This window comes from Pieris brassicae, chromosome 1, assembly GCF_905147105.1.
Source record: "Pieris brassicae chromosome 1, ilPieBrab1.1, whole genome shotgun sequence".
NCBI classification, from domain to species: domain Eukaryota; kingdom Metazoa; phylum Arthropoda; class Insecta; order Lepidoptera; family Pieridae; genus Pieris; species Pieris brassicae.
In genome coordinates this window covers 43,797-115,697 of record NC_059665.1, presented here as the reverse complement: position 1 = coordinate 115,697, position 71,901 = coordinate 43,797, and the positions used below count along the sequence as shown (strand labels likewise).

The following is a 71,901-nucleotide window of genomic DNA, read 5'->3' as shown; positions in this document are numbered from 1 at the left end:
GGTTACAACCCAGAACTGCATGCGGGGCTGCCGGATCAACGAGCAAATCCAGATTATACACCATTGCCTAACAATGTTACCACGAATTCAAATGAATTTTCTCTTTATGCTTTCCCAAATTCGTTTAACTATATGCAGCACTTTACTTATCAAGAACAGTTGAGCAGTAACATTAAAATGCAAACTAAATGTTTGATGGAACCCGAAGCTTTGATCGAAGAAGTCTTAGAGGAAGAAGATAGAAAGTCCGATGGAAGCGCAGATCTTATTATGGACGTAGAGGACGACCAACGTGAAAGTTCTTTGGAGAAAGAGAACGGTTCAGACGGAAATGGTACTAAAGTGGAACCTTCTGTAACGTTTAACTCGTTGCTTGAATCAGTTAATGCTTCTGTAAATAGACATTTTCTGAGGACTTTTCAAGACAAGGCCTCAACTTCTGAGGCGTCATCGATAGTTGTAAAAAATTTAGTATTTGACTGTAAAAAGGACTTTAATGATCAAGAAGATATAGGTAACACAGGCTATGAAAAAAATACAAATGATTCTGATAAAAAACTGCGAGTTCGAACGGCATTAACTGATAAACAACAACTAATGTTAAGAGAACAGTACAATCTAAACCCACGGCCCAATAGGGAACAATTTAAAAAAATCGCACAGAGAGTAGGACTTGACAGCAGAGTAGTGCAAGTTTGGTTTCAAAATAATAGAGCCAGAGAACGCCGCTCCAGCCAAGGAACATTTATTGGCGATCAGCCTCTGGATTTGTCCATAAAAAAAATTGACGACATAAGTACGTCTGGTTCTCCTGTCTGTTTATCCGTGGTAATTTCTGACTCGGAAGAAGCAGTAAATTTAAGCCAAAAGTCGTCTCGGAGCACGTCTCCAAGTCGCTACAATGCTTACTCACATTCCAATTGTTCCTCGCCTCTCACTGATATTCGTTATTCACCATCTCCTACTGAAGCTAGTAATAGGTATAGGGAACCAAATGTATCGAACAACCCATCAATATCAATAGGAAAGTTACTTCATTACCATGATCTAGCAAAGGGTAGTTATCCATCTCTTCAATTATACGGCTCCGATACGCCCGGTACTAATAGACAAATGTGGAATCCAATTAACGAACGACCTGTTCGTAGTAACGAACGTAGTACAACTGAACTTTTCGACGAAGACTTGTCACTTCCTAAAAGCAGCAAGTTGAAAGAAAAAGAAAATCGAGACGAAGAACGTCTGTTTGCCTGCGATCAATGCGATAAAACCTTTGTGAAACAAGGTTCATTAGTCCGACATAAATACGAACATTCAGGTACTGTAATATATTTAAAGTATTCAATGCCTAAATTAAAAAAAAAAAAAGTTTTTTTGCGATATTCCTTAAAAAATAAATGTAGACATGATCAAATGACTGAATTTTTTAGGTCAGCGGCCATATAAATGCGCCGAGTGTCCGAAATCGTTCAAGCACAAGCACCATTTGACGGAGCACAAGAGGCTGCACACCGGGGAGAAGCCGTTTCAGTGCTGCAAGTGCCTCAAGAAGTTCTCCCACTCCGGCTCCTACAGTCAGCACATGAACCATCGGTTCGCCATTTGCAAGCCATATCGAGACTGAAGTATTTACTTTGGATATATTATGTTTATGACGCAATTAAATGACAGGCGTCATAAAACGTGGACTTAAAGTGAATTCTAAAGTTTAATCAAGTAACGTAATATTGCTTATGGGGCTTAAGCGCCTAAATTGCAAATCACACGAATTGAAACTTAACTATGCAAAAGTATATGCAGTGTAGTTTAAAAGTAGTTGTACTTATATAATATAGTTTTATAAATACTCTCAATAATAGTATATTAACTGGGTACCTACCTATCATAAACCAAAGACATATGCCAGAACTTAACGCGTAAGAGATTATGGTATAAGTTATACGTTATGAGTAATACTTAATAACCAGAATATTAAATTAGATTATAATTGTAAAAGTAAGTATTTTTGCGCGGTATTTAAAATGCTCAAATATTTTATATTCTCGGATCTTAGAGCCATCTAATGTATTGGATAAGACCTTTCTTATATTGAAGGTATTAAAAATACAGTGCCTGTTGTATAATACTCGTTTGTAGATAATGGATATAGGTTAAGATTCTACGTCTATTATATAATTTTATATAGATATTGTAAAGCATTCCATAGTATAGACACTGTTGTGTGGCTGAGTGTGAATCAAGCATTGATTACAGGTTTTTGTGTTATAATATATTCTTTGTTGTCAAAATATTCATATATTTATTATCACTATTTGAATTATCCAAATACCTACTATAACTTACTGAGGAGGTGTTGTATCTGAATACATGTATGTTAGTTTAAGTATCCAAATATTAAAGAAACAGTATTCATTGGCGCTCCTGATTGAAAGTTAATTTTCTGGTAAATGAACTATAAACAATAAGGATATCTACGTATTTCAAATTATATTTCCAAATATATATTACATTTGTTTATGTAGTTTAATAATTAGTAATAGGCAACCATTTAAAAGGGCTAGCTAAACCAAATATTAAGTTAAGTATTTACGATACGAATTTGTATATAGGAGTCGGTATCGTTAGATGTATAAGAGGCATTATGTACTAAAAAATTTGAAAAAAAATAGCAACCAAAACTATTTTTGTATTTTATTTTATTATTACATGTGAATTCAAGTTGCCATACTAATTTATATTATATAGATTAATTAAATTGTTGTTGTCACAGGGCCTGGAGGAATTCTTCGAAAAAATGATGTGTGTGAACTTCCATCTAGGTTCTAAATATACAAATTATGAATGGCGAAGATTTAATAAATATTTAAGGCAGTGAATTGAAAGGCCCCGTGACAAGTCTTCCATTATGTAACTCATAATAGTAAATGTATTATTGAAAAGATAATTCTTGGTGACACGTCACTCATCTATTTTAGTAAAACATTAAACGCCTTTATAGAACTTGTAAAACACATGTTTATAATCTATAAATCTAATCCTGTTTTAAATATAAATATTGTGATTAGTACTTCTTTCATTTCTGAACGTTTTTATGCTTTGTTAAGGTAAAATGTTTTATATCTAATTGAAAGCTTATTAAAATCGTTTCCAATGCATTTAATTTATATTGGGTTACTCCAAATACAAATACATAATCATTTGGGGATATAAGTAATCCTTGTTTGTGTACTTTATATTCAGTGCTAACAAGCAATAACAAAAATTAACGTAAAGTTTTTCATATTTTATTTGCTATAAGGTACTTCCAAGAAAAATAGTGCCAAGACTACATATTTACCAACGTTTATTTTTAAATGTCTAAAATTAATAAAGTGATGAAAATTAAAAATAAAATTCACTTTTATTACAGACCTGCAAGATCTGCCACAAGAGTTTCGCTAACGTGTATCGGCTCCAACGGCACATGCTGAGTCACGACGAAAGCGCCAATCTACGGAAGTTCAAGTGCAATGACTGTGACAAGGCCTTTAAGTTCAAGCATCATCTCAAAGAACACTTGAGGATCCACAGCGGAGAGAAACCTTTCGAATGCGCCAATTGCGGAAAAAAGTTTTCTCATTCCGGCTCTTACTCTTCCCACATGACGTCTAAGAAATGCCTAGTCATGAATTTAAAAATGGGAAGAATTAAACCGAATAACCCCGCACTGAATCCTGACCGAAGCCCGTCGAGAAAACGTGCGAATGCGATGGTCGCGTCTCAATTAAAACATAACATGGTACCAAACGGGTTCTTGCCAATATTGCCAAAGTACAACGAAGCATTTTTTGCATCGATGTCTTCACAGGATCCAAATTATCACAGACCGCCTCTAGCTCAACCAGGATTAAATCCCTTCTACATGCCACCCGGAATACCGATGAGCCCCGAGTCAGGAATCACTCCCTACAGTTTTCCTGCGTCTTTAAGCCAATTGTTCCAACAACTAGCTACGCAGCAGTATCAACAACGAAAAATAGAGAGTCCTGATCCAAAGCACAGGAGTCACTCTGCACAGAACGTAGAAGATCTCATAGAAGAAATTCCCGAAGAAGATGATAAACATTCTGAAGGCAGCGCAGAACTTGTTATGGATATTGAAGAAGATGAAGCTGTTGCTGTAAAAAAGGAACACGAAAATGAAGATCATGATCTAAGAATACCATTTCGCAAGTATGACTCGGTCCCATCAAATAACAACGGCCCTTCAATTGACAATAATAATGGATATAATTTAATATTAGATTCGGTTAATAAAAATTATTTTAGAGCTAATATGGAAACATTATCACCTATTTCTGGCAATGTTTGTCCAAGCATAGACTCACCCCCGACACGACACATTGTCGTCAAAAATGAACCTAACGACATTCAGAATTGTAGTAAATGTAACTTGACATTTGAAAACAAGAATGATTTAATAGAGCATGAGAAGTTACTGTGTGGAAACGTTTTTCGAAAACATGAGGGGTTGGCTGCGCAAGTTGCCGAAACCGTAGCGTTAAATAGGTTAGAAGCAGAAATTAGAACATCGATGCAGAGTGGTATTAGCGCTAGCGAAGACGAAGAGTTTGGTAAGGACGACCGCGATGATAAGTCTGTTCATGATAATGACAGGAAAATAAGAGTAAGGACGGCATTAAATGAGGAACAACAGATAATTCTGAGAGCACACTATGCGTTTAATAAGCGTCCAAACAGAGATCAGTGTAAGAAAATTGCTCACAAAATAGGTCTGGACAATAGAGTTGTGCAAGTATGGTTTCAAAATTTTCGAGCGAGAGAAAGGCGAATGAGTTTAACAGCCACTCCTTCAGATCAACCCCTTGATTTGTCAACCAGAAAATCAAATATATCCGTCACTTCTAGTCCGTCACCGTCCCCTCCGTGTAGTATTTCGGTAACACATTCGGACTCCGAAGAAGCGGTTAATTTGAGCCAAAAATCTTCCAGGAGTACAACACCATACCGCACCGCTTACGTTAACCCTTACCCACATTCCAATTGCTCATCCTCCTCTCACACCGACTTCAGATTGTCACCGTCTCCGGGAGAAACTATTACTGCCCAAAAACGATCTTTGCAAAAAGTGGCAGTAAATCCTTTAATACCAATGGATAAACTTCTCCAGTACAACGATATCGCTAATGGCCGACCGTCCATGTTGAACATGCATATAATGACAGACCATCGACAGAGTGCAAGCCCCTCCTACGAACGTTCCACTTGGACTGAAGAGATCCAAGCCCATCATGACTTTGATGATGAATCCAATATACTTAAGAAAAGCAAGTTAAAGGGAAATGATATCAAAGAAGGAGAGGGACAGTTTGTCTGTGATCAGTGTGACAAGACCTTTGTCAAGCAAAGTTCATTAGCTCGACACAAATATGAACACTCAGGTAATTATTTTTTCTGTCTTTATTTAGCAAAATTCGAAACTTTTAAAGATTCACAATGTCTGTTCCAGGCCTTCCGTATGTCAGTTACTTTATTTCGAAACTATTGGGACTACACTTTTGATTAAAAAATAACTCTTCTCCTACATACGAATACGAGCGCGTCCAAGTTCGGCTAGGTCTTATAGAGAATGAGGTCCCTTAACAGTTCATCCCAAAATTTAAACCAATTTTTAAATGGAAAAGAGTTTTGGGATTTATAACACATTTTTAAGTGCCGTAAATATAATTTTGTGATTACAAAAATCTTATTGAATATTGAACTCTACATTTGTTAGAGTTAGTTTCTCAATCAACAATATAAGCACAAGTTTTTTTTTACAGGTCAGCGGCCATATAAATGCGCCGAGTGCCCGAAAGCATTCAAGCACAAGCACCATTTGACGGAGCACAAGAGGCTGCACACCGGGGAGAAGCCGTTTCAGTGCTGCAAGTGCCTCAAAAAGTTCTCCCACTCCGGCTCCTACAGTCAGCACATGAACCATCGGTTCGCCATTTGCAAGCCATATCGAGACTAATCAAAACATGCGTTTAGAGATTCGAGCTAGAGCCTCGATAAGATGCCGGCGGCTTTATATCATACACATTCCGTGCATGAATCCATCAAAGATGATCACACTTAACGGTGTCAACACATGAGGTGCCAAAGGACAAACCAAAGATAATGTAAACAAGTGCCATAGATTTAGAATCAAAGTTGACTTACCAGAATAGTTCTACCTATTATATTTTAGTTTGCAGATATATTAATTAGGTGATAATATTGTAAATACGTATTTGCTCAATGCCATATGGTTTTTTTTTAAACGTAACGAACGTGCCAAAATCGTGCCAGAATACCGAATCGAGTATCGAATACTGATTTTAAACTGGTACCTTCATCATAATACTCCGACTTGGTAAATGTAAATGTTTAGTATTCGACGTGTAAGATATTTTGTTGTATATGATATCTTTTTACTTAATTACAGACAAACTAACAGTGCTCGATGTCCATTTGGAATAGTCAACGTAAAATTATTTGTAAATTATTATTAATATTGCTTTAAGTGAATATGAACGTCTCGGTAGTTTTAAATTAGCTAAGCCTAAAGCATTCCAGCAGAGAAACTTGGATGGGATCCCTACCGTGTTTCTGTTCCTTCCTTTTCATAAATATGCTAGGACTATGACAAAATAGATTAAAACAAATGTTTGTAGCTGAAGGCTTTCATGTAAATAGTGTTCTGCTTAACCTATACCTTCACTTAGCTAGAAGTGTGACGTAACATAGCGCACGAATACAATGAATGTTATGACAATAAATAATGAACAACCATTTATTGGATGCAATAAGTAATAAATGCTTAATAGTTAAGGTCTGCTTAAACCACTATGGGTAGGAAATCTATGTATAAATCGTTGATAGCTTAATTTTAGGTACAAGAATAATAAGGTATTTATTATGTTGAATGAATATGAAACATTTTTTTTCGAAAAATACTTTTCACAACCACAAATTGCAGAAGGTACTTTCAAAATTTCTAATCTTGATTTGGTTTTAAAATGTCCGTTACCCAAACAATAACACAAAGTTCCTAAGCTTATTTTAGGATAATGACTAGATTATAAGGAGTAATTACTTATGTAAGTCAACTTCGCATTGTGAAAGGTTTCCATGCAACGAATTATTGTAATTTTTACAAGCGCTATAACTTGTATTTTATCATTAAAATAAAGATTTTCAGCCATCTGTAACATTCAACAGCGATACCGAATTCAAAACTAAGATTTAGAATCTCGCAACTAGCGTGTCGCTGATGTCACAATCTTATCAGTGCTGGGAGTATTGAGAGTTACAGAGTACCCGTTCAGTAATAAAGAACTCGATTCGCCACCGCAGCCGATCCCGCAAGAAAAAAACACCTAATAGGCGTGACTGAATATTGCATTTTAAATTACGTAGATATTATACATTGTTCTTATTTAATAATATATTAACTATTATTTGATTATTTATCGTGATAATTATCGTAACGCCTCACAGCAAACGTTTTAGAATAGATGGTAGATATACTTATTTGAGGTTATGTGTATAATGCTATGCGAAACCGATATGGTGGGCTAGAGAAACCAAAGATTAATTAACTCGAATAAGGCGCGGGCATCTGTACATAAAACCGTCGTCGTTAGATGTAGATTAGCAAACGACTAATAGGTACCTTTAATAACTAGACGTTAATTAAGAGAATATTTTTATTTTTATTGTGAAACATTCGTGCATTATGTATAAGTAAAAGTTAATATGTACCTATATTCGTTGAAATATAATATTGCAGATGAGTACTTATTTCTTTTATATAGAATAAGAAATAATGTTATAACGGGAATTCCTGTATCGTATATGCCTATTGTGTTTGTTGAGAAGGGCATCGCGGAGCACCTGTTACACCGAGCTATGTCGAAATTGTTAAACTTACCCATAGATTAACAAGTGTTAAAATATTGCTGATATAAATTATAGTGTAAAATTCATTTTACTTGATATTATTACAATGTATATTGAATTTATGAATATTAAAAATATAATGATATATTAATATATATTGACGATTCATCACAAAATGTATTTTATTTAAACAAACATGCACACTCCGCATTCCCTGACAGTTTATATTGTACATTTTACCTTTTCCTATCCGTTCCTAGTAGATGTTTAGATCCTATCTTTACCTGTCTCAGCTGTGCTGTCGGTATTTTTAGTTCAAAATTTGCGGAGTCCAGATAAATCGGTACAGTTTAAGATCTTTACCACATTGCCAGTTTTAAGGTCACAATCATAGTGCGCTATCTCTATTAAAATATTTAATTGTTTCCTATATAATTATTCTATCTTAACAGTTACTACTACAACAAGAAATCTATTGACTGTTATTGCTGCCGACTATTTAATACCACTACTGGTACTGGACATAATTTAAGTTCGCCTAATGGATGTAAAGATTGCAAGCATATGTCACCGTAAAATTAAATACCGTTAGGTTATAATCTATCTAGCGAGATTGTGAACTGCCGAAAGATTGTGAACTTCAACGTACTGTTTACAATTTAACGTACCTATTATTATTCGGTAGATTGTAATATATCGAAGTGAAACCGTCAAATTACAATCATAAAATTGTCATCTTATTAACTGTCCGAAAGCTGTTCCTGATTGGTCAGCTTTATAGTAGTCGGCTCAACAGAAATGCCGAAAGCGTTATCATAATCGTAACCAAAAAACCAGCAGCATTCTAATATCATTAATGGCATATTATATCATACTTCATTTTATTACACTTGATTACCTGTAATAAATGGTCATACTTAGTAAATTTTTATATTATAATTTGCTTTTTTTACCTACCAAAAAGGCCCTAAATTCTCGTGTGCCCAAGGGCCCCAGCCTCGTTTATAACAGCTCTGGGTAACAGGTGTATTTTTTGTACTTGCTCTAACATGACACTGCATTTAGCTTCATATGGGGCTCACACCATTGCGAGGGCTTGCACTCCAAGTGACTTGGTGAATGACTAACGTATTGTATAAAGTCTCAACGTATTGATGTTTATGAAGCCACAAGCTATTCGCAATATGAACCCAGGTTTCTTTAAGTCTTTTTGCCTATCTTATTTAAGTATGTGATGCGCAAAACCAAGATTCTCATTTAAATATACTCCCATGTCTTGTAGTTGAGAGACTCTAGCCAAAGTTAGACTACTGTTACGAGCTAGGGGATCGGATAGAAAATGCCGTGGATTTCTTCAAAGGTTTATTTCTTGATAAATCAATGAGGAATGTATGGGCACAAATTAATTGCAGAGATGCACTAATTGCACGCAAAAACACAGTCACTAATTTCTTCACTTATGCACACTTCACACAGTTCTTTATCACTTTATTCGCACTTTATCGCTTCGGTTATCGCATTCAAAACTAAAGGCGACTAGTCGCGTTTCGGCTCGCTTATATATCCCTGGGAATAATTCTAAACAATATTCGAGAACTTTCTAGGCGGGCTTGCTACTGAGTAGCGATTGCACAATTCTAGAACGTCCGCACTCTTTGTCTCTTTCGCACGTTGCTCCGTCCTTGTCGTACGGCGTTCTAGAGTGCTCAGTCTAGTTTCGAGAAAGTTCTGATCTTCCCTCTCTCTCTCTCGTATCATTTCGTCCTTGTCTCACACCTGAAAAGTTTGGTCTAGAATATTCCTTCATCAAAGGGGTATACCTAGGCCTGAAAACGCCTGAAAACGGGTATCCTGAAAACTGCACCACTCGACTACACATGTTCTGAAACCGACTGAAAAAAGGTTTCAGCTTCCTGAAAACTAGGGTAACATTATGGAAATTACAATTTTCTAATATGTGATTGACCCTCTCCTGAAACGGTCAAAAATCATATTACAGCCTGCTGAAAAGTTCTCTAACTAGTGGAAAAATCTAGAAACATTGCAGTCGACCCGTCTTCGTAACACTACTAATACTATAATCGTATCGAGTGGGCAATCATATTCACGAGAAAAATACCTATAACTTTGCATTTTGACAAATTTCAATTTATTTATCGGTCTCCAAGTAATACTCCATCAATGCTTTTTGCTACAGCCGAATACAGTTAAATCCAAATGGATTCACAATTCTAATACATGTTCTAATAAAATGTGTGTTTCTGTTCAATATAACAGCATTTTATTTGTGTTACTAGGTAATCTATAGTAACTGGGGTCTATTTTTTGGCGAAGGCTTCTCCAAATCTCGCCATTTCTGTTTGGACTGAGCCAAAACAGTAAAATAAAATATGTTTATTATGGAATGTTAAATACATATATTACTTATTCCACGTCATTAAATTTGTATCGGTAAAACCTTCACTCTGCCTCCCGCTGTTCCCTAATCTGATCTTTTCCATTTTAACAGAGGAAATAATACTATTAAATACACGTGTACGTGTATCAAGGTACGTACGTTGATACATACAGGGTGTCCCGTGGCAGATTTAGGATTTCTTAATTAAATTAAAGGATGTTATTATTTTAGAATAAACATATATTTGTCATAAAAAGAAAGACGAATCTAACGGGGTGAGATCTGGCGATCTGGGTGGCCATGCAATGTCCCCAAATCGGCTAATCAATTTTCCGGGGAGTTCTTCGCGAAGGAGGCTCATGGTGGCTCTTGCTGTGTGAGGCGTGACGCCATCTTGTTGAAACCACGTGTGAGAGCTGTTCGATTGAAGTTCTCTTAGTTTCGGTATAAAATACTCATTAAGCATGCGGTGATAGACATGATCATCAACAGTTACTGTTGCACCACAAGAATTTTCAACGAAAAACTTGGTTGGCTCGTTAACTGTTGAACCTGTTGCACGGAACTTCTGGACCCACGTCCTAAACACACTGTAGGTGATTAGTACGTGTCGTCATGAAACAATAATTTGTTCTGAAAAGAACAGTTAATTGCGTTACCGTTAGGACAACTTTTTGCCGCGCCTCGATTTTATTGTCTACGCATCCTTCGCATCTTGGTACCACATGTTTACCACTAGTGGCCAGGTAGGATAATTTTTGTATATAAATCTACAGTTTTTAAAAATTAAACACATTCCACATTCCATCTTCACCTCTTCTCAACGAATTATTAGGAAGTTTTATTGTAACCAAATAAGGACCAATCAACATAAACCAAAACTCCTTAAAACACTTTCACTCGGTGCTTCACACTAAAGCGACGAATATTTTAGTGAGAACAAAATCTCCGACGAGCAACAATGCACGATTTATTAACATCAAAATACGCTTAAACTGCAAATGCGTGGTGGGCGCCAGTCCACTGCGACATCGTTACTGACCAATCCGCACCAATGCAGCGCCAAACTGCAACCCCTCCCTGGTCCCCCGCGCAACCGTTACAAAATAATGTACAAACGATGATTTGGAACAACACACCAAATATAAAAAAGAAGATATCGAATAAATGCTATCCCATAGATATAATGTACCTAACACAAAAAAAGATTTATTAAAAAACCAATTTTTATGCAGAATGTCACATCTCTCATAAAAAAGTGGAAGATGTACGGTTTAGCCCTCAACAATAAAATCTCAATAATAAAAAAATATTAATTAAAAAGATATATTTCCATCTAGAATAGGATCCCGATATAAAACGACCTTCACCGAGATGTTTATTTGATGAAACGTATTTTATATTTAATTTAATGTGTGTCAATAAATATATTGCATATGGGTTGTCTAACAAATTTCAGTCCATAATATGATTAATTATTTTTTAACATTTTACCGGGATTTATTGTCTAATAATGTTTTATATCGGGATCGTAGACTTATCCACTTCCATCTTTTAACTGACGACAGCAACACGTGATGTTGACTCTGTGGTTCTTATATGCGCACAGCATGCTGACTGGACGGATGTTTGTGTCTGTGTCATGTGTCATTTGTCAGTCAAAATAAGTTTTCGTACATAATAAAATATGATTGAAATTACAACACGAAATCAAATATTTCTGTTCTGATATCGGAATATTTGTCAGGAATTGCATTCAGATAACCAAAAAAATTTAGTTACGAGAACATATCAATTATCGATATTTAGTTCATAGTTAAGACGTCCACCCACAACTGGAATAATTTTTGCATTTAAGCCTTTGTTTTCTTGTTAACATGGGTGGAAAATCAAAACAAAGTCAAAGAACTAAAAATAATGCCAGAGTAAGTACTAACAATACTGTAAATAAATATTGATATCTACTTACAGATGTTTAATATACTAATTAACGTTGTGTTTTATATTATAGCCATCAAGTAGTGGGCGCAGTGCAGAATTGCTTAATAATGTTATAAATACAGAATCCACATTTGGTGCTTTAAGCACTGGAAAAATGGTCCCTGCTCTGTTTCCAACGATGACAACTATAATTGACAATATATTATCTAATGAGTTTGTACTAGCTTTTAAAAAACTTAACAAAAAGGATCCCATAACCAGAATTAAGGTAATTTAATCTGGCTGAGAAGTATTATTAATCAAGAAAAAATATTTTTTTCTGTTGATGTGTTTGTTTTGATAAGTATATTAAACTTGTACCAAAAATAATATACTTTGCTTTTAAAAAGTCACTAACTTTCATTAATTTCTTTTATTTTCATTATTCTCTTCTTTACAAATTTATCTTAATTGAAAATTAAGACTAAGTTCACTTTTTTCCCTAATTACTGTTTTTATTCCATTGACCTCTGGTAATAATTTTATTATGTTTCAAATAGGCGTTACAAGAGCTTTTGGAGTTAATAAATAAAAGTGATATAGAGGAGGTAGTGGCTGCCCTTCCTAATTGGACTGTTTTTTACTTGATGCTGACTGTTGATAATGATCGAAAAGTTCGGGAATTTACACAGGTATTGAGACAGTACAATTGTTGAATTTTATTAGTTATTAGTAGTGCAAGTGCACTTAAGGTATTATCTGTTTAAATTATTTGGGACTATTTCTTATGTAAAGCAAAACCATTCAGAGTTAACTAGAAATTCTGGAAGGTTATGCTTTTATTCTAAATGCTGAAGTCCTGTAACCACAAGTTGACATGTTTATATTTATATTTCAAACTATTTTTATTATGAGCATGTAGTTTTTTTTTAAATAAAATAGGGGGCAAACAGGCAGGAAACTCACCTGATGGTAAGTGATACCGCCGCCCATGGACACTCTCAATGCCAGAGGGCTCGCGAGTGCATTGCCCGCCTTTTAAGAATTTGTATACTCTTCTTGAAGGATCAACTTCTGTGAAAAAAAATATCATTTTTTTGCTGATAATGAAATGGAAGGTCTTCCAGATTATTAATTACACATTATGTATTTTAAATTTAATGGTGGAGGTGTGCAGTACTTGTGTACTTCATAACGTTGACTGGAGTCGATACAGTCAACAATAATTAAATATTTCAATGATAATGAAGCCTGTAAATGTAACAAATTTAGGCTTGCAATGGTGCAATATTCAGCCGCAGCGGGCGCCGCGCCGCTCCGCACTTACGACGACTGCTGCCCGTGTGGCTACTGGCAGTCCACGATGATTACGGACCCGCGAGACATACTGCCTCCACACATCTCGATGTAAAACGTGCTTCTGTATTATTTCATTAATTTCCTATTTTTACATTACTATTATATCTCTTTTCGACGTAAATTATCCTAATGCAGTCAAACTATTGACTAATTATTCTTAGCAAATGTATTTACTACATATGTTAAATATAAATGAAAATTAATATCTTTCAGTATTTATTTTATTTTACATTCCACAATCGATCAAACAACCATTCTAATGTGTCCGTAGAGTACTTTTCCGGGAGTAAAATTGTCTGAAGCGATAGCATTTTGCAAGACGGAGATAATGGCACTCGTCCTGGACAACCTCATCGGAAATCCTGAAGCAATTTTAAATAAGAAGTGAGTAATGAAGTAATAGGAGACTTCAGCTAAACATATACCCGATAAATGTGTCTTCGTAAACAGGATAGAGGCGCCGGAGGAAAGACAGTCGGCGGCGTCGCGAGTGAGGGCCGGCAGTCTGGGCGCCCTCGGCCTGCTGCTGCGGTTGCTCCCTCCGCATCTTCCGCTGGATCCTGCGCTGCAGCCGCTGCTGTCGGCCGCCCCCTTCTGGAAGCTGCACGCGCACGACGACCATCACGTCAGGTCACTTCAAACGTACACTCTTGTCGAGTAATTCCCGTTCTCTTCCGCCCATAAATCACATTACTGTGTCGGAAATTAACTTAATCGCCTCCGTGACTTCGGTGACCGTTGCGACATCGAGGCTCGGCCCGACGAGACACGGTGACGATACGAAGTTTGTTCAGGGCGGCGTGGTTCGAAGCCGCGGGGCGCCTCATAGAGCGCGAGGGCGGGCGGCTGGGCGAAACGGTCGGCGGGCGGCTGAGCGCGGCCATCTTGGCGCAGCCCGAGAGGAGGCCCGACGTGGCCGCCGCTCGTTGGGCCGCGCTTCTGCTGATGCTGCGCGTGGAGGTCGGTAGTCAGGAAGTCCACCGTACTGTCGATCGACCGAGCGAACGGCGTTTTAACTCGGACCGATATTGTTTCAGGACTGGCAGAAGTGGGTGCAGAAGAAGGATCTCCTCGTCAAAAGACTCCTAGACACCATAGAGAACGGTATGGCCCATTTCGGAACGAAGTCGCTTCGGCTCCTCGGCATCTCTCATCCGAGACGTGTTTCGCAGGCGCCTGGGGCGACGCGAGCCTCGCCGGCGACATCCTGCTGCCGCTCTTGGCGCGGTTGCCCGAGGACTTGCGGTCGAAGGAGCTGTACGGCGACCTGACGAGGGCGCTATTCGCCGGGTGAGTTTCGGGGACTACCGGCGCGGAGAGGGCTCCGGGCGTCGGCGCCTGCGCGGCGTACGTTCCTTGCTCTCCGCCGGGCGCTCCTCCGGCCGCAGCGCCTCCGCGCATTCCGCCGCTCGCCTCTCGAGGCTCTCGATGTAGAGCCGCGCGTTGCTCTCGTTCACGTCCGAAGAGCGGCCCAGGAGCTTGAGCAGCGGCAGAGAGTCGCAGCGAGCCGCCGCGGCCAGCTTTCGCACTCGTCCCAGCAGCTCGACCGACGCCCGCCGCGTCTTGTCGCACGCGATGCGCAGGCGCTCCCTCTCGCCCCTCTTGTCGTGCAGGGTCGCGCGCAGCGCCCCGACGCTGTCCCGCCGCTTGCACATCTCGGCCCGACGCTTCGCGTGCTCCTCCTCGACGCCGGCCTCGAGCGTCTCCACGGTGTCGCTCAGGTTCTTCAGCTCGCTGTTGACTTCATTGATGTAGTTGAAGAGCGCGTAGTTCTCCTCTTCGCGCCGAGTGAACTCCTGCATCAGCCGGTCGACGTCCGTCTCCCCCGCGTACTCTTTGAGCGCGTCGAGGATGTCGACGTAGTTGTCGCGAGTCCGCGTCTCCATCTCCCTTCGCTCGAGCCTCTTCGCCTCGGCCTTGGCGTCGGCCGCGGTCAGCCTGACGGTGCCCTTGGTGCGCAGGAACTCCTCCAGTTTCGCCCCGTGGTCGAGTCGGCGCCGAAGCTCTCGGACTTCCAGCCGGTGTCTCCGGCGGTCGACGGCCGCTCTCTCCTCGAGGGCGTCCAACCTGGCGCACCACTCCTCGCGCTGATCGTACGTCCCGATCGCCTGCTCGACCAGCTCCAGTATTTCCGCCTTACCCTCCGTCAGCCTCCTCGTCCGAGTCTTCCGGAGGCCGTTGAAGAACCGGCGGTCGCGCAGGAGCCGGTCTATTCGAAGACGCATATCGTAGTTTTCGCCGTTAACGGTGTCGAACTTGGTCATCGCGGTGCTGAGCCTGTTTTCCAGGCGAGCGACGATCGTCCGGTTGCCGAGCGCGTCGCTCTCGCTCTCCCCCGCCGTCCCCTTGGACCGAAGCCGCTTGATCTCTCTCTGCATCTGTTTCGAGAGAAAATCGAGTTCGGCGACGTTGGCTCGCGACTCCCTGACGCGGGCCGCGCACTCGTCGCGCTCGGCGAGAAGTAGCCGGAGTCTTTCCTCGGAGCGCGCGTCGCGCAGCATGGCGGCGGCTCCTCTGCTCCGTCGTAGTCGATCGCAGACGCGTTCGAGCTCGGCGGACAGCGCGCGTAGCTGTCCGCGTTGGCGTCGCAGAGCGGGCCCCGCGCTCCGGCCCACGGCGCCGCGGTCGACCTCCATCACGCGAAATTGTCGCCGCAGCTTGGCCAGCTCGTCTTCTGCCATTTTCTCCATTTCTATATCTTCGCCGGGCGCCGTCATTTTCCTGAATTAATTCCGTAATATTTGTGTGTGGTGATGCTCAACCTTTCGACCCCAACTCGCGGCGTGAGGGTGAATCGCGGTTCGGTTGGATCGATCGCCCGGGGCGACGCCCCAACGACTGACCCGAATGTTGCAATCGAGCTAATTAGATTGACTACAGTCATTGTCGACTCTCTTGCTCGTTTCCATTTAGTATTATTCTTTGAAAAAGTTAAGTTATATCTTCATCGTATCGTATTTCAAAATAAATAAAACAAAATCTTTATTCATGATTATTTATTTCTACTGAGTATTAGATTCTTATTTGTTTTTTTACGTCTGAGGCGCGAACTAGCTGTAAACATGGAGGAGGCTTTTACCCTAAAAGGGGTCATACAAAAACTAGACCACTAAAAAAGAAATGTAACTTAAAAAAATTAAAACGTATACTAACACAACATAATTAAACAAAGAGTTATTATAATCGTGCGCTGTCCCTGAGGTGGAACCTCGATTGAACCCTCACGATGTCCTAAAGGTTACGGCTATCAATCGGGTTATTCCGTTTATACAGACTTAGAAGACATTCAAAGTGTTATACTTTTGATTCTTTTTTCACCTCCACCCGACTTGAACTACTAGAATAAGTAAAAAGTTAAATTTCATTTTAGTTATTTTAATATTGTATCATAAATAAAAATTCATATGTGTAGTCGTAACGATTTGAATTTTGTTTCAGTTTAGAACTAAAGAGCATATTAAATTCCAAAAGCGAGCGCCAAATTTGGATCGCGAGCGTGGCGGAATTCCTGAGGTTTCTGTCGATTCAGAGACACGACTTCGTCACAGAAGCGGTTTCGGTGGCTCATAGGACGTGGCTGCAGAGGATATTCGCCTCGCCGGACCCCGCCGCCCGACCGCATCTGATCAAATATTCGGTCGGCAAAATGGCCTCTCTGGTCAAATTCTGGATGAGACGGGCGACCGAGACGGGAGACGACGAGTGCGAAAAGATGATCAGATGCTTCTGGCAAAATTTCGGAGCGACCGTCGTCGCGCAGATAGACGCCGTCTCGCCGTCGGACGAAGACGTCGCCGCTCTTCTGAACCTGCACACGATAGCGTTCGAGTCGTTGCGCACCGGAGACGGGAAGAGCGAGAAGGCGTTGCGCTTCGACGACGAACCGGCGCCCGAGAGACGCGACTCGGCGCCCGAGGACGGGGCCGTCGCGGAGCGGTTCGCGCGCGGCGTCACCGATCTACTGTGCGTCGGCTGCCGCGCGTGGCTGGAGTGCGCGGAGAGGAGGGAGCTCCGCGCCGTCTTCCCGCCGCTGGTTTCGGCGCTGCGCCGGCTGGGCGACGAGAGGCTGTTCGTCGAGGTGGCGCGGGCGAAGGTCGGCGGAGGCCCCCACGCGCTGTACGAGCGGCTCTGGCGCGGTTGGCTCCGCGGGGAGGCGCTGCGGTGCCGCGCGCTCGTGCAGCTGCTGTTTCTCGCCGCGACCCATTTTACGGACCGCGAGCTGGAACTCGCGTACGACTCTTTCGACGAGGTACGGACGGTTTCGGCCTTCCCTCGTCCGGAGCCGCGGGCTCTAACGCCTCAAAATGAATATTGCGTTCGGCCAGATGTCGCCGGTCGTAGTGGAGTGGATCGTCTCGTCTTCCTTGGACCTGCGCCGACGGGCGGCCGACGATTGGCTGCGGGGTCGTCTAGTGACCGCGACGCTCGTCACGCTGAGCCGCCGTCGACGGCCCGACGCGGACCGACTCGTGCTGGACTGCCTCGAGCCTCGCGACGGAGGTGACTCGGCCGCGGCCTATCCGTCGAATCGTCCTCGCGAGTGACGTCCGAACGATCGTGACGCGCTTTCTGTCCGATTCGCAGAGGTGCGCGTGAGCGAGGAGGCGGTCGCCGGGGTGGTGCGGGCGCTGAGCGAGCCGCCCGTGCGCCGCGCGGCCGCCGCCGAGGTCTGCCGGACGCTGGCCGGATCCGACCGCGCGTCCGTCGCGATTCCTCTCGCCGAGCTGCTCTTCGACTGTAGCCTCGATACGGTTATATTTTATTAAAGTATTCCTACAGCTACTCATTAAACAATATTCATACAGTTACATCATACACAAAAGACAAAAACGGAATACACATTCAAACATAAACATAAAGCACAGTTTTACGTATTATATAACAAAGTATAAACTCATACTAAATTATAAGTACTAGGATTCATTGATCATTATAATAAATATTTAACATAAAGGAAGAAAAACAAAGCCATTATCACTAAAAGATACCAGAGTTTTAAAATATGTTTTTAAGCATTCTTTAGTCACATTCAATATATCCATTTGCTGGTAATTTGTGTTCTAATCTGAAGGTATACGAGACTGAGTTACGGAAATAGTTTTTATTAGACCGAGGAATTTGGATTAGTCGGGTTTGCCTCGTATTGTACGATGAAGGGATGGGTAAAAGTAAAGTTCTTTTTCTGTTATATTATCTATATTTCCGAGAAGCACATCTTACCATCCATTAGTATCTCCGAGTCTCCAACTAAATTCACCCGTTTAATTGTTGTATGAGTCTAAATCTTTTTCGGGTCGCGCCGGCCATAAAAGAACTGCCCGACTCTGCAGGTCGGAGACGGGCGTCCGACTGAGGGTGACGAGCGCGAGGAGAGCGGAGAAGAGGGCGAAGGCTGGCGTCGCCTCTGCGGGCCCCGCCTCGCGGCGCACGCCCGTCGCCGACTACACGCTTTGCTGACGAACACGTGAGTGGAAAATGGTGATAACGTGATAATGGATTAAATATCTTTAGAAATATCCAATTCGCGTATCGTTTCAGAGACGAGAGCCTCGACCCGGACCGAATAGAACGCTGGGTGTCCCTCTGTCGGCCTCTGCTCGCGGCCGGCGATCTCGACGAGACGGCGAAGGGTCTGCTCGCCGTGGACGTCGAGAGGTCGACGAGGACGGTGGAAGCCTTCGCCCTTCGCGCGGACTGCGTCTCCGGCCGCCTTCTCTGCCCCGTCGGGGACGAACGCGCCGCCCGAGGTCTCTCGGAACTCGTGGAAAGGGAGGAGACGGAGGGCTGGAGAGATCCCGAGTCGCGAGACGTGGCTCCGTTCGTTCGGGCGCTCGTCTTTCGCGCGGGTCTTTTGCGCGAAATGCTGAGAGGCCGGAGCGAGGAGGCGGAGACTCCGACCGGAGAGCGCTTCCGAGAGGCGTTCGCGGAAGTCTTGCACGACGCGGCCGCAGCGGGCTCCTTCTGCGAGGGATACGTTCACGTGAGGCGCTCTCTGACGTCCGACGAGAGAAGGGGGCGGGACGCGGGTGTCAGAGCGGAATTTCTATTTTCAGGCCCCCTTCTACGAAAGCGTGAAACGCTGCATGGAGCGGGTGGACGCCGCGATCGACGACGCGACCTCGCTGCTTCCCGAGGAGGACGCGAAGGAATTGGCGAAGTCGTTGACTCGACGGGCCCTCGACGCCGGCTTCTACTGGGCCTTCGCCCGTAAACTGTACCTCGACGGGACGAGGACGAAGGGGATCGAGGGCGTCCCGGACGAGCCGGGCGGAGACGCGGGTTTCGACGGAGCCGTCTTAGACCCGCTTTTGCTGGACGAGATCGTGACTCGCAGCGGCTTTTTCCACGTGACGCAGGTCTGTCTGAGAAAATATAGTCGACGATGACGCGAGTTATGAACGACTTTTCGCGAACCCAGCGCGTGCGCAATCCGCCTTTGACGGTCGAGTCTCGCCAGTTTCTCGCGAACCGCCGAGATTCTTTCTAAAATTTTTTTTTTTTTTTTTATTAGGACAAGCACCTGATATAAATTGACATAGATACAAAAATATATATAAAAAGTGGTGCCATCCCTATAACATGTGGACGCCACCAGCGAAATCAAGTAAATTCAATATACAGTGTTAATAGAAACGACAATAAAATTTAAAATACAAAAGAATTAATCTGTTTGAACTAAGAAAATAAATTATCGGTACTGGGTCCTGATTCTGATCTTAGCTGAGGCCAGAGAACCATGAAAAATGTCAAAACTCTGTGCAATTTCATTATGGTAGCGACATAATCTATTAATTGGAGAGTTTCTGGCAACGTCTGTCCGACAATGTGGGATGTGAAAACATCTTCGATTGTACAAACGACTCCCGACCCGAGGAACTTGTATGGATAAACGTTCTAAAATTTCTGGGCAATCCACAAGTCCGAATTACCTTAAATGGGTATAGCGAGTCGACGTTTGCCCTACGAACGCTCAGAGATTCCGAGGTATAAAAATTTAACCTATCCTCATATTTACTTAAAATTGCACATTTATTATTTTTAAAGGATAAATGGTATAAAAACTTTTTGGCGCCCTCTCCGGCCTCGCCGAATAGGTTATATACATTGGAGACCAAAGACAACTGTTATATCTTGTTGAATACGTTGGTATAATTTCACATCATCAGCATACATTTTAAAATTGCACTTTAAACTATATTATAATGTCCATGTTAAAAAGAAACGTGAAAAGTTGGACCTCCGTTACTCTAAATTGTACCGGTTGCTCGGAAGGCATTCCACGTCATCAGTACAAAATAAATTATTGATCTACAAACATGTCCTGACACCTGTATGGACTTATGGTTGCCAGCTGTGGGGCTGTACCAGTAATAGTAATATCCAAGTAATTCAACGATTCCAAAACAAAGTGCTCAGGGGAATAGTCAATGCTCCCTGGTACATTCGCAATTACGACCTCCATCGGGACCTTAATGTAGAGGACGTCACCACATTAATAAAAAGACTGCTGGAGCACACGAACATAGGCTCCGCCATCACGTGAATGTCGAGGCTATTCAACTCCTTGACACCACTGACCTAGAGAGAAGATTGAAAAGGATAAAACCATTTGTACTAGTGACGAAGTGTTACTGTACTTTAATATTAAGTGCTAAACAGTGAATGAAAAAAAAATATTGAACACGAGAACAGTGTCTTTCCTTTAATAGAGACTATGAGTAGCGTTATTGGACACTTACTTATGATAATTAGGTTAGACTTAAATTACTTATTGGTCTTAAGTTAGGCTAGATCGTAATGTTCCATGATGTCATAGTAAAGACACGTGTATATAAAAACACTTTAAATTATATGCTAAGTCATTTACAAAAATTATAAAGAATAAAAGCCCTAAGTGTGATCCCTGTGGTACACCCATAGGTATAGGCTGACCGTTAGACACATGCCCTCGGATCTTTACCAGTTGTGTCCTATTTTTTAAGTATGAGTCGAACCACCTAAACAATGACCCATTAATGCCCATGGAAAAGATCTTCTGCAGTAGTAAATCGTGGCAGATGAGGTCAAAAGCCTGACAGGTCGGTTTATATCGAGATTTATGTCGAAATCCTACTAAACATCCTCCCCTCCTCAGGTTCGAGGCGGAGTCCGAGGACGATACTTGTCGGCGATCCGAGGGTGGTACTTGGCGCAGGGATTCGCCTCCGATCTCGCGGCCTCGGAGCGCAGAGAGCTGTTCGTGCTCAAGCTGACCTCCGCGCTGGCGTCGTGCGGCCTCGAGCCCCTCATGGACGACTACTATAAGTACTGCGACAAGATGTTCAACGACAGGTATCCACCGCGTTCCCCCTCGTCCCTCGTCCTCTGGCCGGCGAGAGACGAAACGTGAACGACCCTCGTCCTCCCAGAGATTACTGGAAGGTGCCCTGGAGCGTCGTGAGCTGCGAGATCGGCGCGCTGGACCTGCTGCGCGAGGTGGTGGAGGCCGGCGCCTGGGAGCTGGACGCCGCCACCTGGGACTTCGCCAACATCGCGCTCTGCTCGGCGCTCGCCTCCCTGGCCGGGACGCCCTCCGACCTCCTGCCTCGCACCAAAGTGGCCGCGGCGGGTCGGGCGGCCCTCGGGCTCTTCGCGAGCGTGGCCGGTTTCGTGGAGAACGTCCGAGCCGAAAGCGAGCGCCGCCGGCCGAGCGCGCACGTGGCGTCGCTGCCCGGCGAGTGGCGGGACATCTTCGCCCCGGCCGCCCACACCGACGTTCTGACGCTGCAGGCTCGACTCCTCGAGCGCGCCGTCGCGCCGGGCCGAGGCCGAACGACGGCGGGCGAGGCGGCGCTGACGGACGCGACGGCGGCGGCGCTTCCCTTCGTCCGCTGGGAGCTGGCGGCGGCGGCGCGACGAGACTCCGACCTGTCGCTAGAGAGGCTGACGCGCATCGCGCTCGAGGCGCTGTCGCGCGACTCGACGGCGCCGGTCCACCGCTTGGCCTACGCCGCGCTCGCGACTCTCGCCAAACCGCTCGTGCTCGAAGACGGTGATGCTCCTTCGCGTGACGATAGACAGAGACGAGACCGTTCTCGCGTTCCGAGTCGTGACGATGAAAATATTGTTTTTCAGTGGCGAAGTTGAAATCGGCCAGCGAGCGAGAGAACGAGGAGGAGGACGCGAAGGTCTCCCTCTCGCTGCGGCCCTACTTGATGGCCCTGAAGCGACGCGCGGCCGACCTGCTGCCGGACAACGGGTGAGTCCGATCGTCTCTCGCGAGTTCGAGTCGGTCTTCGGACGTCTGCAGATCTCGACTTTCCAGGCGTCCCGAGGAGGAGCCCCCGGCCGAGTGGTGGGACGGCGCCCGCGGGTTTCTCCTGACGGCGCTGGCCGCCCTCCGCCACGCCGATCTCGCCGGGCGCGACCTCGTCCACCACTACCTGGAGTGCCTCGGGTGAGCCGACCGACGGGAGCGCGACCGTCGACAGACGTTGCGAGTGGACGATGACGCGCCAGGGTTCGTTGCAGGGACAGCGAGACGATCGGGGACGTCCTGGCCGTGGCCGTGCGGGCGTTGCCGGCGGAGGTCGAGCGCGCCTCGGGCCCCGACGGCGGAGCCCTGCCGCCCCGCGTCGCCGACTATTTCACGTCCGACCCTCCCCTCGGCGGCCCGGGCCTAGGGGCCGACGGGCGGTCGGCCGCGGGCCGCGTGGCCTGCCGCGTCGTGTTGTGCGCGGCGAGGAGCGCCGGGGCGGCCGTGAGGGCCCACTGGAGCGCGTCGAACCCCCGGAGCGCCGACGCGTTTCGGCGCCTCGTCGCGCTCGCGGTCGCTCCGCCGCTGATCGAGGAGCAGCTGCGGCGCCTCAGGGAGCGCGCGCGCGAGGACCTCGAGGACGTCGAGGTGACGGTGTCGCGGGCCGGCGGCCAGGGCGAGGTGCGGGCGAGGGCGCGCGTGGAGGAGCGCTGGGCGGAGGTGACGGTGACGCTGAGCGCCGCGCACCCTCTGGAGCCGCCCCGCGTGGAGGCGCCGCCGCAGCGCTCGCCGGCCGCCTCGCAGTTGCACTGGGTGCGCGTGTACCTGGCCTACCAGAACGGCTGGCTCGTGACGGCGCTGCGCCTGTGGAGCGAGGCGATGCGCTGCCGCGTGGACGCCGCGGCGCAGTGCTACATCTGCTACTGCCGCCTGCACCCGACCACCGCGAGGCTGCCCAACGTGCCCTGCCACACCTGCAACAACCGCTTCCACTCGGCCTGCCTCGTGAGTGCCCGTCGCGATTGGACCGCGACGACGACGGTCGTGTGACGGTCATACTTCATAATTAAGCATCGTCATCAATGACTCCAAGGAATGAATGAATACTTGGCGTGGACATGTTCACTGACGTTCAGTTCGGACGACTCCTTCCTTTTGACCCCATTCCACGAAGAGCGGGTCGAATCGTCGACGACTTATCCTTCGCCGGATCCTCTAGCGCTGGGCTGGTCGCGTAGAGATGTGGGGGCATTTTCTACCGCATTTACCATGGACAGTGTTCAGAGAGGTGTTCGGATTGAGATCTGCAGCTGAGTTTCATCATCGGACGTCGAGGAGAATACGAAATTCCAGTCGTATCACCTCGACGACTGACCGTTTTTCAAGGCAGTTTTCGCCGCGCAACGCACGTTGTGCCCACTTAACGTTCGACTTAGGGTACTCCAAGAAAGCAGCGTACACATTTTTAATAGGCCGGCAACATACTCGCTTGCTATATTGAGTGTCCATGGGTTGGTATCGCTCGACATCGGGTGAGCTTCCTGCGAGTTTGCCCCCTTTGCTATTAAAAAAAATTACAATACAGGGTGTCCCAAAAGTCGACGTCAAGTCGTCGTCAATTTTCTCCTAGGTTATGCCACACCAGTTATCAGAAAAATTAAAAAAAAAATTAAGTCATGTATTTTTGAAGTTATGGAAATTTTCCTTTTATTCCAGAAAATGTACACCATGTGACAGTTTTTTCATTCCTGTTGTTACAAATATTTACTTTTTGCCAATTTTTTTCTCTTACGTCATCCCGAATAGTGCTTTATGTAACCTATGATCCTAATCACTCCAACTTGTAGGAAAATGTCATTTTATACCGTACCAAGTTTTCAAAATTAATTTTTCGCACTAGTTCAACTGATCGTCCCGAAAAAAAATGTACTACTCCAGTTTGGCAAGCAGCTTTAAAAGTTCGCGCATTTAATAAGGATTCTAACGTGGTTTAACACTTACTTCATTATTTCTTAGATCGGCCATAAAAAATTTTTTTGTTAAACAGTCTGTTTTTAAAAATTTCTCTGGAATTACAAAAAACGATTATAGTGTACCCAAAGCGTTCCTAACAACCACAGCGTGGTTAAAATAAGATGGCGTAAAGTGTGAGCGACACAGATAGTGACGCTACTTATTGCTATTGACACACGCACTACAGGTCAGTACGCAACGCTCCTTCGTTTACTACGCATCTTTTCGTATTCGCTGGTGTTATTTTGTGTTCTAATTACTTTGGCTTCGTTTACGGACTTGTTTGCTTGTGATTTGGATTTTACATTTGTGATCTACGACGACCTTTACTTTTCCCTGGACTTACGTGTTATTGTGTATTTGTACCATACCATGGCTACGTACACTACACAGGAATATGCTAACATGCACCTCATTTATGGGGAATGTTTGTGTAATGCCAGTGAAGCCGCTAGACGGTATCGCGAGAGATACCCTAATGCAGATCGCTATCCGCATCACAGAGTTTTTACCAATGTGCACCGTCTACTGTTCTCTGAGGGCCAACTGCCAAACCAAGTGCAAGGTGAAGGTAGAATTTCACTACTCTACGAGGCAGTTGTCCTTCAAGCAGTTGATGAGGACCCAAGTTGTTCGGTACGTGGAATTGAGGCCAGCACAGGTGTGCCCAAAAGTACAGCTCACCGAATACTACAAAAAAATGAGTTCCATCCATTTCATGTACAGCGAGTACAATCCTTATTACCTCGAGATTATGAACCTCGGGTTGCTTTTTGCCAAACAATAATTCAAAAACACCGAGAACACCCACAATTCTTAGAAAAAAATGGACTGGAATTTTGAACGGAAAAGTCATAGCGCCTTTTGAGCTACCAGAAGTTTTAAATGCTGAAATTTATTTAGATTTCTTACAAAATCATTTGCCCAATTTGCTGGAGGACGTGCCGCTTACTATTTTACGAGATATGTGGTTCCAGCAAGATGGTTGTCCAGCGCATTACAGCCGCCCGCTCACCCGATTTAAATCCTCTTGATTTTTTTAATGGGGAGCAGTAAAGTAAAAGTCTATTCCAAGTCGATTCAAAATGTAGAAGAGCTTAGACAGAGAATAGCGGAAGCAGTAGAATTTGTGAATAATGGACGATTTTCCCGCTTCATTTCACGATCTTTTTTAAGGAGATGTCGAGCCTGTATTGCAGCTGAAGGACGGCAATTTGAACATCTTTTATAAAAAAAGTAATAAATCTAATCATAAAAAAGAAACTGTCTATTTTACTTATTTGCGTCCGTATGTCATAAGCGTCACTACCTGTCTCGCTCACATTTTTTGGAATGTCTCTCTCCATCTTATTTAAACCACGCTGTGGTCATTAGGAACGTTTTGGGTGCGCTAGAATCATTTGTTGTAATTTCAAAGAGATTGTTAAAAACAGACTTTGTTTAACAAAAAAAATTCTTATGGCTGATCTAAGAAATAATGGACTCAGTGTTATACCACTGTAGAATCCTTATTAAATGCGCTAACTTTTAAAGCTACTTGCCAAACTAGAGTAATACATTTTTTTTCAGGACGATCAGTTGAAGTAGTACGAAAATTAATTTTGAAAACTTGGTACGGTATAAAATGACATTTTCCTAAAAGTTGGAGTGATCAGCACAGAGTTTAGGATCATAGGTTACAGAAAACACTATTTGGGATGACGTAAGAGAAAAAAATTTGGCAAAAAGTAAATATTTGTAACAACAGGAATGAAAAAACTGTCACATGGTGTGCATTTTCTGGAATAACAAAAAAAATATCCATAACTTCAAAAATACATGACTTATTTCTTTTTAATTTTTCTGATAACTGGTGTGGCATTACCTATGAGAAAATTTCGACTTCACGTCGACTTTTGGGACACCTGTATATTACCATTTTGTTTTACAGCGCAAATGGTTCAAAACTAGCAAGAAGTCCAACTGTCCCCTGTGTAGGACCGTGTTCTAGCTGCGGCGCTGCATTGCTTCCGAGTCATCTTTTATTTTAATTTTGAAACAATTTTGTTTTAAGTGTTTATAATTTTAAAATAAAATAATGAAGATTGAAATGTTGAAAATTGAGATTTCTCTAGTTGTAAACCTGAATCGTCAGAAAATTGTGTTCAATAGTTTAAATAAGTTTTAAAAACCTATTATTACTAATATTTGGCTGAGCTATTTTTGAGGCTTCTTTAGTGCTCCTGAAACTATGCGTCCCGTGATATCAATAAATAAAACCAACAATTTAATTTACACACATTTTTCACACAGTAATAATACAGTATTGAGATCAACTTACAAGACTAGAATTAAAATTTACGATCGTATTCCTAAAATAGGATGAGTACTAATCGTAAATGAGATCGACGTAGACCTAGAGATACAGGTGGGTGGGTTAAGTACTAATTCTTAGATACTATGATTATATACGAGTACTTCCTAAGAGTAAACATCTTATCAATATTCCTTACAAATGATGTTCACACATTCTTTTCATGTTTGTAGCCTAATATGGTTAACAGTCTTAAGTTTTTCTTAACGCCTGGCATGAGAGCAGCCTCTACAGCTAAGTAATAATATTAAAGTAATTGATAAATGTTAATATGATTTCATCACGATTCATCTTTAGTGTTTCTTTATGGCATGATTTGTGAGTTTACTTTTCAGTCCTGTTCCGGTTGATCCAGTCGACGTCCTCATAGAAGCGTGGGTCGCTTACCATGAGTGAAGCACGCTTATAGAAGAAGTAATAGCCGGGTGCCACTGAAACATGAATATAATGTATAATAATCTAATCAATTTCCACATTTGAGCAATTATTAACAGTATGGTGATAACAAGGGATGCATCCTATAATGGTATATCTATCAATAAGCATTAGTATTAGATACAATAATATTTCTTTAAGAGTATCATATCGGCAAAGAGGCGTAGTGCTGCGTCCCTAGTCATACCAAGTATTACTTACTACATCTTTGAAGTGTAAATAAAACCATAACAAGGGGTGTAGAGACGGATTCTGTATCATCCCACTTTTCAATCATCCATGCAGACTGCAAAGCAATGGATAGCAAAAAATATGCTAAAATCACAATTCCAGCCATTCTGAATTTGCGGCTCAAAACTTCCATCAACCCAGCCTGCATAAAACAAAAGAAAAATTACAAACACAAAAACAATGTGAATGTTTCAGTCTAAATTATTATCTACTATCTAGCCTAGAAAACACTTACTTGAAAAAGATATGTAGAGAATAATGGTATCAAAATTGATGTTATTGCCAAGACTAGGCACAAATCCTGAAAACTAACGCGATTTATTAATTTTTGACTTCTAGAACATTTGTAATTAATAATATAGTCGAAGACAAAAGAAAAACTTTTCATACAAGAACAACAGAAGAAGTCCACCACGACTCTTTGGAAAGAGACTCCAACAATTAAATAACAAATCACAGCACATAAATAACATCTGAAACACCAAACATGTCGAGTATCTAGGCACCGATACTTTCATGTTGCCTTCTGCTTTAATAAGAAATAAACAACTGCTCGAAAAGAAACAATCAGTACGATAATAATTTAGAAAATATATATCAAATAACAATTATGTAGCCAAGTTTTATTTGTAAATTACAAACAAAAAAACAATCATAGATCAATGGATAATAAATTTCCATTAGATGTCAACTTATAAAATGGAGTAAATCCACAGACTTAAAGAGGTAAAATAACACGTAATGAGTTATAAGCACAGAATCTAACATCCGAACATTATCCACAGTCAGTAGACACTAAAGAATATACAAACGTCAAATTTGATAAAACTATATCTAAGGTATAGAAGAAGTTCAATGTAAGTTTTCAGTTATTAAATAGGTTAATAATTTATAACACTTTAAGATAATAATGAAGTTGAAAGAAATTTTCATTTCACCTTTTTTACATTGTGAGCAGAGTATTTATTTTCAATTTAAAGACAATAAAGTACTATAAGAACAATAAATAAAGAAGTCATAAGTGACTGTGCAAGTCATCAACTACAAATAGATTTTTTAAAAGACTGGTTAATACTTGTTAGCGATCAATAATCATATTTGAAAAAATACCAGTCCGATAAAACATATGAATATGAATAATAATGTGGATGTTGGAGTATTTTGTTGAGCTGAGGTTAGCAAAGGAGACAAAATTCCTTTTTTATCCATAATCTAGTTGTTTTTATATAGTGTTTGTTGTATCACTTTCTCAAAATTGATTAAAAACTAAAATTACTACTCTGTATGACTACGGCATAAAGAGGCCACAGATAAACGTTTTGGAATATATTCTAGATAAGCTAACAAAACATTAAACTGTGACAAGTGTGTATTAAGTGTTTATAAAAATATGGTAATCAACTACTTAGTACTTTAAAGTATTTTACAACCCATTACCCAAAGAAAATATTGTGCTTATATCTACGTTTAGTAAGTAATAATTTGAATAATTTTCAAATAACATCTCATAGGCAGTCATGATAAAGAACTGCCTCCGCGACAGGAAAAGCAAGTATATTATTATGCACATTAAAAAAATCTCGCTATCCATAACGAAGTTTGTTTTGAAGATTTTAGTTAACAATATAGATTAAATTCGAATTAAAGACTTTTATACAATACATACATACTAACAATGTTAGTGAAAAGTTGGTCAGTGAAGAATTGCAACTCATTTTTGTCATGGATTACAAAGAAAATTTTACTAGTTAGTGGTTTTCACAGAGAATCAACAGCAGAGCATGCCGTTTAGTACAAGATGAGTTCAGACCTATGTTCTGAAGATGTGATTCAACTTACTGTAAGTAATAAATTCAATGTCTATTTAAAGCGTTATTTTAATGCCATTTGAGACTATAACTTAAAGGCTGTTATTAAAAATCTTGATTATCACATTGAGCTGTATATATAGAAGGATTATGAGAAAGTGTAGAAATAATTTATCTTTTTATGAATTGTTTTAAAGTATAGTTTTTGAGCATTATTTTGTATATAAAAAGGAGAAATAAAGCAACACTTAGTACTCGATGACAATTCGATTCGAAAACAGGGTGGGCCGGGTGCCGGACGAACAGGGGTGGTCGCGGGCGGAGTCGAGCTCGGCCGCCAGCTGTTGCTGGCGGCTCGCGCAGGAGACACAGCCCTCGTCTTGGAACTAATGGCGGCCGGCGCGCCCTTCACTACAGACTGGCTGGGCACGTCGGCTCTGCACCTCGCCGCCGCCAACGACCACGCCGACACCTGCGCCGTGCTATTGCGCGCCGGAGTGAGCCGCGACGCGCGCACTAAAGTGGAGCGCACGCCGCTTCACCTGGCCGCACACGCCGGCCACGAGCGTGTCGTGTCTCTGCTGCTGGCGCACGGCGCGCCGCCTGACTGCCGAGATATGCTGCGCATGACGCCGCTGCACTGGGCCGCCGCCCGAGGCCACGAGGGGGCAGCGCTCGCGCTGCTGCGAGCCGGCGCCGACTCGTCTCTGCGTTGCAAGTTCCGTCAGCGGCCTAAGGACTTGGCGCTGCGCCGCGGGCACCAATCGCTGGTGGCGCTGCTGGCTCGCGCCGAGCTCGACGCCGCCACCGGTACCAATTAATCCATCACTAGCATTTTAATGATATATTATCTAGTCTAGACATCTTATCCACGATTTAATATATTATTTAAAATTGAAACATCAACATACTTTAATTTAAAAACACTGATAAATTTCAGATCAGTTGGTGCAAGAAAAGAAGTCATCACCCGAAGTGAGCAAAGACATTCCTGGTACTTATAATAATTATTGTATTGATTTAAAATGACCATAACGATGAATGTTATCGATGGTCTTCAAAGGCTTAAAAAAAATTAATTTCATTAAACGTCAGGTGGTTAAATAGAATGAATAGGTCTCCCTAAAGTACATGTAAAATGTCTAACCTAAGATTACCTTCGTTCAACAGGACCAGAACTGAAATCGCCAGCTAAAACGCAAGACGACAAGCCATCCGGGACGGAGACAAAAAATAAGGAAAGTTCGAGTCTAGTGTTATCAATTGTCGAATCGAGTGGTGTATCTTGATAAACAAGTGTGTGCTTAGGCGGCGGCGGCGCTGTTGCGTCGGCACGGCATCACGCTGCTGCCCACGGACACCGGAAGTACGCTACTCACGGCACTGCAGAGCGGACGCACCGTCGGCTTGTCCGGTAACCCTCCACTCTGTTGTCTCTTAAAACGATTAATGTTATTTAAAACTAAGTAAAAGCTCGCTCGTTCCCCGTCGAGGACAGACGCGGGCAAGCTGCTGCTGAAAGAGAGCGGGGGCGCGAGGCCTCTCAAGATCGTTCTAAACAGAAACAACCTCACGCGCCTCGTGGCGGTGACGCCGCAGCGGCGGGAGTCGCGAGAGGAGGAGGCCGCGGGGTGCGGGGCGGGTTGCGGGGCGAGGAGGGAGTTGGCGGCGGTGAGGGCGGCGTTGGCGGCACTCACGGACCAACTGGCCGCCGCCCAGCGCCGACTGGCCGCCTTGGAGGGCACGAGTCGGACCGCGGACTAGTCGTTAGATACCTAAAGCGGATGCCGTACTGTTAAGTTTTAATTAAACTCTTTTTAAAACTTATTTCTTTTATTTACATTAGACTCTAGTTCGTTCTTCGCTGATGGTGAGAGTCGAAAGCCTAAAATGCGTCTAACTGCTTTTCCATTTCAATGTATTCGTCGTGGCCCGACGGTGGGAACCGACGACGAGTGAGGACGTCAGTGATGCGACCGTTGCCTGGCCTGCAGCACCTCTCGGAACTGCGCCAGGATGTGGTTCTCCCTCTTGGCTCGCTCTTCCTTGCTGAAGGCTGCCAACGCGCGCTTCTCGTCCGCCGAGTAGATCTGGTTCTCCTTGCGGATTCGCACCGCTTCCATCCTCCGGTGCCTGCTGCCGCTCATGACGTACCCGACGGACTCGTAGGATGCGATCTCGTCCGAGGTGAGGCCGATCTCGCCTCGGCGCGGGATGCGCTTGCCCTCGGCGACAAAGGCGGCCATGGCGGCGCCCTCGCCTGGCAGCAGCGCCCGACCGAAGTCCTTGTGGCCGAGTTGTGGGCCAGAACGGGGCGCGGGGCCGATGATTTCTTCGCCCACGACCGCCCTGGCATCGGCCTCTTTGCCCTTCTCCACCCACACCTCCTGCTCGTCGGCGCTGGAATCATCGCTCGAGCTTCTTCTTTTCTTTTTGGCTTTCTTACGGGCTTTCTTGACCTTCTTTAACTTTTTCTTTAATTTTTTCAACTTCTCTTTTGTCCCTTTGCTTGACTTTTTGCTTTTTTTCTTCTCCTTACTCGTTTCGGACGCGTTTGAATCTGGTTCTTCTTCGGAACTGTAAATTAAAATCTTTATAATAAATTATCTAATTCTAGTATTAATGGAGCAACAGATAAATATTTTTTTAGGCCTAATAATGAACAGCAGTATCAATTAATTCTATGAAATAATGATAAATATGACTTACTCAGGCCTCAATGGTGATTTGCCCCAAATAGAAGAAACCCCAACTTCACCGATTCTCTCCCTTTCTTCTCTCCGTGCATCCAAAAACTCTTCTTCTTGAGGTTTGTAACGACCTCTAGCAGCCTGACCTCCACTGCCTAGCCCTAGAAGTTTCAAATAACTACTAAGTTCCTAATACATACTACTCATTATTGAATAACTTTTTTATCATTTCATTAAGGTAAATTGTAATAATAATGTAGTTGCCGCTTTGTACTACTTTGTGGGTCTTGATTTTACATACATAGTAAAGCACTGTTAAATCTATGAAATCCATTGCTACACAGTAGTTTCAGAACTGAGAAGTGTGTGCTTATTCTAGTGACTGTGCCTTAAGGCTAGCTTCAGTTTGCTCATCTTGAAAAACTTACATTATTATTTATGTTATGTTGAGTTATAAATACATATCTATAATTTTATTCATTATATATATATATCTATATTAACCCTGAATATATAAGAATAAGAGTATATCTAGGTATTACCTTACCTTCCACAGCCTATATAATTCAAAGTAATATGTACATAATATTATTATTAATTTATATAAATTTTATAAATAAAAATATGATACATGATTACAATCTAAGAGTCTTAGGTGTAAAGTGTGACAGTAGTAACCTGTTATTGACAGGATTCAGATGATTTTATGTTTGTACACATATGTAAATATAAAATAATTGTACAAATATTAAGAATATTTATTAATCGTCAGTTTTAAAGATTATATTTGATACTTTTGTGAGTTGGCTTTTAATATAATGATTCAGGTATTATATATTTCCATATAAGTTATTGTACCTTGGCAGCCATAGGTTCTTATTGTTTGTTCTCCATGCGCAGTGGTATGTTTTAGTAAAGTGTTGTGCAAAAGAAAATTTAAAGTTGTAAATACAATTTTTCATGTATGGCATAATTTTACACAGAAAAAGCCTTTTATTAATATTTTAGGTTAATTAGGACAATTGCTTTAAAAAAAATTGTTCTATGGCTAATATACAGTCAAGATTGGTTATAATTTAGATTCCACCAACACCATATAAAGAAGTAAAAGTGTTTTATAGAATGGGTTATGGGTCAAACAAAAGCATCAGCAAATTTATCAAATGAGGATTGACCATACCTCAAGTATGTAAGTAAATAGATGCTGTACTTAGAGAAATAAAAAGATTATCAGATTTCAAGTAATACCCTTTTATATCTTTGCATTAAGAGTCCTTGCACTCAAGTAAGACAAGGCAAGCATGTTGGTTGCCTATTATGAAGTTAAATTTGTTACACCATCATAAATTATTTTATGTGTAAGTCTACAAAGTAAAAGGCATGTCATGTAAACTAATAAGTTACTAGACTTAAAACTACTAAACTTCTACTCTTAATATACAATTATTATAAAAATGCTGCAGTTACCTTCAAAAGCCTTGACTAGTTCATTAAATCAAGTAAGGCATTGTAAATTACTACATAATGTTTCTTGTATTTAATTGTATAAAATATCTAGTTAACTATTTAAGAAAGGAATTATTTTTAATAACCCACATTCAATTCAGATAAAAATAATCTCTATATCCAATGACATACCACTCCCAAGACCTCCACCATCACCCACTCTGAACGAGCTTCTTCCTCTTTTTCGATCTCTGCTTCCGTCTCGGTCTCTGATACGATCAAGTCTGTTTCTATTATCCTCTCGGCTTTTGTTACTTGGTTTTGTTTCTTTATATAATGGACTTCGATGGCGTTCCCGACTTCTACTTCGTTTTCTTTCCATGCTACCATGTCTACTTCGCTCACGATCACCGCCCATTCCTCTTATTATGAGTTAAGACTAAAATGCGTCAGTCAAACTATTATATGTTATAAAGCCGCCGGACGCACGTCCCGATTATTATTGTTTACAGTTTTAAAATCAAAGATATGTTTATAATACATAATCGTAAGTACTAAGTTGACCAAAATCTTTGCTATGTAAATACCACAGATGAGTTAGTAATTAGCTAGCAAGAAAGCACAGTGACAGCTGACAGTGATAACACACATATGATGTTATTTCTTTTTTTTGAAGATTTTATGATATATAATATACCGTTGATCTTTGAATTGAACTTTGACCGTTTTTACATAATAAATTGTCAGTATTTTTTAAGTTTTGTGTATCAAAAGGGTTTGTAACTTTAGCAAGTATTTAATAAATAACAATAAACACACACGCACACCTTTTGGCATGTTTATTGCTCAATATATTTCATTATACACTATGTTTACTAGTTTTATTTACAGTCAAGTTGACACGTTGACATTTTTTTTTGGAATGGAATTTCGCTGTTGGCTTAGTGGGACCTTGACTGGAAATGGGCTTTTCCCGCGACTAGCGCGAGGGCGTCTCCTGCGAGACTTGGACTTTGTCCCCTTTTTTGTCGGGCACCACACACCTAAAGCTACGCTACTAATACGTTTTCTATTAATACATTCATAGATACTATAAATCTTGGTTTGCGTTAGTACTATGAGGCACTACTCAAAGCCCCGCAAACACATCATAAATGTCTCCCTCAAAGGTCGTTAAATATTCCCTAAAAACTAGCCAAGCAGAGGTGAAGTAAATGAGGTGAACTAAAACTCATTGGTAGTGTATACCATATACATGTTTTACATGATCTTTATCATCATGACCAAATGGGGGTTTGCAAATACATAAGTACCCTTATATTGGATCTGTACCTCACTTGCACGTCGGTTGTGAGGATTAAACATATGATGTCCAATCACGCTTTAATTATTATTATTTAATAAGTATGGGGAAAATATAATGTGAAAAGCCCTAGACGGACGAATGGAGTATCCATTGGAGAAGTAAAAATCAGCAACTTTAGGTAAGTGTATGACAACACTCTCTTAACTAATTATTCAATATTCAAAATTTCTTTATTCAAATAACAAACTACATTGTTTTAGCAAATATTGGAGCCCTTGAACTAAGACTCGTATTTCGATGTCGTGGTATGAATCAGCGATATACAATGATGCTGGTATAATAAGAGCTCATGGTCTACCTACCCCTAGGTCCCCTTTTACCTGCCACTTTGCCTTGAATGTCCGTAAGACGTGTCCGAAATATGCAAGTTCCTTTTTCTTAACCGTCATAAGCACTTCTTTGTTCTTTTGCATTGTGTCCAGCACGATTGTATTTCATATGAACTTTTTGCAGTTTCGAAAGGCCGTTCGGCACTTGTACCATTCTTCAACAGATCTGTTCATTCTATTGTTCAATTACTGTGTCTAGATATCGTATTCCAAGGTTTTTGTTGAGGTGTATAATTTGTGTTGAAAAGTTTTCCAGTCATCCAGTCTTCGACGTATTGTCATGTATTGTTCCTTTATCGCGTTGAAGCAAAATAAGTTATCTTTATGCAATTCTAGGTATCTTAAGTTATTTACCTATATAACTAGAATGACCATAAACACTGTTCATAAAAACTTTTATTTTTTAATTATTTTGAATTTGGAACTTATACAGGATGTCCCAAAAGTCGATGTCAAGTCGAAATTTTCTCATAGGATATGCCACACCAGTTATCAGAAAAAAAAATAAGTCATGTATTTTTGAAGTTATGGATATTTTTTTGTTATTCCAGAAAATGCACACTATGTGACAATTTTTTCATTCCTGTTGTTACAAATATTAACTTTTTGCCAATTATTATTTTAAAAACTTTTGCTTTCGCTTTTGCACTATTTCCCGGATTTTTTCGTGTTCATTGTCAAATTACGGTATGGAATGGGGTGTTAAAGAAAATAGGATTGCAGTGATCGCCTATTTATATATATTGAGCATTTAGGTATATGATTTGCACAAGTTTCACATCGATGTAGATTGCAGTTTACGTCAGTACGAATTGTGAAATTATCCAGTCAATTAAGGTTCTGCGTCGCTGCGTGTTCGCGTTACAGTCGATTGAAGTTGCTTAAAAAAAGGGGGATATTAAATCATTTGCACATGTAGTATGCCTCTGGGGTTCATGGTCACAAACATCTTGGAAACGAAGACAATCGAAGAGGCAGACATATTCAGTAACTTAGTTATTTGCACGCGGTTCTCACTGCGCCTATTCGATTCATTATCAATCCATGGATACGAAAAAACATTTGGCAGACATTTTGCTCACAGATTTTTAGGTGAATAACTGTTTGAAATTCACGGAATCAAGGGGAAGCGGGTATTACGTGGGAATATTGTCGTTCGATATAGTTATTATTTTGTTTGATATTATTCGCTGGAATTGCGGTAACGATTCAACTTCTTCTGGAGCTGAAATCTATCGATTCACATTTTTTTATACGGCAAGAGAAAATGAAATGCGTTCGAAACTAACTAAAGAGTAAATGTTTTTTTCAATGTATGCTTGACTTTAATCTGAATAAGAATTACAGACTCTAACTTATTGCAGTCGCGTTTTGTGTGAAATATTTTTAACTCGGGTTTTATTTTTTTCTATCTTTTTGTGATCAAACGTTAAAAAAGCGATTGTATTTAAGAAGCATCGTCGTCGTTGGCATCCGAGAAACCTCCCCGATCGTTTATGTCGGCGCTTTCATCCATGTCTCCTTCCTCGTCTGAAAAATACACAACTACACCATACTATACTATTTTTTTATATTAAACGAAAAACCTTGTATAATTATATAAATTTAATAAAAGACAGTTATTATTTTACCGCATACGCGGTGCTCCCTTTGGTATGGGAGATGGCTACTCTTTCACCACGTTTAATCTGGCATATTAGTAGTTCAAATTTTTATGGCACGGAATTTACAGTATACAGTTAAACGGAATAATAACAACCTGATTGATTCTCGGGATCTACAACTTCTAATATGACGTTGCTATAGAACTGGGGCAGTTGTTCTCCTTTGAACCATCGGAAATTGTGTGCACAATTATTCGCGTCCAAACCACCAGCAGGATTTTTTTCGTGGGCATTCTTCCAAATATGGGTTTAAAATTGAATTTTGCTTGGCCCAATGGTCCCAATCGAATCAAACCATATATATAAACTATAAAGATTTTTACAATTTTATTAAAAATAATACCTATATGATTTTATTTGCCGCTGTTAGCTGTCAATAAATAGATAAAGCAAATCAAGTAATACTAACTAATGGTAATTATTTTTATATTAAACGAAAAACCTCGTAATATTAAATAAATTTAATAAAAGACAGTTATTATTTTGGTATGGGAGATGGCTACTCTTTCACCACGTTTAATCTGGCATATTAATATTTTATCTAATTGTATTGTATATACTACACACCGTTTAAAATAGTAGCGCGACCGTTATAACGCACACGCAGGTGAAATAATAAATATAAGCTACAACAAAGAGCTACCTTATTCTAAAAGTCTTATAATCTCGTTGGTAATGGTCGCTCATAAAAAATCACTCAAGGCAACAAACTCTGTTATGGTGTAAAACGATGCTCATAGCAAAGTTGCGAACTATTCTTGTAATAAAGTTTTAAACAAACCTAGTAGTTAGTGGCAAACTGCGGCTGAGGCTCACCAAACTTCTGTAACGAATGCGTCTGTTGTCCGTTGTCGAACCACCAACAGCATTTATAATTACAAACTTGTTCTTTGAAAAATACGATATGCTCTGCTACAACTTTTTAGGGAGTTAAAATATTATCATGGTATGGTAAAGTAAAGCCAAATTATCGATTAATGATGAAAGTATACAATTGAATTATTATTGTAACAACTTGGGGCGCTTTTACGGCAATGTTGAGTGCAGTCCTTGAAAGGAAATTGAAATGCAGTTAAATATGTTGAAAGTCAAAATACAGATAGCTGAAATAACAGAATAAAGACTCTTAACAATCTTAACACTGATATTCTTGAAGTTATCAAGCATTAACGTCAAATTTAAGGACAGAACAAAAAAAGAATTAAAAGTAGTAATCAATATTGAAACCAAACTTGCCCAAACTTCCGTCACTGGAAACCAAATAAAATAAGCTAGAATTGTCCTGATCAATGAAATCCGAGATAGTAATCAAAGGGAGAAAACCCGAATTATTGCAGTTCCACCTGAAGAAATAGCGATAACGACAACATAAATACAACTTTATTTACACCATAAGCCCCAATTTTTCCAAAACCCCTTAAAGTCTTTCGCATAGAAAAGTTTAATCCAGACTGTTTAGTCGTCGAGTTGCAATAAATGAAGTGAAAAAAGAGCCGGATAAAGTAAAATTGCAAAAAAATAGTGAGCTCGGCTGTAGCTGTTATTTCCGTTACGCTTCTTTAAAGAAAAAGGGATAATTGTTATAAATTATTTATTAAAAAGACTATTTAATCTACGTAATGAAACACACAAACTCCAAAATAACTTAAAACAATTTTGGATACAACGACAACGATAACCAAAGCCAAAGCTAAAAAATATTTATTCATATAGGGTAACACAATGTACACTTATGAACGTCAAAAAAATAAATATAAATTAAATGCTTCTAATTTTACATTTTCAGTCAGTTCTTAAATCAAGGGCGTAGAACGGAACAGAAGAACTGGCAATAAACTCTCCGCCACTCTTTTTAATCGCCAAGTTTTTTTTTGTTTTACACAACGTTTGTAAGGAGCTGTACTCAATACTCCATGGTACACATGACATCTTAAGTTATACATAATAATAAAATAAATTAAAAACAAAGATTTGTCTCGGATTGTCAAAGATCCTCTATCAGCAGGAGGCATGGTGAAATAGGAGCGCACTTACATTCACGTGGGAACAACACGCAAATACATATTCGAAATAACTAACATCACCGCATACACGAATTCAAGTACGAGCAGTTAGCACAAGTAGCACCCGTTCACGAGTATAACGCTTGGCCAGCCATCGGCCCTCTCGGCATATTTAGTCCGAGTCTTGACCGAGTCTTAGAGTCCGTTATACATATAGTGGTATATAACCTAGACCAAATACTTATAAAACTTGGACAGACCACATATACAAAGACGATTCCAACAGAGACAAGTAAAAAAGATCAGCAAACGAACTGCTCCAGTAAAAAAAGCGAATGGTGAGCTTTAGAAATAATATAGGTTTACCTACCTTTATCACCGGTAGGTACTACCGTTGATACACAATACAATAATCTAAGTGATTGTATTAATACGGAGTTTAACACTATCTTTACTCCAAATAAAGAATTAAAAAAAGGGGAAACAGCAACCGTTGTCTACGCAAAAGTAGACAACAGCAACGGTCTCTAGGTGTAGACATCCCGTACTTATTTACATATTTATTATAAATGTGTTAGGGTACATCTGTAGGGCTTAGGGATCCGTAGGGTTGTTAGGTTCTTATATTTATTATATATTTAGTTATCTAGTGCAGCTTGCTCATACATACATTACATATACAATACAGTTACTCCTGACATTCAATACATATAAAGATTAAACACACATTTTTCAGTCCACAAGCTAGCAAGCTGTACACAAATGATCACATAATAATCAGTTCGGTTTTACTAAGAGTCCCTCGACAGCAGATACCGGTTTTGAGTTATTTAAATTTATAGGTAAGGCTTGGGAGGAGTCGAATGACGCTTTAGGTATTTTCTGCGACATATCCAAATTTGATTGTGTCCAACAGGAGAGCTTAATTGAGAAACTCCGTCACTATGGCATCAAGAATACTGCACTGAATCTTCTGACTTCCTAGTTACAACGAAGGCTTACATTCGAAGTAGGTTTTCAATTGTCGGCATGAAGAATACTATTAAGTGGTGCATTCAAGGTTTGTGTAATAAGTAAGGGACAGACGCAAATAATGGGACAGCTTTCTGCATATTGAGTGAATCCACACAGAGCATTTCTTAATTCTGGTGTGGACTATGCAGGCCCTATTTTTATTAAATCATCTAAAGGTCGAGATTACCATTTTTCAGAAGAGGATTTTGTTTTGACATATGGAGCGGTAACGCCATTAACTTCGTTGGTGCATCCTAAGAACGGATTATAAAAGGATTATTTTCGGGAAAGTAAAACTAATATAACACACAAGAAGTAGTTGAACAGTTATCGAAACAACTTCGCACTTTATTCCACCAACAATGCCAAATTATGGTGGTTTATGGGAAGCTGGAGTAAAATCAGCAAAAAGACATTTATTAAGAACTAGCTGCCCCCGCGAACTTTGTTTCTCCTTATTATCCTCCGTATTAGTTAGCCTTAATACCGTGACGCGAAAGAATAATTTCACTGTATTATCGTCACTATAATTTGAATTTGATTTACACTTCGGTCTAAGTAACACGTGGTTGGCTATGCTAACATCAAAAATTAAAAAAAGTGGAAATAATTGAATTTCACGGTATTTCGTTTACTACAAAATAAATTTAATTTATACTTTAGCCTCAATAACACGTGGTAATCATGATATTGAATTGTAGCTTATATGACACGTTTGTCGGTTTACCATAGCAGTGCCATCTATTGATTACTTACTCAATCCAGTCGAAGAGTATCGACATCTGTTGGAATCTTTTGGAGTTAACAGATAATTGTGACTGTCAATTCGTTATGGACAAATAATTTGCAATAAAATAAAATTGCGACTATCATTAAAGATCTAAACTATCCTATCTCTTAAGTTGGACCAGACTGCTCACTTTGTACCTTGTAACAAAAAATCGGTTAAGTAGTTTAGGAGTCCATCGCGGACAAACAACGTGACAGGAGATTTATATATTTTAACATTAATGGATATGCCAAATTTACTTATGAAGAGCTTTCTACGTTACTAGGACAAATAGAAGTTGGTTTGAACTTCCACCCCATATGTCAACTTGATGAGACCTTTGAAATGCTGACGCCACTAACTCCGAGTCATTTCCTAATAGGGGATTCCCTAATAAGCATTCCTGATGTTAATTATGATGAACAGAAGATTGGTTTTATTGCTGGATCGTATAATATAAAAAATAGAAGACCGAATATCTCAATACCTTGCAGCTAAGATATGGCAAAACAATATTTCAGTCCCAATTATTGGAGATATTGTTATTATTAATGAAGACGACCATCAACTAAATGGCTATGTTTGCTTTAAATAAGTCCACCCCGGATGTGAAGGCTTGGTAGGAGTGGTTGATGTAAACAACACATTGAAGAGACCAGTATGGAAGTTATTGATGTTACCAAAGGAGAAGGATATAATATATGTCTGCATGATTTTATTTATTAATGCAGTCCACTATTCTAAAGGAAATATTTATGTACTGTTACATTTTATTTTATATAAAAATAAAGTATTGTGTTTTTAATGTCCAATATCATGTAATGTAAAGCTTTAAAAGCAATATGTTTTGGCGCAGGGTTGCAATAAATGACGTGTTTATTTTTAATTTAATGTTATTGTGGTAGTTATTTAAAATTGAACCATAACTGATCGGTCACAGACAAAAACCGTAGGATCAAACGAAACAAATACTACTGTTAAGTTTTTATTACATAACACGTCCAAATTTCCGAAAGGCATAAAAAATTATTAAAAAAAATAATTCAGACTTATCTCAAGTTCCGTAAAAATGTCTGCAAAATATAAAAAAACTAGTGCAACGTCAGGCCGAAACAGATAATAGCATCACTATTTAATACAGATCTGGAGTAGTACTCCAAACTAAACTATTACCAAAATGTAACTAAAACTCTCGTCACTTCACGTCACGTCTATACGTAATTAAATTAGCTTTCAACAAATTAAACAACAATTGCACACCTTCAAACATCATAATATACCCCAAAGAGTTAACTCAAACAACTGATACGTGTACAGCTTTTAAAAGACACTTCTTTACAATAGGGTCACTTGATGTTAAAAATAATATGTATTTATTAGCACACTGATTCAATACAAGAATATCCCATTGCCTCATCACTTCATATTAAAGTTGAAACATGGATATCAATTAACCGTTACAAAGAAGTGCAACAGTCATAAAAAGTTAAGTTAACACAGAATCGTGGACATCGCATAGAAACTTCTCTTTAGCACGAGTTTCTCAGTCATTTGACACGCAGCGATCGATATGAAGGGTGGAGGCAAACGGGAGACCTTCAAGGTCACTGCCTTTGTGCCACTTAATGGGATAATTAAGTAAACACTTATTGTATGATTATAAAAGTCTGTTATCTCTTACGCAAACTATTATACTATTTTTACAAATAAATACAAGGCTTCAACGCTACGACTATGGAAATGAGCGATTCATGCCAAATACGAAGCACTTTCCATATTTCCTTACGTATGCACTATCATATCGCTACATGACGCCGATTGAGACAAATAAGTAGTACATATTGTAGTTTATTAACGATTGTTAACGACAAAGCAGACTTTGTCTAAAGCCTAAAGTGAGATCGCAACATATGCAATGGTAGCGAAGGTGAAACTCGAACACGCGGTAGAGTTTCACAACGCAATTCCTTTTCATCACCAGCCATGCTTATTAACTCGCTGCCTAACTTTAAGTTGACGCAGTGACGAGTGGGCGAGGGCGACACACTTATGAGAAAAGTTTTTAATTATATCGCAATTTGGGCTTCGGATCGTTAACATTTTATTAAGTTAAAAAGATGACACTTATTTATTTCGAATAGGAAACTTGAATGGTTTTAAGAAGTATTAGCGGAGAAATTTAACATCGTGATGGTTAATTTAGGGTAAGGTTCCAGGGCTCAACATTAATTCGGGCGAGAACCGAATGAGGGCCACAGTGTATTGTGTGTGTGAGTGTGTCAGGGTCGCACTGTGACGGGATGTATTCGCATTCGCTGCGGCACTGCTAAACCTGCTTTAGGGTAATATTGTTTGCAATTTAAACCTAGCCGACACACTATTGTACTTTGGCTTTAGGTTCATTAGAAAATTAAATAAGCTAGCTTTGAACACGCGACAATTAATAATGAACTATTGTAAATTTAATGACGGGTTGTCACTTTGCTAATACTAAGTAAAAAACCTTTTGTTAACTGTTAACGCTATTATAAAATGAGGGTACATGATAGTAACGATGCCGATGAAGTACATGCATACAGCCCGTGGCGCTATTGATCTTATAATTTGGTGACACATTTAGGTGAATACGAAAATAATGCCTCGCGCATCTCGCCAACGGAGCCGATCGCATAAATCGCATCGTGATCGCATTTTTAGGAGGAAATTATTATTATAAAAATATTTATTTTGATTTATGGCTTAAGTGAAATAATGAGCATTTTTCTAACACTTTACTAAATTAAAAAATAAGCATATAAAAATATTTTTATATATAGAACTCTTTCTAAAAACTATTATGAACTATTGCGTGTGCTACTAGAACTCTATTTTTTTTATGTTCCGCTGGTAGGTGCTCTGTTAACTTCACAGACACCTTATTTTTTAGTATTATTTTTTAAGATGCCTCTGTGGTAGGTAAAATAAATCACGCCTTGACTTTCTAAACCTTTATAATCCTAGTGAAGTATAAGAATAGCGTACTAAGGTGCCGCATTTTTTAATGAAACGCTCCGATCAAAGTCCAGCGAGCTCTAGCAGACAGCTACGTGGAATAGGCGACTTTAGTCGTTAAAAAGTAATTAGCATCGGAAAGATGGCCAGTAGCTTAGCAACAGTGAGTCAGTTGAGATGACCAGGGGATACAGAAGATGTCCATCTTTGCTATTAAAGAAAGTCAGGCTAAAGATGCTGCCCCTCGATAGACCTCTCTTTAACCTTGTCTTCTATTAGGTATTATTCCTCTTATCTATTATCCTGATTAATAAAAATAAACTGAATTAAGGGAATATTCATGGCTCAACTACACCTTCAAAAATGTAAATATATACTAACGTTACTCTATATTGTTCGGGCAACGAATCAAATAACGAATATGAAAAACCGTAAAAATCTGGACATTCGTTAAAACTTGCAAATTGGCGGCTCTGTTTGTGAGATATATTGGATTGTGAGCGGAGAGCAGAGCGGAGCGAGCGGGCGTGGGTATGGCGTTGCTTCACATCGGACGGTTTCTGCTGGGCGTATCGATCACTACGGCCACGATAGATCCTGTTGTTTGTGAATTTAGCAATTGTTTTGGCTCGTCATTTATTGTTTGTCGTATTATGCTTCGTAAAACATGTAATCATGTTATTAAAAAAAAGGGATAGTAAAATTTGATTTTTAATGTAACATTTATAAGGCAATTCCCGCATTGAACTGTGAAAGTGGTTAATGCAACTAGTACAACTCGTGGGCGTCTTCACTACACTGCCGTTGTGAGAACAAACGCAATAAAATAGAGCGGCGGCGTTCGCGCGGAATTCTCATAAGTAAATATCACTAGAACGGGCAAAGCCTTCTTGTCACTGTAAATATAACCTTCTCCAGCACATTTTGAATTCTATGTTCACTGGCATAAAGTGGTTTTCTGTTTGCACCAATAGGTTACCGAATTGTATTTAAGCTCATCCCGTATCGAGCCTTCACTGGCAGCGAATATGCCTTTTCAGATAAATGTATTATACGAGAAACCGTTTCATATACCATACTATATCATATTTGTTAAAAGGAGATGCTAACATCGCAGTGATCTAAACTTTGCTTTATCTTGTTTAAGAACAATTCATTGTAATTTAATTGAAGACATCTGTTAATTTTATTCGACTTGCTTTGATAGGATTTTGAATACTGCATGTTTGCTCTCTCTGAACATTTATGCCAAAATTATCCTAAGGTCTTCTTTGTTGATTGCAAACACTAGTTATCTATACTATACAGTAATTTTCTTTTCTCAATATTTCGTGTTTAATTTTAATCGAACAGTCGTTAAATAAATTATATGCGTTAAGAAATAGCAATAGGGTTTTACGCTTATGCTAAAATATAAAAGATAAACTACAAATGAGTATGTTGGGATCAGATTCTACTGAGGTAACAGCGATGTCCGCCTGCATTGCGTAACGTTATATTGCTATTGTTTGATTCGCAAGCAATTTACTGCGTAATTGTGTCGCTTATGAGGGCTTTGTTTACTTATTTTCTTTGAGATTGTTCTCGGATGGGGGACAGAACAAGAGTACGAGGGGTATTACGGAGGCGCGCGGTACGAATACTAATGCAGTGTGATAGCTTTATTTGCCGTAGAACCAGTCCCTAAATATATATTTATTTAGTAAGTAAAAATATCATGATGTAGTTGTTGTGCGCGTCAGAGAAATGGAGTAATTGAGATTAAGATTTCGTTCGAACCTATCCGAGAAGCCAATTCGTTGACCTCCAAGCAGGTGCGAATACTTATAATTGATAGTATTATTGACTAATAATGATGTAACCATTGAATATTGAAAAGTTTCCCTTATAAAGTAATTATGTAAACTTTTTACTTGCGGGAACTTTGAACATCGCCGTCTTAAACGACCCCTAAAGCGGTCATAATGAGCGCACTGAAGCTCGCTAATAAATCATCTTTACGAGATTTGCATAAAACATAACGAGAACTTCTCGACCCGTCCCTCTTCCGTCGCGTCCCGGACCACTCACTTAATAGCCGTTTTATGGCTCACTAGTCTTGCTCACATCGCTCATCTCATTACTCTTCGGTTTTATTTTTACGTTAAAGTCAATCATAATATGAAAATATATAAAACACCAATAATGTATATTTGTACCTGTAGGTGAGTACATATTCGTACCGAGTTGTTAAATATCTTAGTACAAGGTTTACTAACTAAAAAACTATTTCGGTTCAATCACGTGCGGCGGTGGCGTGGCAGTTCTGAAATAATATAATTATTATTTGCTACGAGTGTTTCCATTTATTTACAAAAATTATTTAATTTTATCTTTTTTATATTGAGTGTTAAGTTTTAGTGTTGAACTACGAGTATATTGACGTAACAGTATTGTTTACGTAACCAAAAAGATAATTCAGAAATGCAAACCTCAAATCTCACGACCGTTTTGTTTTATTGTACTGAGATTTTAATAGTGTTGTTCAGGAAATAATCAGATTGTGAGTTGTGGGAGGCTTCCGAGGCAAGTTTTAATACCAAGAAAGAACTCTTTGATTGCTTTCAGCTGTCGAATTACGACGTTCTTACTCTTCAATCAAACGGAAGCCTAACCTCAACTTGCAATTGAAACCGAACTTTGCTTTGTGCGGCTGTATTCATCTCTCTAAATATACGTCAAAGAGATGTATTAGAACGCAACAAATAGTATTATTAGTATATTATACGAAAATACATTTTCATTTTACGTTAAATAGACAGCGTATATTTAGCGTATATTTAGCTTATATCATAGTAGCATAAACTGTATGTGAAAACAATAAAAATTTAATAAAGCAAACCCGACGAGGGACTCAGAATTAGTTAAGAGGCTACAGTAGTTGTTGTATACATACAGAAATAGTTAGGTTCTCTAATGCACACAACACACACGAGTCCATTGACCGCTTAAGTTTCCCGCAGGGCGCACGTTCATAGCGGCAGAAGTTGTACTTTTCGACTTTACCTACTCCAGAGAAATGTCATAGAATTGAATTAACAAGTATAAGGTGTATCACATTATTAAGTTACGATTTTTCAATACTTTACATGACTATTCATGTGAAATTCGCTGCCGTTAGCCTGGTACTACGAGTACTGAACTAAAACATACATATATTAGTATAGAGGCTATTTGCCACGTTTAAACCTTCATAGTATAAAGTTGAATTGCAGTAAAAAGCAGAACAAATGATCGCATTGAGAGCGTTCTCGTGATTAACACCGCAATGCAGCGGCCCAAAAAGAACTAGGGCGCTTAATACATTGCTACTTACACGGGCTCACATGCGCGACCCGCCCGGTCATCCGGGCCAGCCCAGGCCAACAATGCCTAACAATAGCCCATACAGGTACACTTGACCGCAAGCTATTAGACTATTATTAATATTTCTCAGCATGAAGTAGGTCTGTGCGATAGAGGGCTCAACTTGGGAAACAAAAGCTAGGAGAACATTACATGTAGCTAGGAATAAGGCCGCTCGACGATACCGTGAGACCCGCACTAAACTTAGATTAAACGTGCATGTTTTAGAAGAACATTCGCAGCAACATTCGAACTTTTAACATTAAAATTTGTATTAAGTACAGGAAACACTAAATAATCTAATCAGAATGATGAAGGAGAAAACTAAGTTATGTTCTTAAGACATTGTAATTTTCAAGTCACGATCATTCGGTACGGTCGGTGATGTCAGCATATTTGCGCTGAGCAAGATATTCTCTATGCTATAATACAATTTTGTATGTAGAATGCAAGCCATCCCGTAATCGTCCGCTTTGATTGACGACATTCCTCGCCTCCCGCTGTGCCCCCACACACCCTTCCCCTCCGATACGTGCCACAGTAATGAGTGTTTGAGCACCGCCCTTACTACGATTCATCTTTTTGCTGATGTGTTTAAAACGGCGCAGGATACGTACGTAATGTTTACGCTCCGTAATTTAAACGCTACGTTAAGGCCGCGACACTAGAGGCGGAACAAAACATAATTAAATTTCACTCTGACCCTCTCCCCTCTCTGTGCTCAGGCACAGAGCTGCGTTGCGTTCTAAATTAATATTAAGGTATATTAATAAATTAAATTTGCGTTATATATGACGACGACCCGGTTAATATTATAACGCAGAATATCACTATTCTTTTGATAGACTATTGAAGAATATAAAATAGATTAGTGAAGTTGCCATAATACTACTTTTGGCTTTTATGTTTTATTGAAAAATATCATGAAATATGTAGAATGTCGGACAGTTTGCACAGGCAAAGGCCGTATTTTACAAAGAAAGCCAAATTGAATACATTCCCGTAAAAAGTGAAAAAGCTTTATTCGTGGTCGGACGAGACTCGCCTCGCTCGCTTTGTGCAAATCATTATTGTTTATGTGCATGCAGCATGCAGCATGCCGCACGCAGAACGTTACTTCATTTTTCTCCCTAGAAAAAATAACAATCTTTCTCTTTTGAGTACTACGTGCATCTAATGTTCCATTGCTAATTCATCATTCCAATTCCCCGTTCAGCCATTCCCTTCAACTTAAGTACATAAAACAAGAGAGAACGTGCTGATATACTGGGCAATATATGAACTTTGACAATTAATAATCTATTGATCCACTTACACAATACATTGATGACAACTTCTAGATGTTGACGTTGTTGCAACTGCATTGCAGCAAAATTTGTTGTTGTAGGTAAAGTGAAATGCATTTTGGCAAGAGTTAAACAAACAACCTGTACGTGCGCGGCCACGATACACTCAATGACACATACAATGCATGTGTCATTACGTCATACTCGGTTGATGTACATCGTATATCGTCTGTCGAGATTCTACTCTACTCTAGTCTGCGCGGATTATAGATAAATTTAATTTCACGTGTCAGTTTCCCTCGATAGAAGCGAGCACAATGGCCGGTACTTGGAGACATGACTTTTGTAACGCTGTCGAAAGCCTGATACAATAAATTGCTATCATTCCTTATTCGAGCCTTCCTCCCCCGGACCCCCCACTTTCCACTCGGCCGTTATCAAGACCACGATTTTTCTTTGATCCTGAATTTGAATATAGATAGGAAAGAATTTATACAGCCATCAATTTAACACAAATCAATTAAGTTCGTGCAAACTAGCGCACATCGTGATATAAATACTTGCTTCATTTTGCGTTTTATTGGTTGAACGACAAGTATAGTTAATGTGAATGTTCTTAGCATCTCTATTTCAAATATGACTCATTGTAATCGGAAGCCTAAAGGTAACATTTATTAGGATTATTGCTCTTACTTTAATTTAGTGGCACTCAGGAATTAACCCATTGTAAATTGAAGAAGTTGTTCATTCCTTAGGGTATTCCCTCTGTACACTTAGAAATAGGGTTATGTATTTCATACTGAGAATGAAAGCTTTTACGCGTCATACTCTCAACGGAACAGTGTGTGCGGAAACAAAAGCGAGAATTACTCAGTATTTGTCGCAGAAAGTGTTCTTGCACTATGAAACCGCGCCCCCCGCCCCGCCTGCCGCGCCGTGAGATACGGCAAACACGCTCTGCGATTTAAGTCCTATGGCCTACGTGTTACGACCTTTCTGATATGGCCAACAATAGTTACAATGAGAAAGCAACAAGCGTTACGTTTCAATATATGTATTTTTATGTTTACTGATTATATGAGGAATAATAGTAGAATCTTGTTATTCCCATTTTGTCTACATTCTGCTGTATTTCGTATCATTATCGAACTCATAGAATGTAATCAAAGACTGCTGACTCGGCAATACTTAAACTCCAACCTTGTTCTCCCGCGCTATCTCCGTCTTTGCCTTCTCGCCCATTCCAGACGCCTCTCCCCCGACCGCAACAATGCTATCGCTGAGGGGTTTATCGCGCCTCTGAAAAACCTTTGACAACCTATTCTATTTGCATTAGGCTCACTTATTTCAAAACGGTTAACCGTCCAAACCGGACCGTGGAAACCTAATCATAAATGCTGACTAAAGCCATAGACAAATTCATCAATTCAACGAAATATAATATAGTGTAATGTAAACAAATAAAATTTTCATAGTTGATAATTACTACATTATTCATATTGGATACCTTATTTAATCATATTTCTGTGAAATACTTGGGGCCGGGGCGCTTCGGACATTTGTTTAAACATTAAAAAAATGTTCATGATAAACTTACAGTAAATGCAGGATGTACCTAAATAATAATGTGTTTAGCAATAGTGTATCGCTGGCTCCCTTTGGGCACGGGACTTATGATTTTAATTAATAACAGAAGAAATGACATCAATGGGTTACTGTTTGTAAAACATTTCACTCAGGTTAAGGGTATAGGTAAACTAATAATAATTAAATACATTATATACCTTCTGTTTCTGTAGTCTTCAGTCAATACATCAGAAAGCAATTGTATCTAATAATATAAGAGAATGTATGCCTATAAGTACTTATCAGTACCTAATGTTTTAAGTCAAGTGAACTTTCTCTTAAAGAGGAACACAAGAAACACTTCAGTCCTTTTTTACGTTCGTGCAGTGAGGACCAACGTGGGTTGTAATGCTTCTCTAAACAGATCTCTATCTCTATGCATTGAACGATGCTCTGAGTACATGCGAAGCAGATCCATTTAATGATAGTGTCCAAGTCTTCAGGCATAAGATGCTGAAGCCACTGTTGATCCGTGAGTCCGTACCAATAGTGGCATTTGCAAAGTAGAAATATATAAAAATGTTTAAATTGCACATTTGTATATTTTAATATAGTTTGTCTTTTAATGTTGTGCATACTTGTCATTAATGCAGATGCACGTATATTGTTTTTGTATGTCTTGTGTGCTCTGTAAGTATTTGTGTATGGGTTTTGTTAGTTGTGACTTTTAAAATAAATAGTATATTTTTTATTTTTTATGGAAAGTATAAAATATACTAAGAAACAATTCATTTCACTTTAAAAAGCATATCAGATTTCCGTTCTTAAAATAATAACCTGACATTTGGTAAGATATTTTAATTCCATTTAAAAATTATGTTCAGCTAATAAAATCTAATAGCTTTCTTAAATGGATCCTCATAAATGATGTAAATTACAACGTGTTAATGCTATCGAATATTTATAGGAAGTTATCAGGTATTAATGGATTTTAGCACTAAAATATGATTCTAGAATCTAGACTTTGCATCTAAGTAGTGTTTAAATTTATTTATTTTCTTTCATATAACATTTACAACAATATGTGGAACATTTTGTTCTATCATCAGTAGTTTTAGCAGCACATGATGGATACTACCCCTTGGATAACATTATAGTTTTAGTGAGTATTAGCATTCAAATGATGAAATAATTTTTAAAATCGGTCTAGTAGTTCTTAAGCCAATTCTTTACAAACATACTTACATAATAAATCTTTTCTCTTTATAATACATAGGCAACACTGAAAATGTTTTGATAATGAAAAAGGCTTAATAGAAAGTTGCCAATATTTATTGTTTTTCGAAGGAAGCTCTTCGTTAGTGGGTCTCTTTCGTATGGCATTTTCGTACGCTTTCACCGCATCTTCAGGGCTCGTAAAGCTAATACCTCTAATTTTATCTTTAGTTCTTGGGAATAAATGAAAGTCGCAAGGCGCCAGGTCGAGACTGTATGGCGAATGACTCATTATCTCGACACCTGACATAGTCAAATATGCAATAGTCCATTTTGCAGAGTGCGCTGAAGCATTGTCGTGGTGAAGGAGGAGCCTGCTTCGAGGGCGCTGCTGTTGAATATTTTTCAAGACAACAGGCAAACAGCAATGGACATACCAGTCTGCAGTAACTGTCCTTCCATCTTCTAGAACAACTGTCGCGAAATGACCTTTCCGATCAAAGAATGACGCAATCATCTTTTTTCTTTGACTTCTTCCATTCTTTGCCTTAGTTGGTCGATCCTCGAAAGGAAACACCCACTGAGTTGTTTCCGTAGCAATATATCTGACTTTTATCACCTGTGACACCAGTCCATGCGAAGGTGTTTGTGGTCGTCGGTTAAAGCTTCCTGACGCCTCAATGATCGTGTAATATTTTTTGAACTTGACTCATACCAATGCCTAGCCTTGCCCGTACCTACTGATAGATCACTCTATTATATTTCTATATCATGCGTCGCACAGCACTGATGTTATCTTCAGTAGTCGCTGTTGAAGGACGTCCCTCACGCGAATCATCATTGAGATTGCTACGTCCACGCTTAAACTCGTTAAACCAATTTTAAATATTGGAACGAGATGCGGCTTCAATAAGAAATCCTAATCGCAGCCTATCATAGCTTTGTTGTTGAGTAAGCCCACAACGAAAGTCATAATAAATCATTGACCGAAAATTTTCTTGCGTTAGGTTCATTTTCACGTGTAATAAGTGTTGTAGATTTGCCGCCAATTCACAAAAACAAATGACAAATTAATGCAATATACTACATTAGGTTACCATTGGGTTCTAAAAATGAAATTCAAAAAAGTTTTCTACAAGAGTTCTAAACCTTTTCAGTGTTACCCACGAATTAGTATAGATGAGAAGGCGAACTTTCAGTCATATATTATTTATATATGGCATCTCGAAAGAGTAACAATTTGTCAGCGCGACGTGTAGCTAAATGACTATTACGTTGAAGTCATTTCTAACAAGAGCAGGTATTATATGAATATAAGATTGTTTTTGACATATATATATATAATGACACTAGTAACTAATATAATCGAGTCGTGGGGTGCGTGCTTAGCGGCATCAGGTTTTTGTTCTTTAAGACGGGCAGACACAAAGGGACAAAAGGACTTGGCTTTAAAAGAAAAATAATAGTTCTTTTTCGAGCCGTTTGTGAAGCGCTTGGTGGTAATTGTTTGAGCTAAATATTTGCTTTGTATTACGAGACAGAAATTACAAAGTAACTGCTCGCAGCTTACTCGCAGATACTTTGTGTGGCTTTAAAAATTATCTTCGCTGCGACAATAAGGCTCTTCTTTGCTCGGAAACAAGAATAAAATGTTGAGCCGTGCCTTTATGTTGTTTACTTGGTTATAATATAAGATTACTTCTGACAATTCTATTATGCTATATTAGGATATATATATACCTAGCCTAGCCATAAATACTCAAACAAAGTAAAAAAAATCTAGTGCAAATAACATTTATTACTTTTACAGTGTATAATTTTAATACATAAATATAAAACAATTAAAAATAATTAAAGATTGTTCGAAGTGGTCTCCATTGGCTGCACTACAGTCCTTTAAACGTTGAGGCCAGATATCAATAGAACCACGCACTCTTTCCATGGGAAATTTCTTCACTGCCAATCGTACGGATTTTGCTAGGGACTCCAAATTATTATGGCGTTTAGAGCAAGCCGTACTCTCTAAAACTGACCATAAATCATAATCCAGCGGATTAAGATGAAGACTAGACAACGGCCAGTCTTCAGCTCAGATGATGTCCGAAACGTTTGTTTCCAACCAAGACTGCGTAGACCGATATTTATGACCGGGCGCCGAGTCTTGCTGGAAGAACCATTCTTGGTGATTGAACATGGTCTTGTTAAGGGGCATGTTGTTGGTATCTTGATACACTTGTGCCGATCTTTTCATAACTTTTTCATAAATGTATGGCTCAGTCACTCCTCCATAGCAAATACCATACCAAAGTTAAAATGTTGCTCAGTTGTAAAAAAATTCTCATCAGTAAACAAAAAAATTCTGTAACCTCCCTTTGCGTGTCGCTTCAGTAGTTGTTATGGTTTTACAACCCTATTCTTTTTTTTAAATTCTAGTTAAAAGATTATATACTTTCATATACCGAGATAAAATCTTTTGATCTCGGACAGGATTTCTTCAAATTCTTTCGAACGTACCCACGTAATATCAAGCGTATGGAAAGTTTTAATAATTGCATTTGGCTCCATAGGTACCTACCTACCTACTTTGTGTAATGTAATCACAGCGATTCAGTTCTCTTTATCAAATGGAGTGTCCATTTTAACATCGCAAAAACCCAATGAACAATGATATCAAATGACAGATTCTAAATAAAAATCAAATATTTTTTTTAATTTTAAATTCACAGGCCATCATACTTACAGTATGATGGCCAGACTAAGTATATACTCGTATAATACTGTAATGTACTATATATAATATATTCCAAAGAATAAGTCTTTTTATCTTACTTTATCTTGTGATTATTGAAATAATAATGTTAGTAGTTATTCCTGTTTCAAGTATTTGCAAACTTTTGTCTTGAAATTGGGTGGTCAATTTCATTTCATTCGCGAAATTTAAATTAAAGTCCTACGCTTCGCTTCAATGTAAATTAAATATTTATAAACCTAAAAGTTTAAAGATTTTTATTAGTTTTTACTAAAATTATCTGTTTACATAAATTCATCCATTATGATAATTATAGTTTTAATTAACAACGAAATAACTAAATTGAGTAAGATAGCTTATATTATCTGAAATTATTATACATAAAATATATTTTTTCATCTTAGCCATGCACAGAGTCGGAGACTTAAAACTTCCTTAAATCATTAAATTAACGATTAAATGATTTCGTTTTCCACCGGGTTTAAGGTAAACATATTAAAATCTTTAGTAAATTACTAAAACAACACTGACTGTGACTACTATTCGTGTTATAGTATTGATCTGTACAGTTAGAGTCCTAATGGGTATTTGCAGATTGATAAATATTCACCCAGCGGAGAGGAGCAGCTTCGCTGTTCAGTCACAGATAAGAAAACTTTGAAAAACGGTTATTCGATGAAATTGATCGCAGCTATCGCTGCTGTCGGCCCAACACTCGTGAAATATTACGTCTCAGGTGTGCCGAATAAAAAAGTAGCCTCCGCCATCGAGAGCGGTAGGAATACATATTAATACCTCATTTGGTAAAATTGTAGCTTTATTGGTTAAAATATTTTCAGTTTTTTTCAAATAGTATTAACCATAAAAAGAATGAGAATAATAAGAATGTGCAAACCGTCTACGGATTTCCAATTCCATGTAGTTTGGATTTAATTATTTAACTGAGCAAACTAAACTAAATCATTTGTTTTAGGACTTCTCTATAATTATTGGGATAACGACCGATTGGATCATATGTCTCTTTCGTGTGTATCGATGTAATCCGGTACTTATTATCACATCAATTTAAATACACATCCCACAGTCTACTGGCTTGCAAGCTGTACGAGACTTATACATTATAATACAAGTTATACTTACATAAAATAGTTTCACAGATAATATTTATTTCATTAAAGTATGCAACTAAAAAAAAAATATATATATTAATAAGAGGTATCAACATATGAAAATATAACCATTTAATATTACGTGAATAAAAGACAAATACCCCTGTATCTGTGACTATCCCTGCGGGACACCGGATGTCACTTTACGATCGAAACCGAAAACATGGTAAAGATAAGAAGATTTGTTAGAGTTAATTTTCCAACAACGAACCCATGCTGTTGAGTAATATTATTGATCAACATATACGTTCATCAAATCGGTGTAAATACGGTCTTTCCACCATTTTCGGAATAATAGAGAGGATAGAAATAGGGCGATAGTTCTGTTTTTCAGTTCTAGCTTAAGATTAAATGATTGGTTTTCTGTTAGCTAATTTCCACAGACTAGAGAATCAGCCACTTGAAAAATAGTTGTTGAAAAGAATCTTGAGGGAAACAGAAAGTGATTCGTAAATGCGGTTAAGACATACTTGGCTGATGTTACAAGGCGCAAACATTTATATTTCACGAGATAATCCAGTTACCTCTTATTTCAACCTTTAAAAGGAATACATGACTAATTAGCACATGGGTGTATTAGTAGTGTCCTCTATAGCTTCATAAGAATCCCTGACATCTTCATTTGTTGGAGATTGTAAAACAGACACAACGTATTGAGAAAAGCATCTCTAAAACCATTCTTGACATTCAAGATTGGTTTTAGAGTTGCTAGATGTACTATTTCCATACTGCATGATTTGTGGGTATCCTGAATTAGTTTGTTGTGATGCGCTATACCTCTCTACTTATTAAGTTAAAATAGTGTGAAGTGACTTTTAAAAGTGTCTTGTGCTAATCAAGTTTTTTAAATATAAAACCTAAACAGTATTTTGGATAAATGGAACAATGGAAGACCAATTTCAGATGTTATTTGAGAAATTGAAATCAAGAAACATAATATATGACTGAAGAATCGTTAACAAACAAAATAATAAATAGAATAGATGAGAAGTTAAAACCTATTTTAGAAAACGAAATCCCAAAATTATAAGTTGGAACCCAAGATACGGAAATCGAACAAGGGAAAATAAGGAAAATAATTTAATTTTAATATTCTGAGATAAGAGTCAAAGTCACTGTCATTAACTTTAAATGCTTAAAGTTATATTAATAATGGCATTGGAGTTATTATTATTATTATCGAACATTCAATAGTCGTAAATTTATAAATCTAGAAACATGACAAATCAAATACACTTAATATAATAAAATGACTTTGAGGTTATAAAAAAAAATATTGACAATGGCAATTGATACCAGCGCCATTGCCGACATATACAATAATTGTAATTCAATTAAAATATTATTAAACCAACAGCCTATTATTTGTCTGGTTCGGGCGCATTGGTGAGGGCTGTGATCACTCAATAATGTGTGATTCTAAAATGGGTAAGAAGGACATTTTCATAAATCAAAATTCTGCGGCTGCATAAAATAGTGCTTTACAGATGGGTCCAGCATGTATACATGAATGTATACTTCGAGGTACCTTAATACGACAACTATAGTACTAGTCTAGTACGGGGAAATGGGGAAATTGCAGCCGGATTTTGTTCCGAGTATTAATATTGTGCGTTTGTTCTATTCTAATAAACTTATCACTATTTTTGTATACATAATATTTTCATAAATATATTGCGAGGTAAAGGTAAGTATATTTCCTTGAATTTATCGCTCAGAGATTCCCTTACTTTTAAATTATAGATTGCACGAATAGCCTTCTTGTGCAGGATGAAAATAGTTTCGACATCAGCAGCATGACCCCATAATAATGAACTATAAGTCATTAAGCTGTGAAAGTAACCAAAATAAACAAGTCTAGCTATGTGGACATCAGTTAGTGAGCGAATCTTTTTAACCACGTAAGCTGCAGAACTAAGTCTCTTAGCCAATTAGTATATATGAGGGGACCATAAAAACTAGTACCTAAACCAATGGACAATCGAAGAGTAAGCATTGTTCACATCTTCAACATTTGTTTCTGGCCGCTTGATTTTGAAACTCAAGGATCATCAGCAAACAATACTATGTGATGTTTCTTCTCTACCATCAGAGGATTATTTATATCAACAAAAAAGAGGTAAGGGCCAAGAATTGATCCCTGTGGTACCACCATATCTACTCTCTTACCATTCACCTTTCTGAGTTCTACCGTGTAACTAGGAAGTCAGAAGATTCAGTGCGGTATTCTTGATGCCATAGTGACAGAGTTTCCCGATTAAGGTCTCGATGTTGGACACAATCAAATTTGGATAAGTTGCAGAAACCACCTAAAGCATCATGCGACTCCTCCCTATCTAAATAACTCAATACCGGCGAGCGACCATTGGTAAAACCGATATGACTATTATGTAATAATTTGTTTACGTTAAAATGACTTACTTACTAGTTGATTTAATATAATTTTTTCATATATTTACTACAAGTACAGAAATTTATCTAATGTTACTGGGGGTTAAATAATTCTAATGTTATAAGTATTAATAAAAAATAATTCCCGTTTCTGCAATTTCACGCTTCATTACCTTTAAGCATACATCATTAACTACCTACTAGCATATATCCGTTGATCCTCCTTTAACGCCTGCGTCGCGGCATCGTTAAGTGGTGTAAAACCAGCGAGCTCAAAAAAACATACAATTTTTTTTTTTTGGTGGTGGGCAGCTGGTTCCACATAGTGGTGGTGCGCGGCAAAAACTGCCTTAGAAAACACTCAGTTGTGGAACGACGGACGTCGAGGTGATACGGATGGTATTTTGTATTTTGCCTTGACGTCCGATAATGAAACTCAGCTGCGGGTATTAGACCGAACAACTCTTCTGAATACTCCTCATGGTAAATGCGGTAGAAGATGCAGAGGGACCCAACATCTCTACGCAACGCCAAGGGATCAAGCCGCACGGAAAGTGATTGGTCGTCGACGATTCGAACCACTCTTCGTTGAATACGGTCTAGTGGAAGGAGCTGGTACTGGGGAGCTCCCGCCCAGAGGTGAGAACAGTATTCCATGTGGACCCGAATTTGCGCTTTATAGAGTTGCAAGCGGTGGCCCGGAGTGAAGTACCGTCTCGCCTTGCTGAGCACACCAAGCTTTTTGGAGGCTAATTTAGCCTTCCCTTCCAAATGACCGCGAAACTGGACGTTATTCGATATGTCAACGCCCAATATTCCGATGTTAGCTGTGCCTTCAAAGAGGGGAGTAGCGACAAAGGGAGTTTTTTTTAGCCGAAAACGCGCATACTCGTGTCTTCTTGGGGTTAAATTGGACTAGATTTAGTCTAGCCAATTCAGCCTCTAGGTCTGTAATCCCTAACATTCACCACTTCCTGGGGATATTGGCCTTGATGCCCAACACCACTAAAGATGTCAACCTGTACAAAGCGAAAGCATTCGATCGGCTTCGATCGACTTCTTTCAAGCCCGGTAGGTATTTCCGAAACTTTACGGCTTAGGGCTCCTAAGCGCCCTAAGGGCCCCGACCGTACCACAACCTTAAAGGCCGGCGATGCACTTCAAACTTCCTGATGTTACTCTAAGTGCCTGCTTGTCGCATAAAAAAATATACTAACTACACACAGCATAATTAACCATGTTCAGTTCATTCGACCTGGTTTTTCAACTGCTCGAATCCAATCAGCTTAAATCTAAAATACATGTATCCAGAATCTATGTATTAATTTTTAGCCTAAATATAACTTTTATTTCTCACCCTATCTACTTACAAGCAAGGACGGTCAAACCGTAGCATTCGTCAAAATAAGTCCCAGTTCAGTGGAGGTAGTCGCTGCGATGCGGCAGCTGCTATTTTAAAAACTCTAAACGTAATACTTTTTTGAACAAAACTTAGCTCCATTATAAAGTTTTCCGAGCGTATCATGAATAATAAGACGTCGGGTTAAAATATAACTTACTCCTTATTCTGCGGTAAACCCCACCAAATATTTAATAAATTTCGCTTTGATTAAGTTACAGTGGCTCGGCTCGTGATCCCTTTCGCATGGAATTGCGAAGAAAAAAAATGGCAATATACTTTTATTACTTAATATAATATTATGATGCTATCGAAGGTAGATAATGTCTCGTCCAATTAGCCCGTCCGAGACAGTAAATGTACAAAATGTAATAATAGTATAAAATAAAATATCCTAATATTTTATTGTGAGTAAAAACTAAAAATCGGTCAGATGTGACGTAGTTAGTTCCCTAAATATGATTTAGATGTGTGAAGTGTGTGCGCGCTAGTTGAGGCCGTGGGGAGGGGGTGAAGGGGCGAATGGTTTTGTATTGTTTCTGTAAAGAAACTGCAAGACACGGGTTTATAAACTTTATTAAAAGTCGCTGAGACGAGACACTCTTGAGTGGGGCTCGTCGCCCACGAAAAAGCTTGCTAAGAGATGTATTTTTATTTATTGCTATGGTTGCAACGCTTCATGCACCAGGGTTGTAGACATATTAGAAAATATTACCTATAGATATTATGGGCATATTGTCGACATTAACATGAACAATAGTTGCAAACTAATTTGCGTTTAACATTTCTCCACGTTACTATATATGTAAATATGTACTTAATTGACGTCGCTTTCAACGTCTTATTACATATAAAAGCCTGTACTTAAATATTGAAAATATTAACCTATTTAACGTCCGAATGTAATTTTATAATAAAATTATGGGGTTATAAAACCACCATTTTCAATTGAATTAATTTTATTTAATGTTTTGTTACAATTCACTTATAATATATAGAAGTAAACAAATGTGCATCACATAACAAGCTCACAAGCGCACTGACTACGTAGCAGCTGGTTACCTGTGTGCACGAAACATGCAAAACCAAATCGTACCCGGATATAGTAGAAAAATACCAGAACTTACCAGAACGGTTAAGGATATCGAAACGGTCTTTTAGAAAATAAAAGATCACGTTATCATATCATATTTCTACACTTAACCCTGACCAACTGCAGTATTTTGTTTAATCAGTACCTAGTTAAGCAAAACTGCAGTCAATGTATATTATGGAAAGAGTGAATAACTGTTTACATAATTATGCACTATGGCCGGTATGCTTACAGGTTATAAAATTTCCACGATCTTGGGTCTCGATTGAAATAATGTCATTGTGAAGAGATAGTTTCATACTTTTAATGTCGGTAGGCTGTAAAATTAGGAAATAATTAATAAAGATAGCAACAAGTCCACAGCAAACACGGAACCGTCATTACTCAAAATTTTTGAGATATAATAAGTTCGTTTTAATATTTAAAAGTTTCAGTTTGAGTTTAAATAAATAATGAATTTTCGGCTCTGCGTCCGTGATAAAGAGAAGTGTAGGCGGGCGGAGAGCGGAGGGCGGCCACGGCAGACAAAAGAATAATATTTCTGAGTGGAAAAAGTCCCGCTTCTCAGTACATTCAAATTTTAATTTCAGATAATGCTTTCCGTAGTTTTTGACTGTTCAAACACGAAAAGTGATCTTAAAAGAGCTGAGAGTTCTCTGAACAAATTGTAATTAGCTCTATTAATGTTCTTATTAACTAATATAGAATATCTGATGCACGAAAACTGCAGTATTTTGACCGTCGTACTCATTACAGAGTTAGTGTAGTTTGGCAACTTACTCTGTATCTTCTGGGGTCATAAGTTACACCAACTATTGGCATATTGATGGGCAGAAACGAATTTGATCGCGTCTATTATACATTTCCAATTCCCAGTCGGGTTTCACCAATATTCAAGTATATGTGTGCATTAACTTGGGGCTTAACAATCCTTGCTTGGTAATTCTATCGGTGCAAGGAGTGTGCCTCATATTAAATGTTGTCTCTCTCACAATAGTGTCGGTGATAATATGTATTGAACATTATACACGTAACATAAACGAGACAAAAATATACTTTATGAACGGCATTCTAAGCAAGTAAAATCAAAATCTATTTATTTCCTGCGGTATTTTATTCTCGTCACTCAGCCCCATATAGACGGGGATTATAATATATACTAATGCAAACATTCTACAAATTAATAACGCAATGATATTTGTGAAAGTTAGCACATTACAAGTTTTATTTTTAGTAAGTTAATTCTAAAGGTTGTGGATGTCAGATGATTTATAACGCAATTATCTAAACTATAACGTTTTGAAATAAATAATGTAATGTAATGGCGGTGTTGTTGTTTATTTCTGTTTTTTTTCTTCATCTTTCATCAAATAAGAATATTTATCAATTTTATAGACAATACGCTAACTGATTCATTCATTAGACATGTACTACAAACTTGTTCCTTTGATTGAACGTATACGAGTACAATGTTTGTCGATGGGAGAAGAGATGCAAACAGAAAACTATTTCCTGACGAGACACTGAAGAAAAAAAGGAAGTCGTTAATTTAGTAAAGTAGTTTGTAAAAAAAAAAATCGTATGGTACAGTGGCTTGATAATAAACCAACAAGTTTCATTCGTTTTAAGTTTGATGCCCATCCGTTAGAAAAAATAAAATGAGTCAGAAAAAAAAGAAATTCCATTGATGTGTCTCGTTTTGAGATCGTAATATCCGGGGGTGTTTTCCATTATGGTGGGTCTCGATCTAGTCGAATAATTGATTTGCTTATATCATCACTATATCGCCCCGGAAATAAGTCACACAGGTGGTACGTGAGCATCTTCTCACACCATTTAGAAAATAAAAACGTTAAAAAACTTCAGGTATAAGGACAGCTCCCGTAAAGGAGATCTGGTCTGACAACAAAAACGATTGCCAGTGAGATTCGATAAGTTGTTACGACAAATTTGACCTTGGCCACAAGTGACAGGTTTAGAACGGTGCAAATATTGTTAAAATGCCTAAGAATTACCATGCAAACAATATGTAAAGTAGAAATTATTTTTATCTTATCACCAGAAATTTTACGTCAGCATTATGTATTACAACTAATTGTGTGTTTAAGTAGCATGTAACAATAACTTATTTCATTGTGGCTGTCTACTTATTAAACACGTGCAATTCTATTAATCCTTCATTCTAGTCAAACAATTTCGACAACAAATTGTTAATTTGTATAGAGTTATTTATTTATTTGGAAAAAAAGTTAAAGAAAGATCTCTCTAAAAGTCAAGGCCAAAGTACAGGGCGTCGTGAGTGATGAAGAGGATAATGCGCATTTAACGGACATGAGCGGGTGATCAGTGGCCAGTGGACGACGGCACAAAGCGAATGAACTAATCGTGTGAATGCTCGCCGTATTTAGATCTGATATCGATTGCGGCCACACCCCTCGCCGGCTCCCGCCTCGCCTCTCGCCGCACCGCACCCTCGCGCCCTGCACCCGCACGCTACACGGGTTCGTGGAGTTCACACTCTATTTTAAAATTTAAAAGTATATGCAACATTATGCCACCAACATATTGTTATAATATTATGTGCATTACATAATATTATAACAAGGCTGAATTACATAGAAATCGACTTAATTAATTGTTAAAAAAGGTAATGAGTACTACGGTAATCATAAAATCAGCCAATCATCGAATAATGCCTGAAGATATTTATTTGTAAATCGCTTTGGCTGAGCCCCTCGTAGCTAGAGTAGTTCTTTCTGTTACGCTCCGTAGCACCCGACCGTAGCGAGCGCTACGTGAATTTTGTGAATGACCACTCGATCGCGAGAGCTTTCAAACTTTATGTTTCGTTTATATTTTACGCCTATTTGTAAATTGTACTCTTTTTTCTGAAAGAGCAACTTGAAATATTACTTTTATTTACTTTAGATTTTAAAACGAAACGTATCTTTTTTTATTTTCTTGTCGAGATCGACTTGAAAGTTTATGGTTTATGTTGACAAGTTTCACCGTCGTTCAACCGTCGCGGTTCTTCGTGATAAATGAACTTAACTATATTGGGATATGATTATTTTAGATTTCACATTAATACAGGTTGTAATTAAACTATATATTCATATAATTGTATTACGGCTTGGCACCACCTTATATAAAAATAATTTATACAGCATTTTAAAACAAAAGACATTCTATATGGTCAATTATTAGTCACTTAGCCCAGCGTTCTTCAAAACCAATAGCTTCCTTAGTGCAATCCTCAACCGGTTGCGGGTTCCAGTGCGGCCTACTTTTAATATACACAAATATGTTAGTGATAATGCCAATAACATCGGCAGAAGTAAGTTTATAAGAAGTTTTTCGCCGTAAATTAAGATCGACCGAGTGTAACATGATTACGCGAGGGACGAGTTGTCAGGAGAGTGATGCGGCATGAGAGAGGGCCGGGGCGATGGTAGGGGGACGGAGAGATCTCCTGAATGTGTTTCCGGCCCGAACTTAATCCCCTCTCAAAGATACTTTGGATAGGGTACTACTTTTGGCCTCTCCGTCAGTATATTTTCAAGAGTAACGATGAATTTGCAGATGTAATAATTACGTATAGGTACTACAGTTAGGGTAAGATACCGCATCTGATCGAATGCTATTTGTAATCGCTCGTGGTCGACGTCCAAGCGGTCGGACCATACCCGCAACTAATTGGAATTCAATCTGAACAGACTACTGAGCACACTCACACGTTGCACCATCTGACATTATTGAAATAAGAAGTCTTGTAGTATTGCTTTTTACAGGAGCATTTATTCAGTGTAGGGATGTCTTAATTAAGTAAAGGTCGTTTCAAGTTAATTTCCCGAACGTATTTAGTGGGAATCGCAAGCGCTATCTCCGAAGTAGTGTTGGGGACGTCAGTCTCTTGGCTCTGAATTGAGGCGGGTAGTAATTGGGATCCGTTTAAGATTCAGATCACAAAGCTAGGCCTGGCGTGACAGATTGGACATACATTTTAAGCGTCATCTCCAATATCTATGAAGCTCAAACGGAATCTATTATTATAAAGTAATGCTTCTTCTCTGTGTAGTAGCTCCACGAGAGAGTCGAAATACTTGATTAGTTGTGGTAAGCAGGTTGTACGTGTGGGACGCGTCGCGGGTCAGCGGGTCAGGGCCGGGGCTGCGACTCTTGCGACGGAGCGACTCCTCTCAGCGACGAAAGGTGCCGCGACCTATGACGGAGTGACCGGCGCATCGTCTTCCATCTTCGAGTATATTTTGCTTCGCCTCTTTTTTTACCCACATCATTTTGAAAACCTGCCCTATATTATATACTCGGTAAAGGCATTATGTTCTATTGAATAAGGATCAATGTCATCATGGATCAATGGATCAAGGAAAAAAACCAACCAAAAATTAACCATTTTCCTAAACCCACGTATTATATTCTAATCCAGCAACGATGGAAGAAAATCACAAGAGAACCTAAAACCTATCGCAGCATTCAAGTCAACTTAATGCGATGTTCTGACTCCCAATTAACTGGATAAGCTAACTGTTCTGGGAACTTAATATCGTTTTATCTTTTATCGTTTACTTTATTGTTATCTTTTATATCTTGTAATAACCGTAACCGAGTACTACAGCAGCTAATTGAAGTGACAATTAGCGAGCATACACACACCTATGCTCGTATGCACACACGTACAGTACATCCTTTTATTTCTGTTCATTTCTATGGGTAATCAATTACGATTTTAATATTCACCGTGTCATAACATTTGTTTTCAACGAGATGTAAGTGGACAATAATTCGTATGTATATACGTGTACAAATGAAGGCACTCAGCGCAGTTACACGTTTGAAAACAATAAGAGAAACAAGTTGAAGTAAACCGCATAATCTATTTCATGTCAATCGATATGAGCCAGTCGCCAACAGACGGCAAGTGGAGCGGCTTTGGCTCGAGGTTTGTTTCTCTCAAATGTATCGTTTTGTGGTTACAACTCTATAAACAGCGGCAAAGGTTCGTTTGCCTGCGAATGACGCTCCGCCGCAAAGCTCTGCGGTACTTCCCTATATCCATAAGCAATCACGCGCTTTTTGGACTTAAATAAATCGACAGTTTTAAGTTTCGTCATGTAGGCTCGATTTTTTTCTTATCACTTATTGAACTCTACGACAATACTAATATAGGCCCTTGAGTGATTTTAGTGTACTTTTATGAAAAGCCAAGATATGCCATTGCATTTTCATAAAATATTGAAGCTTATTACGCTTCTAAATATGTTTTATTAGCTAATGAAAGCAAAATAAATGCTCTTTTTGAGTCGTTGGAACTACAAAAACTATCCAAATGTAATCTGTAAAAAGTGTATTAAAAAAAATACTTTCACTATGAAATTAAATAATGTTTAAGTGGAATTGTGATTGACATATTATTAAAATAATATGTTTTAAAATTAAGATCAACTCGGATTGAACTTACCTTTACCGTGAAATCGCATTTTCGACTATTTACAATCTCGCGACATACATTCTAATGGTCAACGTAAAGCTGTTAATTAAGTGTTTAACATTTAAAGACGGTGACATATCTTATCAAACAAGAGTAGATTTGATTCATAGTCGTGTCGGGATACACACGAAAGGTCCAAAGGTGTCCGGTGGACAAGAGTCCGTCAGCGGGCATCTGACAAATTAATAAATTTTTCGTGCGTTGTGTTCTCAGGTCAACTCAAGCCCTGAATTTATTATTGATAAAAGCTTGCCAAGGCTCGGCACACGGATACATTAGTAAAAATGTATTTTTTGCAAATTGCAAATTTAATTTTTTCTTTTGTGACTCAGTCACTCTATCTATTTCAATTTTTTATACACGTATGTGAATTTACTTTTTTGTCTTCGTAATAATACAATTATGGAACGTTTGCTTTGTGCGTTGAACTCCGTCCTTGTAGGGCTTCAAGCGAAGTTAAATGGGTTAAAATCTACTTAAAAGTTAATAAATTATTTTAGAGTGTTTCAATAAGGCAGAGTTTCAATCTCGGGAGTTACCTCCCGATAAAACGTATTTTTTTTTGTATAAGAGGCGACATAAAGCTAATAATATTTTATCCGTATTATTATGACTGTGATCATTGAAATCGTGATCACGACTGATTGTTGATGTGTGTTTTTGTTCATTTCCCAGAGGAGTAGACGGTATCGTATTCTGTCGTGGCTCGCTTCGACGATAATATTTATCTTGAGGCAATAATCCATGACAGCGTAAGTTGCGAGGAAGAAATTATTTGAAGGATCCAAACAGAATTTGAATCTTTCTTGAATTAGACTACATTTATTATTTCAAAAAGTGGTAAGTGGCCACATCGGCGTCAGGCACGACACATGAATGAATCTGGTCCATTAACGAAAATTAAATGTCTGTCTTACAGTGTCTTGAGTATATTTGAATAATTTACTAAAATAATTTGCTTAATTTCGAAGGTTTATGAAGTCCGGTCACGGTTGTGCGGGAACAAGCGGCAATGATCACCGCAACTCGCCTCATTCCTTCGAAAGTAATTCCCCGTCGGACACACTCAGAATTTCATTACTCCATCTCATCAGGAACTATTGTCGAGAAATGTTTGGAGCTTTTGCAAAATTACCAAGCCTTCTTTGATTTATTTCCCGCTGTCCTTTACTTTGATTTCACCGTCGGGACTGCTGCTGTTCCTATCGATAATAGGTTCCATCAATTAGGAGGAAGCTGTTGGAAACAACAGATTATTTCTTAGTCCCCGAATGAGCGTTCTCAATGAAATGTACCACTAATGATACGGTCCACAGGCTGGGGAGCATATACCTTGTACCTTATTCTTACTATAAACGTGTTTCAAAAAGGTATTTCAGAAGTGTTAAGTATTTATCGCCGAAAACGTTTCCGTTTAATGGTGAAAGTTTTAAAATGATTTTTCAAATAGAACCAAAACTGCTTTTAAATATGAAATGCTAAATAAATTGTTCAGTCATGATCCGAGGCCGGCTCATTCAATGCTCTTCACAACCCTGCATCGTGTTAGGGCTGTCGCTTTCGAGTGGTTTTTTGTAGCCCTTTTATGAAAATAAAATAAATCTGGACTGAGAGTAGTTATGATTACGTGATCAATGTTTCAGGGGCTGCGCTACCGTAGACCGAGAGAGTGCTTGCTTCTAGTTTGTTGTGTTTGAGTACATTGCATACTATTACTATTCATAAGTTGCGAGCGCCGACCAAGGTTTATTGCTAATGAAATTCTCCTGCCGTCCCCTGGCACAAAGTTCCAACGAGATGCTAAGACGTTTCCTGCATTGGTATTACCAAAGACAATTAAAGTAAATAGAAAAATCACTGCTTCGTAAATGTAACTGACAACTAACAACGGTTATTTTATGAGAGTAAAATAAGTAGTTGAGTAAGTCATAAACGTGTCTTTCATTGACTTGCAGGTCCTAAACACAAACATAACCTAAGCGCAACTCAAACCAGAACCCCTCACTTTGAAACTCACATAATTATATTAACACAAACTTTGCCCTTTTACCATTCGCTCTTACATTATTGCAAGTGATGTTGAATAAAGTGTAATTGGACATTCCTCAACAGTTAACGAGCTCAACTCGCTCATACAAACAAGGAAACCGAGTTTAATGCCGCTTTCAAATATACGTAATGTCAATAACCCAACACATAAAAATACTTCCTTCCAATTTACATGGAAATGCATGAGGCCATTGACAGTTTTTGTTATTATTTGAAGGCCGGGAATATTTTCATTCAAGTTCAGCCTCAAATAAAGCCTGAACTGTAGTTCAGGCTTTATTTGATAATAAGCTGTCAAGTGGACAAAAAAACGGATGTTTACGCAGTCGAATGATTGAACGATATCCTCGAAAGACTTTCAACAAACCCAAAAATATACATTCGAAATTCGTCTTTGACGTATAATAGGTATTTATTAAAAATAATTAAGAGAGTTATTAGAATTTTATCCAACGAGGCGCTTTTTATATAATTATGTCATTTAAAAATTAGATAACGTTTTATTTTAAAATATTTTGAAGCAAAGGCATCTTTTTTATGCCTTGCCACGCTGTACACGTCACTTACGTGTACGATCTAAACACTTTGTGTAATAAATGTGTAATGCAGTGCAGACTCGCTGTAAAGGTAGCGCTTGAGAGCCTCTCGGGACATCACGATGTGTTTCAGATCCCATTATGTGTCCCATTATGTGTCTCACTTTATGTAGCACTTACTTCTCATGTAAATTCATTGAATTGAGCTAGTTAAGCTGCAACAACTTTTTGTTTCGTTCACTATATTAAGACACCAATAATTAAGTTAAAGTTAAAAACTAACTTGGCTTATCGAAGGGTGTATAAGTGTAAGTGACACACTTTAATACAAGTATATTCGACCTTTTCGGATATTATCGGAAACAATTAGAATTAATGAGTTTGGGAAAACTCAAGGACTCATTTTGCAATACACATGAAGCCATTGCTTACATGTACAAATTCTTAAAAGGCCGGCAACGCACTCGCGAGCCCTCTGGCATTGAGAGTGTCCATGGGCGGCGGTATCACTTAACATCAGGTGAGCCTCCTGCCCGTTTGCCCCCTATTTTATAAAAAAAAATGTGGTTTATGCTACCAATTATTTATTATAATATATAAATGTAACATATCTAAGGTCAGGTTACATAACCGAGGCTTTGACGCAGAATAATGCTTCTAGTAATACATATATGAATATTATATATATATTCTCCTCATACTTTTTTCTATAGCACGGTAGACTGGTACAATGGAAAATTCAGTTTTGTGTTTTGAGATAATTGCGTACTGGTTTATAAGCTAGTAAAGGCAGGTGTACGGGTGGTGTTGGTTGAATATTCCTTATTAATAGCATTTAGAGGCAGCGTAACTTGCGGTCGTCTCTCTCCTCTCTCGCCTCTCCTCAGAGGGGTGAGTAGATCGTGGACTTGAAAACTTTAGAAATTTATGTTCATTAGGCACTTCTAAGTCCCTTGCGCTTTCGGACTTTTATTTTAAATATTATTGCACATAAATCTTCCTTGCATAAATGTAAAAATAATAATTATTCAGTCAACATATTTGGATTTAATACAATTTATAAGAAATAGATGCATTTAAATATAAATAGTTCAATTAAACTGTTTGGTTAAAGAAGAATAAAGACATTGTGAACAAAGCGTGTCTATATTAAAATCGTCCGCGGCCAAAACACCATCACTACAAACTTGCAAAGCAGCTCCTACATCTCCCCCCTCCCGCTCGCCCTCTAGCCTCCATTCCACTAATACAACAGATATATTTCATCATTTACCGGAAACGCCGTTTTATCTCCTTTGTAGCGTATAAACATTTCTACGAGACCTTCGAATAAGTTTTTGCTCTTTTTATTTCCTTATTCGCTAATACGATTCCAACTTTTTATTATGAAACCCGCTGCTCTTGTTTCCATTCTTCGGTTATAAACTGAGGCGTCGATTACTGGGACGTTTAATGCATTTGGTTAACCAATGTTAATATTCATTTTCAAAATCGGCAACTGCAGCTAAAACATTTGTACTGACCCCAATTAGATCTTTTTTTCGCAAGTGTTAAAGTCTCAGCTATGATTAGATTATTTGAATTTTCTAGAGCTACGTCTATTGTCCTATTGTTTTCATACTTATATGATAACATTAAAATTATTAAAATCATATAAGTTTGGGCGAGAGTTAGTACTAGCGATTTCATTAAATATTGTGCATTTTACGACTAATTTAAATACAAACTATTTGGCACTTACTTCGTTTATGTTCCGCGAAGAAATGGATCTGTCCTTCAAATCACGCGAACCTCGGTCACAGGTTTGTACTTTTACCTATTGTTTCACGGTCTATATGTAAACTTATGCTAAACTGTTCGTGTTTTAAGGTTGTCTTGCCATGGTAGATATCACATATAGGTATATGATTTATTGTGGGTACAGAAATGTGTAAGTTTTATAATATTTTTAGGTGTTTATAATATATATTAGTGTAGACAATATAGATGACCCCACATTCATATTATAGGTAGGAACGTCTCGTCATTTTATGTGTAAGTTTTCATACATGACAATCGACACAAATCATAAACATATTATATACTGTGGCTTAGAATTTTGTTGGTATTTCAAAGTGCAATAGATTAGTAAAGGTCCTGTTAGGCTCTGACGAAAAAATACACTCAGGCATAGGTTTGGATACGCGAGGCCCCCTTTCGCGTTTGCTACAAGATGTAAATGATTAAGAAACCCATTTTTCCATACAAACCAATTGAGGTACAATGAGGCTAACACCTTGCAAAATCATTCATACTAGACATCGGCGAAAAAGGCAACGCCGCGCATTGACATGCTAGTTCGGTAGGATCAAAGGAATACCTACAATCGGGTAAATTAATATTTCAATTAACCTCAACTATATCTAATGTGTGCCGTGTAGTCTACGATAAATGTATCTTTGTAATAAATTCAACAGGTTCACGATTGCTTAAATTGTATTAACTCTAACTAAATGATTGTGTGATCTTACATACAACGAAGCGGGCGCGACAAGCGATGAACTAGAGCTGTCGGTGACATCTAATAATTTTGTGCATTGTTCCAAATTTGTTATAATAATATATATACGAGGTTTCAAAGTGTAATTTAGATTATAATCACATAAAAAACGTAATAATTAAAAACATTAACGACAGCAAAATTCGATAAATCAAAATTATAAATCCACCTTAAACTGATTGGGTAAATAAAAATAATTAAAGCCATAAACTAACTAAATATACTATGGAATCAATATAAATCCCAACCAAACAATATAGAAATAAAGGAACAAAGTTTCCCAAGACATACAAACAACCAAAAGTAATAACTATCAAAAGGCTTTTCAAAAGTGTATAAAAAACAACTAAAATGTTTAATCTACTAAACAATAAAGTAAAAGATACTAGTATGCCTACAAAATTAGAAATCTGTAAGAGATCTGTAAATGTTTTAACTGTTATTTTTCTAGTATTTCGCCAATTCTAACTTCAAAAATCTCAAACCTACAAATACTAGTACTACAAACATAATTAGTCCTCTCTCTCAATAAAGTCTCAAACATTTCTATCAGAAATATGTTGTCGGAGATATTTCTGATAGAAATGTTGATGAAATCCTTAAAATTATTTACAATGTAAATAGCAACGCAGGCATAGCTATTGATGGCCACTCTATGGCGTTTCCATATTTTCATGCCGCATCCCACTCGCCCCTCGGCCTACTTTTCTTTGTCTTCGCCGCTACAGACATTATTAAGATAAAACTCTTCTTCTCTTCTTCTATACTTGGAGTGCTGCGTGCTAGTGTGTGTTGCTATATAATATTATGGTAAAGCCACATATAGACTACTTAATCAAATTATGGGACACTGCAGCGCCTACCCATCGTTATAAAATACAAATTATGCAAAATAAATTATTGAATACATTATTCTAATACAATTATTTGACTCCAACTGAGTATTAACCAGACATACGTTTACAAATTATGTTTTAATATACAAAATTAATAACAAATTGATTCATATAAATCTATATTTTACACAAAAATCGGATACAAAATATTCATTAAGAAATATTTAAAA

At 39.0% G+C, this 71,901-nt stretch overlaps 5 protein-coding genes across 13 annotated transcripts in view; 3 read left to right on the top strand and 2 right to left on the bottom strand.

The window, feature by feature from the left end:
- The window catches only part of LOC123707778 (zinc finger E-box-binding homeobox protein zag-1), a 12,559-nt gene extending 4,465 nt beyond the window's left edge, over window positions 1–8,094 (top strand). For 5 of the 6 annotated variants that reach the window (XM_045658267.1, XM_045658216.1, XM_045658153.1 and 2 more), the window contains 2 exons: window positions 3,410–5,441; window positions 5,823–8,094. In XM_045658267.1, the coding sequence (XP_045514223.1) occupies window positions 3,410–5,441; window positions 5,823–6,016 (2,226 nt within the window). In that variant the 3' untranslated portion in view covers window positions 6,017–8,094. Of the gene's footprint in view, window positions 1,319–1,430; window positions 3,065–3,409; window positions 5,442–5,822 lie in introns of those variants that run through there. The other variant, XM_045658360.1, reaches the window with a different exon arrangement.
- A 3,890-nt stretch (window positions 8,095–11,984) lies between these two features.
- LOC123715459 (E3 ubiquitin-protein ligase listerin) lies at window positions 11,985–26,944 on the top strand. Of its 2 annotated transcripts, none has more exons than XM_045670480.1 (21): window positions 11,985–12,249; window positions 12,336–12,533; window positions 12,805–12,936; window positions 13,517–13,651; window positions 13,875–13,987; window positions 14,054–14,233; window positions 14,398–14,563; window positions 14,641–14,707; window positions 14,776–14,893; window positions 17,042–17,852; window positions 17,929–18,103; window positions 18,188–18,354; window positions 18,934–19,067; window positions 19,142–19,583; window positions 19,657–19,959; window positions 21,738–21,934; window positions 22,012–22,634; window positions 22,718–22,841; window positions 22,908–23,039; window positions 23,114–23,843; window positions 26,782–26,944. In XM_045670480.1, the coding sequence occupies exons 1-21, from the start codon at window positions 12,202–12,204 to the stop codon at window positions 26,839–26,841; spliced, it is 5,055 nt and encodes a 1,684-aa protein (XP_045526436.1). In that variant the 5' UTR covers window positions 11,985–12,201; the 3' UTR covers window positions 26,842–26,944. The 2 variants fall into 2 exon arrangements, with proteins under 2 accessions (XP_045526436.1, XP_045526427.1); XM_045670471.1 differs by having other exon boundaries at window positions 14,054–14,260.
- Window positions 26,945–27,116: 172 nt separating this feature from the next.
- On the bottom strand, window positions 27,117–28,569 carry LOC123715473 (transmembrane protein 138-like). The gene is made up of 4 exons (XM_045670492.1): window positions 28,261–28,569; window positions 28,106–28,178; window positions 27,841–28,012; window positions 27,117–27,635 (listed from the first exon to the last, which is right to left on the bottom strand). Exons 1-4 carry the CDS (start codon window positions 28,386–28,388, stop codon window positions 27,529–27,531), a joined length of 480 nt encoding a protein of 159 aa, XP_045526448.1. The 5' UTR covers window positions 28,389–28,569; the 3' UTR covers window positions 27,117–27,528.
- A 655-nt stretch (window positions 28,570–29,224) lies between these two features.
- Window positions 29,225–31,501, top strand: LOC123713183 (poly [ADP-ribose] polymerase tankyrase-1-like). 3 transcript variants are annotated; one of them, XM_045666743.1, is made up of 7 exons: window positions 29,225–29,263; window positions 29,635–29,710; window positions 29,960–30,488; window positions 30,619–30,672; window positions 30,849–30,912; window positions 30,982–31,092; window positions 31,177–31,501. In XM_045666743.1, exons 2-7 carry the CDS (start codon window positions 29,669–29,671, stop codon window positions 31,475–31,477), a joined length of 1,101 nt encoding a protein of 366 aa, XP_045522699.1. In that variant the 5' UTR covers window positions 29,225–29,263; window positions 29,635–29,668; the 3' UTR covers window positions 31,478–31,501. The 3 variants fall into 3 exon arrangements, with proteins under 3 accessions (XP_045522699.1, XP_045522689.1, XP_045522707.1); XM_045666733.1 differs by lacking the exon at window positions 29,225–29,263 and adding an exon at window positions 29,283–29,340; XM_045666751.1 differs by lacking the exon at window positions 29,225–29,263 and adding an exon at window positions 29,301–29,340 and having other exon boundaries at window positions 30,849–30,916; window positions 30,987–31,092.
- LOC123713201 (NKAP family protein CG6066) lies at window positions 31,486–34,403 on the bottom strand. The gene is made up of 3 exons (XM_045666763.1): window positions 34,007–34,403; window positions 32,388–32,529; window positions 31,486–32,255 (listed from the first exon to the last, which is right to left on the bottom strand). The coding sequence occupies exons 1-3, from the start codon at window positions 34,230–34,232 to the stop codon at window positions 31,643–31,645; spliced, it is 981 nt and encodes a 326-aa protein (XP_045522719.1). The 5' UTR covers window positions 34,233–34,403; the 3' UTR covers window positions 31,486–31,642.
- Between the last annotated feature and the right edge of the window lie 37,498 nt (window positions 34,404–71,901).

Bases quoted from the DNA above. Each gene is read 5' to 3' on its own strand.
- LOC123715473 (XM_045670492.1), bottom strand. From the start codon at position 28,388: ATGAAAGTATCGGTGCCTAGATACTCGACATGTTTGGTGTTTCAGATG. The intron at 28,179-28,260 runs GTATGAAAAGTT...AAATCGCGTTAG, and splicing joins GGACTTCTTCTGTTGTTCTT to TTTTCAGGATTTGTGCCTAG. The intron at 27,636-27,840 runs GTAAGTAATACT...TTCATGTTTCAG, and splicing joins ATTTACACTTCAAAGATGTA to TGGCACCCGGCTATTACTTC.
- LOC123715459 (XM_045670471.1), top strand. From the start codon at position 12,202: ATGGGTGGAAAATCAAAACAAAGTCAAAGAACTAAAAATAATGCCAGA. The intron at 14,708-14,775 runs GTATGGCCCATT...CGTGTTTCGCAG, and splicing joins CCTAGACACCATAGAGAACG to GCGCCTGGGGCGACGCGAGC. The intron at 22,842-22,907 runs GTGAGTCCGATC...TCGACTTTCCAG, and splicing joins GACCTGCTGCCGGACAACGG to GCGTCCCGAGGAGGAGCCCC.
- LOC123713183 (XM_045666743.1), top strand. From the start codon at position 29,669: ATGAGTTCAGACCTATGTTCTGAAGATGTGATTCAACTTACT. The intron at 30,673-30,848 runs GTACTTATAATA...TTCGTTCAACAG, and splicing joins AGTGAGCAAAGACATTCCTG to GACCAGAACTGAAATCGCCA. The intron at 30,913-30,981 runs TAAGGAAAGTTC...AACAAGTGTGTG, and splicing joins TCCGGGACGGAGACAAAAAA to CTTAGGCGGCGGCGGCGCTG.
- LOC123713201 (XM_045666763.1), bottom strand. From the start codon at position 34,232: ATGGGCGGTGATCGTGAGCGAAGTAGACATGGTAGCATGGAAAGAAAA. The intron at 32,530-34,006 runs GTATGTCATTGG...TGAAACTTCTAG, and splicing joins TGGTGGAGGTCTTGGGAGTG to GGCTAGGCAGTGGAGGTCAG. The intron at 32,256-32,387 runs GTAAGTCATATT...TTTAATTTACAG, and splicing joins AAATCACCATTGAGGCCTGA to TTCCGAAGAAGAACCAGATT.